This window comes from Muscardinus avellanarius (genome assembly GCF_963383645.1).
Source record: "Muscardinus avellanarius genome assembly, chromosome: 12".
NCBI lineage: Eukaryota > Metazoa > Chordata > Mammalia > Rodentia > Gliridae > Muscardinus > Muscardinus avellanarius.
The window spans coordinates 81,138,809-81,209,882 of record NC_137798.1 but is presented as its reverse complement, the minus strand read 5'-3'; the positions used below and the strand labels follow the sequence as shown (position 1 = coordinate 81,209,882).

The following is a 71,074-nucleotide window of genomic DNA, read 5'->3' as shown; positions in this document are numbered from 1 at the left end:
ACAGGCTAAGTAAGCGCTTTATCACTGAGCTGCACCCTCAGCCCCCAAACTCCTATTTGTAAGCTGATTATCTCGGTGTAGAAATGTAAACTGACCCTGACCGGCAAGCCAGGAAAGACTTTGAGCCAGCTCTGCCCCAGTCCATTATAATGAACAGGTGAACACAGGGAGGGTCCTCTAGCCCACCCTACATTCTTGGGAGGGCAGGGCTCCTTTATTGGCAGCTGTATCAGGAGCACCTGGGGAGGGAGCGCTGCTTCTTGGGGAATCTGGAGGAGGGAGCAGAGTGTGCAAGTCAGGGCTGCCACGCTTTTCTCAGGGGGCTGCCAGGAGGGCTGACTTCAGATCAGAAAGTTGGGGCAGGAATGCTAAAACTTGTCAAGTCCGCCCCAACTCACTTGACAAACAAGAGGCCTGCGGCCAAGGCCTTGCTCAAAGTCATCCTCCACCGTCCTGCGGAGGCATGGCATCATTCCTGGCTCCGAGTCTAATTACTCCAGGCAGGAGCCAAGTGCGGCGGCCAAAGGGCCGTCTGAGAACCCCCTCCTCCCCAGAGTGTCTCAGCGGAGGGCTGAGGGCTAGCGGGGCCTTGCAGGAGGCTCCTGGCGGTCAGCACAGGGCCATTGTCTCGGCTGCTGCTTGCCCTTCCCAGGGTCTGGGCCAGGAGCCCCCTCGTCCCTCCCCTGACTGCTGAGGCCAAGGAGACTGCAAATGGCTGTCAGGACCCAAGGCTGAGATTGGCTCAGAGTACAGGGAGATTACAAAACAGGAGGTGGGTCCCCTCGCGTAGTCTGTGTGATTCATCCAAGGGTCTGAAAAGCATGCCAACCGGGGCAGAGGGTGAGCGTTGGAAAGGCCTGGGCTCCCCACCGCGCCCGCAGCTGCAGGGGCCAGCTCCCTGCCCGGCGCAGCCCGGGCTTTCGCAGGTCAGGTCTGTCCTTGCTGCAAAAATGACCACTGCAAGGAAGAAGGGCAAAGCACAGACGAGGAGGAAGCGATTACACTGCTCCTGGTACCGCAGACTACCGCGATCCATGTTTTGGTTTTTCTTCGGAATATTGTACGTCTGTATTTTATTTATTTATTTGCTTATTTATTTACTCATTTATTTTCTGGTGTACTGGGAATGGAACCCAGGGGCATGGTACCTCCGAGCTACACCCCTGGCTCTAGTTTTTAGTCTTATTTATTTATTTATTTATTTGCGGGTCTGGGATGGAACCCAGGGGCCTTCTACTTCCAAGCTACACCCCCAGCCCAATATTTTTACTTTAAAACAAGGTCTCACTAAGTTGCAGAGGTCCTCACTAAGTAGGTGTGGCTGTCCATGAACCGCGATCCTCCAGTCTCAGCCTCCCAAATGCCGGGATTATAAGCATGTGCCACCACGCCGGCTAGTCTCTTTATTTTTGAGAGAGATTTTATTTTTTATTTTTATTTTTTTGTGATGGTACTGGGGTTCCTGGAAACCCTTCTACCTCTGGGCTACACTCCCAGACCTATTTTATACTTTTTATTTGGAAACAGGGTCTCTTAAGCCAGCATGGCTGGCTTCGAACCTGTGTGATCCTCCTGTCTCCGCCTCCCAAGAGCGGGGAATACAAGTGTGCCCCATCACGCCCGGCTAGTCTCTTTATTTTTGAAACAGGGTCTCACTGAGTTGCGAAGGGCCTTGCCAAGTAGCTGAGGCTGTCTGCAAACTGCGATCCTCTAGTCTCTGCCTCCCAAATGCTGGGATTACAAGCGTGCGCCACCATGCCCGGCTATTTTTTTATTTTTTAGTTAATTACTTTTTGCAGTGCTGGGAACTGAACCCAGGGATGCTCTACCACTGGGCTACATCCCCCCCTTTTTTTGTGGTACTGGGGGTGGAACCCAGGGGCTTTCTATTTCTATTAAATAGGTCTGGCTATACTCCCAGACCTATTTAATACTTTATTTGGAAACAAGGTCTCACTAAGTTGCTGAGAGCCTCACTAAGTAGCTGAGGCTGGTTTTGAACCTGTGCGGTCCTCCTGTCTCTGCCTCCCAAACTCAGGGATTACAGCGTGTGCCTCCATGCCTGGCTTATTGTTTATTTTTGAAACAGGGTCTCACTGAGTTGCGAAAGGCCTCACTAAGTAGCTGAGGCTGTCCTCGAACCACGAACCTCCAGTCTCAGCCTCCCCCTTTTGTTTTGAAACAGGGTCTTAATAAGTTGCAGAGGCTGGCCTTGAACTTGTGATCCTCACATCTTAGCCTCACAAGTGCTGGGATTACAGGTGTGTACCACCATGCCCAGGTAAGTTATTTTATTTTATTTTTGGTACTGGGAATTAAACCCAGGGAGAGTTCTATCTCTGAGCCATATCCAGCCCTATTTTATTTTTTTTAAATTTAAAAACAGGGTCTTACTAAGCTGCTGAGGGTCTCCCTAAATTGCTGAGGTTGGCCTCGAACCCGTGATCCTCCTGTCTCAGCCTCCCAAGTATTGGGATTATGGGCAAATGCCACTGCGCCTGACTTAACTACATATCTTGAGCATCTTTTCAGGCCATTCAATATTTTTCTACTAAGAAATGTCGGTGGCTGCCCAGTATTCCATAAATAAACCGTTGTTTATGTAGCTGGTCTACTGACTGCTGGACATTCTGTACCTCCTTCATGACCTTGTTTGAATTCTGGCTCTGCCAGTAGATGGCTTGTGATAACCAAAAAGTCACTTCCGCTTTCTGAGCTTGGTCTGCTCCCCTGTCCACTGGGAGTTGAAGGCGCCGGTGCCCTTGGACACCGCTTTGACGGTCCCCCAGCCGGTATGTGACGCAGTGCTTGGCACGGTGCCTGGGCCACGTTCCTGAGGCGTTTTCTCAATGTGACCCCGCAGCAGCCTCTCGCGGTGGCACCGCTTCTGCTCTTCAGGAGCTCCTGGTTCCTCTTGGCCATCCTGAAACGTGGCCCCGGGGTCTCCCATGGCTGCCATTCTCAGGCCAAGTTCCCAGGCACAGGGCAGGAACCAGAGCTTGTCCTTTAACCCAGACTGGGAGCCCGCCTCCCGTGGGCACTGGACCGAGGTAATCCCGGGCAGCTTCTTCTGCCGCCACGCATGGATTTCAGATCAGATCCTTCAGGACAGAGCCTTTGGGAATTCTTATGAGGTGAGTCTCCTGGGTCAGCAGGAATGGCTCCTAGCCCACCTCTTCCAAGGGGGCTGTCAAGGTCGGTTCAGGTCCCTGGGCACAAGCCGAGCTGCATAATCCACCTTGACCTCCAGAGACTGACCCTTCAGAACAGCGACCACGTCCCCAGAGCCTCACCCATGGCTACTGGCCATCTTTCTGGAGTCGCCCCAGTGTGAAAGTCTGACCGTGGCTGCACTAGTCCTGTGAGGGCAGCCACAATTCCCAGCCAGGCCTCTCCTGGGGGAGTCTCCACGGCGCCCGTTTTTTACTGCAGGAGGCAAGGCCCTGGCCTGCGTCCCTGTTTAGCAAAGAGGCCTCTCCATTGAGTTTCTGCTTCCACATAGGAAACGCACGCTCAGAGCTGGGCATGGTCGCGCACACCTCTAATCCTCGTCCTTGGGAGGCTGAGACAGGAGGATCACAGGTTCGAGGACAGTCTCAGCAAGTAGTGAGGCGCTTATCAACCTAGTGAAACCCTGTTTCCAAATAAAAATAAAACAGGGCTGGGGGGGGTAGCTCAGAGATAGAGTGCCTCTGGGTTCAATCGCCAGTAACACACACACACACACACACACACACACACACACACACAAGTAAAAAGAAAAAGAAAATGCACGCTCAGGACCGTGCACACGTGTAGATTTCCTCTCGTGTCCTCCCTCACTCATGCACTCACTCTCCAGCACACCCAGCCTCTCATACATTCACACGTGTGCTCACAGGCACCTCCAGGCGCGTGAGCCAGACTCTGCCTCTGCTAAGGTTCTGAGAAATAAGAGGACATGGTTTTGGACACCCCAGATGCAAGGCTGTGGTTCTTCTTTGGTAATTATCAATTCTTCCACAGATAGCTCTCAATTCTTCTTCCCCTTGAGTGGCAAAGGAGAAGGACCCACACTGAAAACAAGAAACCACACAGAGCCGGGTGCGGTGGTGCAGAAGGATCACAGGCTTGAGGCCAGCGTCAGTGACAGGTCCCAGTGACTTAAGACCCTCCGCAACTTAGCATGACCTTGTTTCAAAGTAAATAGAAAAAGGGCTGAAAGGGAGAATGTTCCTGAATTTAATCTCTAGTACAAAAAGAAGAAGGAAGGAAGGTAAAAAGGAAGGAAGAAAGGAAGGAAGGCATAAATTAGAGACTTGCAGCCTCTGTCTGATTGTCTAACTTTTGCACAGGGCCCCAAGCAGGTATGGAGAGTCTTTTCTCCTTTTTTATTTGTGGTATTGGGTATCAAGCCCTGAGACAGTCTACTTCTGACCTATATCCCCAGCCCCATTTTTATCACTTATTATTTATTTATTTGTTTATTTGTTTTGTGGTGCCAGGGATGGAACCCAGAGGCATTTTACCTCTGAGCTACACCCCCAGCCCTATTTTGTATTCTTTATTTTGAAACAAAGGTCTCACTAAGTTGCAGAGGGCCTCACTAAGTAGTAGCGGAGGCTGTCTGGGAACCACTGTCCTCCTATCTCAGCTTCCCAAATGCTGGGATTACAAGCGTGTGCCATCACACCCAGCTTTTTATCCTTTATTTTGGAACAGGGTCTCACTAAGCTGTGGAGGGCCTCACTAAGTAGCTGAGGCTGGCAGTGAACCTGTTATCCTCCTGTCTCAGCCTCCCAAGTACTGGGATTACAAGCATGTATTACCATGCCCGGCTTCTTTTCTCTTCTTAATTTATACAGCAAACTCCATGTGTCTCAGTGCCAGGAAGAGATGGGGATGGGTCATGGGAGAAGCAGGATTGAAGACGGGCCTTGAAGTACTGAGAAGATCTCATCAGAAAAGGATTTGGGGATTGAACCCAGAGGCTATCTACCTACCTCTGAGTGCCACCCCAGCCCTTTTTATTTTGAAACAGGGTCTCACTAAATTGCTGAAGGTCTTGTTAAGTTGCTGAGGCTGGCCTCAAGCCCTCGATCCTCTTTTCTCAGCCTTCTAAGTATTAGGACTGCAGGTGTGCACCACCACTCTACCCCTGACTCAAAAGGCTTAAACGGGGCCGAGGATGGAGCTCAGTGCAGACGGCCCCGGGTCCCAGCCCCAGCAGCAACGTAATGGCAATGCCTCACTGCTGAGAACGAGGCTGCGAAGGCGTGACTGGATCATGCGGGCGCTGCCCTCGTGAGTGGCGAGTGTCTTTGCAGCTGGAGTGACTGCAGCTGGAATGGACGTGCTATCCCACCCTGAGTGCATTCTGTGTGCTGAGGACAGAGCCAGAAGCCCTCCCAGATTCAGCCCCAAAGTCTAGAACTTCTCAGCCTCCAGAACTGTAAGAAATAAATCACTCTTCTTTATAAACAAACCCCAGTCTCAGGTATTCTGTTATAGCAACACAAAACAAACAGACACCAGTCTAAAACCAGTACAGAATAAGTGTAGAAGCTTTTAAAACCTAATTTCACTTAGATGATGATGATGATTGTTGGGTTTTTTTTGTTTTTGGTGGTACTGAGGATAGAATCCAGAGGCCTTCTAACTCTGAGCTATACCCTAGACCAGTATTATTTCTTATTTGGAAACAAGGTCTAGCTAAGTTGCTGAGAGCCTCACTAAGTTGCTGAGGCTTCGAACTTGGGGTCCTCTGTCTCAGCCTCCCAAGTACTGGGATTACAAGCATGTACCACCACATCCAGTTATTTTTTATTTTTATTTTTTTGTGTGGTACTGGGGGTGGAACCCAGGGGCTTTTCTGCCTCCAGGCTCTACTCCCAGACCCATTTTCTTTATTTGGAAACAGGGTCTCACTAAGTTGCTGAGAGCCTCACTCAGTAGCTGAGGCTGGCTTTGAACTTGTGTGATCCTCCTGTCTCAGCCTCCCAAGCGCTGGGATTACAAGCGTGCGCCACTATGCCCGGCTTATTTTTATTTTTAAATAAAGTCTCACTAAGTTACAGAGAGCCTCATAAGTAGCTGAGGCTGTCCTCACACCTTCGATCCTCCTGTCTCAGCCTCCCAAGTCCTGGTATTACATGCTTGCACCACCATGCCCAGCTTAGATTTTAATTATCTTTAGATGAAAACCCAAATGTCATTTACTTCAACAAATATTTAGTGCGAGGCTATGATGTGTGCCGGGCACCCATCAAAAGATGATAAAGAGAAGGAAATGAATGTCATGTGCTCTTATTCTCCCCGAGAAAGCGTTGTCACCTTATGTGTGAACATTTCCCTGTCTTTATCTTTCTTCCTTCTCTTTTCTATTCTTTTCTTGTATTGGGGATTAAACCCAGGAGCATTCTACCTCTGAGACACACCCCTACCCCTTTTAATTTTGAAACAGAGTCTTGCTAAATTGCTGCCTCGCTAAGATGCTAAGGGTGTCCTCGAACTTACCATCCTGTCTCAGCTTCCCAAGTACTAGGAGTACACGTGTGCCACCACGTCTAACTCTGATTTAGGGTGTGTGTGTGTGTGTGTGTGTGTGTGTGTGTGTGTGTGTGTAGTACTGGAGATTGAAACCAGGGAAATTCTGCCTCTGAGCTATACCCCCAGCCCTTTTTTATTTTTTATTTTGAAACAGGATCTCACTATGTTGCTGAGGGTTTTGCTAAATTCCTGGGTCTGGCCTTGAATCTGAGATCCTCCTGTCTCAGCCTCCCCAAGTACTGGGATTACAGGCATGTGCCACAATGTCCAGCTTCTATTTCATTTAATTTTGAAACGAGGTCTGGCTAAATTGCCGAAGCTGACCTTGAACCCGAGATCCTCCTGTCTCAGCCCCCCAAGTCCTGGGATTACAGGCATGAGCCTGGGCTCCTGGCTGTGACCTGCCTTTGAGATTGCATTTTTTCTCCCTCACCCTACCCTGCAGCTAGGCACATAGAGTACACAATAGGCCCTCTTGCCCCCCTTCTGGGTTCTCTGCAGTGTTCTGCACCGACAAAGGGGTCACTCTTGTGACTTCTGGGCAGGCGAGGTTTACCATATTTGGTTTGGGAATGCACTGTATACTGTATATGATGTGCCAGCACTCTGTTCTTGGCTCGGGCTTGCTCATTCCAATTTTGTTTTTTAGGACTCCTTCCTTTAGTTGTGAGTGATAGAAATCAACTCTGGCTGGGCTAAGCAAAACAGGAAATCTACTGGAAAGAGCCGGGGTATCTTAAGAATTCTTGGGCAGAGCTACCACTGAGCCTCAGGGCTGGCCTAAAGCCAAGGATGGGGCTCTGAGGGGTGCAGATGGTCCTCCCTGCCCTCTCTTCTCTGCTTCTTGCCTCTCCTTCCCCATCTGTAGCCAGATTTTTAGGATGTGTAGTACTTGGTGGTAAAAATGTCCAGTGACAGCAGTTGTTGGGGTTTGGTATGCCCTCCATGCAAGGCCTGAAACAACTTGGTCCTGATCCAAAATTCCTGGGGAGGCACTGTGATCGTAGGATGCAAACAAAACATGGTGGTCCCCATGGTGACATCTAGGTTGATGGCAGAGGGGACACTAAAGAGAGCTGGTGGGAGACGTGGGGGAGAGCCACTGTTTGGAGAAAGGAGCCGTGAACTGCTGGGCTGGGTGGAGATGAAGCCAGAGGTCCCAGCCTGGGGAGGGCCTGGCTGGATTCTACTCCATCTCGCAGACCTTCAGAAGACGCCTCCATAGATACGTTCCCCAAGCAGCTCCCCCTCCAATGAGGGGCTCAGACAGACACACAGAAAAGGAGGGTACCAAGCAGGGCTTCCCAGAACACAGGGCTCCAGCTACAGTGCCTCTGCAGGACAGCACACTCTGCGGGGTCAGGCTGGTTCAGACACAGCTGCCCCGGGGAACTGAGCAACTGCGCTGCGCTGAGGCTGGGGGGATGGAGGAGCCTGAGCTGGACCCAAAGGATGGGCCCGGAGCTTCTGGTGAGCCAGGGGCCGTGGGCAGCACAAGAGCCTTGAAGGGATTCACTTCCCCTCTTGCCATACTGGGGATGGAACCCAGGGGCATTCTACCTCAGAGGTACACTCCCAACCCTATTTTTTATTCTTTATTTTGAAACAGGTTCAGTGAGACCCTGTTTCAAAATAAAGAATAAAAAGGGCCTAAGTAGCTGAGGCTGTCCGAGAACCACAAACCTCCTGTCTCAGCCTCCCAAATTCTGGCATTACACGCATGCACCACCACGCCCAGCTTCTGTATTGGTTTTCCTTTCTTTTTCTTTTTCTTTTTTTTCTTTCTTTTGTTTTTGCGGTACTGGGGATGAAACCTGGAGGCGTTCTATCTCTGAGCGACACCCTCAGCCCTATTTTTTATTCTTTATTTTTTTGAAACAGGGTCTCACTGAGTTACAAAGGGCCTCACTAAGTAGCTGAGGCTGTCCGCGAACCGCGATCCTCCTGTCTCAGCCTCCCAAATGCTGGGATTACAAGCGTGCGCCACCATGCCCGGCTTCTGTACTGGTTTTCTATGGCTGCTGCAGCCATTGGCCACAAGCAAAGTGGCCAAAAGAACATATGCTTTTATCCATGACAGTTCTGAAGATGAGAAATTCGAAATGTGCCAGGTGTGGCGGAGCATGCCTGTAATCCTAGTACTTGGGAGGCGGAGACAGGAGAATCGAAGGTTCAAGACCAGGCTCAGCAGCTTTGTGATTTCTTTTCTTGTCTTTTTTTTCCTCTTTACTTTGGTTCTTTAACCTCTCCGTGCCTCCGTTTCCTCATCTAAGGAGGAGTTCCCTGGGAGTCAGTGTCTCCAGTAGTGACTGGAGGCTTCCTGAGGGTTGTGCAGGGTCAAGGCTGGAGGGAGGGAGTGGGAGGCTCCGCATGGAGGGAGCTGAGCTGTGAGCAGGGCTCACACTTAGCAACTTGGTTCTGTCTGTTCTCCTTAGGGGAGGAGGGGAGCGGGGTTCCTCATACCTGCCACAATTATGGGCTCACGAGGCTCCCCATGGTGGCTGTCCAGGCCCTGCCAGGAGGAAGCACAGTGCCCACAGTGGGGAGGTAAAGGGGCCATTGTCCACCCCGCCGCAGAGACATAATGGAGTCCTGTGCTCCATCCTGGGGCTGCGCTCAGAAAGGGACTTTACAGCAGAGCTGGGAGCCCGTCCAGGAGGGAAGGACAAGACACTCGGCACGTGAGCAATTGCCGGAAGCAAGAGAAGAATCAGCATTTGTTAAGCGTCCCAAATGTTAGGACACATTGCATAGCCGGGCTCCGATCTCCCAGAAACCCTCAGGAAATGGACATCCTCATTCGACACAGAAGCGGACGGGCGCTCCGGGGTCACAAGGCTGCGGACCCACGCTGTCCTCAGAGCCTGGGCGCTCTCAGCCGCACCCTAGGGCCGCCTCGCTGGGCAAGGCGTGTCTGGAGGAAGTCTCTGAAGCAACTCAGCTGCGGCCCAAGGCTCTTCCCCCTTTCCCTTTCCTAATGGCACCATCAGTTTATTTGAGGTGGCAATGTGCCCTGATTCCGGCAAATAAAAAACAAAACAAATATAAAAGTATAAAACACAGCTACGCTCCTTTGCAATCTGGGAAGGCCATGTGACACATTCTAGCTTTTGTGGACGGGCAGAAGTCTGAGGGTATTTTGGGGAAAGTTTGATTTTCTTGTCCCTTGTGTGAGAGTGTGTGTGTGTGTGTGTGTGTGTGTGTGTGTGTGTGTGTGTGCACGCGCATGCACACGTGCATGTGCACGTATCTGTGTGGTATTGGGGAATGAACCTGGGACATTCTGTCTCTGAGCCACATCTAAGCCCTGTTTTATGTTATTCTATTTTTAATTTTTTAATTTTTTTTGTGGGTTTGGAGATGGAACCCAGAGGCATTTGACCTCCAAGCTACACCCCTGCCCAATTTTTTATTCTTTATTTTGAAACAGGGTCTCACTGAGTTGCAAAGGGCCTCACTAAGTAGCTGAGGCTGTCCGTGATCCGCAATCCTCCCCTTTCAGCCTCCTGAATGCTGGGATGACAAATGTGCGCCACCACGCCCGGCTCAGCCTTGTTTTATTTTGAAACAGGTTTCACTAAGTTACTGAGGGCATTTTTTTTTTTTTTTTTTTTGGTACTGGGGATGGAACCCAGGGACCTTCTACCTCCAAGCTACTCTCCCAGACTCCCAGACCTATTTTATATTTTATTTGGAAACAGGGTCTCTTAAGCCAGCTGAGGCTGGCTTCGAACCTGCTCGATCCTCCTGTCTCAGCCTCCCAAGCATGGGGATTATAAGCGTGCGCCACCACGCCCGGCTCGCTAAGGCTGGCTTTGAACCTGCACCCTTCCTGCCTCAGCTTCCCCAATACTGGGATTACGGGTATGTGCCAATACACCTGGCTAGCTTCCTTTCCTTTTAAAATTCTGTCTGGAAGCTAGGCGTGGTGGCGCACGCTTGTAATCCCCGCGCTTGGGAGGCAGAGACAGGAGGATCGCGCAGGTTCGAAGCCAGCCGCAAGCGCTGGCTTAAGAGACCCTGTTTCCAAATAAAAATGTAAAAATAGGTCTGGGAGTGTAGCCCGGAGGTAGAAGGGCTTCCAGGAACCCCAGTACCACCAAAAAAAAAAAAAAAAAAAAAATTCTGTCTGGAGAGTTGATTGGAGCTTGCAGGTTGAGCAGCCACCTTCTAAATGTGAGCCCACCATGGATAAGAGGATGGTGGGGAGGAAGGACAGACATGATGAGCATGAGTGGGACCTGGGACCCTCACAGCTGTCAGAGCATCTCTGTCCTGCCAGCCCCTCGGTTACTGCAAAGTGCAGAAACATCAAGCCCCGCGTTTGCTTCAGCCTCTGCGGTCTCCATCCTGTGTGATCAGCTAAACACAATCTCTACACGTGAGAAGAACAGGACAGCTCTCCCCAACTACAGAAAGGACTGAATCATGTTGCTCTGGAGGGCAGACCTAGGGCTCTGGGAAGTGCAGGGAGACAGAGCTGGGTCAGGTGGAGGAAGGACCCTCCAGCTCTGCTCTTGGTTCTTGGCCTCATGGAAGAGGGAACCGTATGCAGCTCCCACCAGTGGGAGCGTTGGAGCAGGGATGAGACGCCCTCGGTGGGGCCAAGAGAAGACACAGTGAGCAGCTGAGCGAGAGGCTGGGGATGGCCCTGGATGAGCCTCCTTTGCAGGACTGTACAGTGAGCCTTTCCTTGGTAAGAGAAATCCCATTCCCAGGTGAGCCCTGGGAAGGGAACCCTCCCCATCATCCGGCCTGCCTACCAGAGGCCAAAACAATGGGTCCTCCCCATCCTTTTTCATTTTCTCTTGTGGTATTTGGGGTTGAACCAAGGGCATTCTGCATCTGACGTACACCCCAGAGCTACTTAATTTTTTATTATTATTTTGAAACAGGGTCTTGTTAAATCTCAAGGCTGGTCTCAAACCTACAATCCTTCTGTCTCAGCCTCCCAAGCACGGGGATTATAGGTGTGCACCACCACCCAGCCGGGTCTTCCCAATCTTAGACTGGAACCTCTAAAACGGAGCCAACCTTTTTTCTTTATAAGTTAATTATCTCAGTATTTCCTTACAGTGACAGAAAACTGATTAACACATCCTCTCTGAGCCTCAGTTTTCTCATTCATAATAAGAAGAGAGTTGGCAATCTGCCTGTTTAAAATGTTACAGGGTGGGAGACTTGCTGAGAGTCCTAGGTGGGGATGCGTCTAAGAAATACAGATCCCCAGGCACCTCCACAAACCCTTGATGGGTCCCCAGGTCCTGATGTTCAGCTTTCTCCTCTCAGAGGATTCTGACGTAGCCGAGCATCCTCCCACCTGAGGTCCCTTTGGGGCATCACTGGAAGGGCAGGTTTCTGAGGAACCTTCTAGCTCTAGGTCCCTGACAAAAGATTCTGAGTAGAGCACGTGAAAATGAGCGCGGGTATAAGACCTACTGCTAAAACAAAGGAGGTGCAGGCAGAGCCGGAGGGGCCTGAGAACACCAGGACGGATTGCAGAAATGCGCCTGGAGCTGCAGAGAAAGGCACGAGGGGAGGGGCGGGAGCAGCTGTCTTGCTCAGTGCAGTGGGGGCCTGGGGCTGCACACTCCCTTTCCGTCGTCTGCTTTCTGTGGGGTTTGAATTTTTTACCTGGTGCATGTATAACTTTTTTTTTCAATCAGTATGTTTTACTTTTTTTTTTTTTTTTGCGGGTCTGGGGATGGAACCCAGAGGCATTTGACCTTCGAGCTACATCCCCTGCCCAATTTTTTATTCTTTATTTTGAAGCAAGGTCTCACTGAGTTGCGGAGGGATCACTAATTAGCTGAGGCTGTCCGCGAACCGTGATCTTCCAGTCTCAGGCTCCCGAATGCTGGGATTACAAGCGTGCGCCACCACGCCCGGCTAATGTGTTTAAAGCAAAAGGGTCCTAGTGCTCCAGCAGAGCAGTGAGTGGAGCCCTCTGCTCCTTTCTTCCCGTCCACTGTCAACCCCTGGGTCTGCCTGTCTCACCTCTGCCACCTGCAGTGCCTGGCGCCCAGCAGGGCAGGGACAAGAAGTGTGACCAGTGGCACGGTGCCCCGGGAACCTCGAAGCCAGGATCCCACGTACAAAAAGAGAGGGCTGACAAATAGCCCAGGGGGACAGGATGCGGATGCCCTCCAGGAGGCTCAGGCTTAACCTCATGGCACAAAGCTTTGCACTCAGTATTATTTTTTTAATTAGGCAAGTTGCCAAATGAATGACAGGGATGGAAAGTCCTGGAGGAGACAGGGCTGGGAACTGGGTGAGAGGGAGGGCTTGTGGCGAGGACTGCCAAGGTGGCAGAGTCCCAGGAGCAGGCACACTGCTGGGACCAGGCCACTCCCCGAGCCCCGGCCCCCTGTAAGGCCAAGATGAGCCGGCATCTGGAGCCGAGCTGCTCCCACTTCGACTGGTTAGGAGCCAGTTGTTTTCTTCTTCTTTCTAATCGATCACAGCCTGGTTCTTTCATAAAAGAGAACACAAGCCTGGCGTGGCTGCGCACGCCCACAGGCCCAGCTACGCCCCGAGACAGGAGGATCACAAGTTTCAGGCCAGCCTGGGCAACTTAGCAAACTCTGTCTAAAAAAAAAAAAAGGAGGGGGGGTTGAGGATATAATTCTGTTGTAGAGAACTCTGGAATTCAATCCCCAGCACTGAGAAAAGAAACAAAACAGAAGAATTTCTAGAAGAAATGAAAGGAAAAGAGACATGCAAAATAAAAGCCATATATATATATATATATATATATATATATATATATATATATAGGGGGTGGAACCCAGGGGCTTTCTCTTTCTGAGCAACACCCCCAGCCCTATTTTTTATTCTTTATTTTGAAACAGGGTCTCACTGAGTTGCAAAGGGCCTCACTAAGTAGCTGAGGCTGTCTGTAAACCGTGATCCTCCTGTCTCAGCCTCCCGAACGCTGGGATTACAAGTGTGCGCCACCACGCCCGGCCTTAAAAGCCGTATTTTAAAATTATTAAACTGACGTCAGAATCACTCTGTCTAACTGCTAGGGACGTTTGTAAATGCTCCCTGTCAATTTCTGATCTTAGGTCTCATTCCAGATCTGCAGCAAGCAGGTTGGTTGCAGAAGGGCAGTAGACTGAAAAGAACCTTCAAGAACAAGATGCTGAGCTGAGACTCTTGGGGCAGAATCCCTGAGGTGCAGCCCTTAGGACACTGCTCCCAGCCCTGCGGGTCCCTGACCTGTGTTACCTGCCCGCCTCGGGCTTGGGTTTGTTCCTCCACGTGCACTATGACTTTGCCTCTGCTGGGAGGACCCGGGAGGCCAGCCAGGCTGGGATAGGGCATCCTGGGTGACAGCAGTCCAGCCCCTCACACTCATGATACTTGTGTGTGTGTGTGCGCAGCAAGTGTTTGGAGGAGCTGGGCCCTGCATGTGAGCTCAGGGTGGAAGAGAGGAGGCTGACATGGGCCTCAGTTTCTCCTTTATTCTCCTCAGCAATTTGGATCTGCCCCAACTTGTAAGCACCATATCCCAGCCTGGCCAGCCTTCCTGCTGGGATGATGGTGAGGAGGAGGAGGAGGAGGAGGAGGAGGAGGAGGAGGAGGAGGAGGAGGAGGAGGATTACATAATGACAACTATAAGCCATCTCCTGAGAGGCTGTAAAAGGCAGATTCCTGCACTAAGAAATGGAGAGGAAGGGCGTCCTGTGCTTCTTTGATTTCGGTTATTTTTGCAGTGCTGGGGATCGAATCCAGGTCCTCAGGCATGCTAGGTAAGTCCCCTGACACTGAGCCACACCCCAGGCTCATATTCCCGTGCTTTTAACAAGCCCTTGTTGCCCCTCTAGTGATTTTTGGTACTGCCCAGGGAGCCTATCAGGACTCCTCAGCTCCGCAGCATGCACATTTGAGCCCTATGGGCAATTTGGCAGATATGGAGAGGTGTGATCAGTTAGATGAGAGAAAAAAACATTCTCATTAAAAACTGTGTCATGGAAGCCAGGCGTGGTGGTGCACACTTGCAATCCTAGCATCGGGAGGCTGAGACCAGAGGATTGAAGTTCCTGGCCAGCCTCAGCTACTCAGTGAGGCTCTCTGCAACTTAGTGAGACCTTGTTTCAAAATAAAGAATAAAAAATAGGGCAGGGGGTGTAGCTCAGAAGTTCCATCCCCAGACCCACACACACAAAAAAGTGTCATGGTGTGGCGTAGGGGTGACAAGCCTCCCTGCTTTGGGACCCTCTAACAGACACCCAGCAAGGGGAGAGACATTCATGGGTATTAGCGTGGTGCAGTGTGATGGGGCAGGGTCCCCAGGAGCAGCAATGGTGCCCAAAGAGTAGGGCAGAAGGGAACCCGTGACCACCAAACACTTGGTGATAAGGGGGTCTGGTCACTGAGCACATGTAAATGTCCCAAGCTCCCAGTGTGCGTGATAAAGCTTGACAGGCACGTTGTAGAGGCCTTGGGCCATTAGTGACTGGGTGTCAGGTCCTCAGGTGACTGGTGGGGGTCATGTAGAGAGGGTGGAGCTTGGCTTTCAGATGCCCTAAAGGCCCTCCAGGTGTCCAAGGCCCAGCCCAGAGGGCACAGTCTGGTTCTTACAGGAGAGGAGGGATGAAGATTTGGGCTCTGCTGTTTCTGTGGATTTGGTTGACCTGGAGGTGAGTCAAGGCACTTTTTTTTTTTGGTACTGGGGTCTAAACCCAGGAGTATTTTACCTCCAAGCTACACCCAGCCTTTTCTTTTCCTCCTCCCCCCTCTTCTTTAATTTTGAAACAGAGTCTTGCTAAATTGCTGAAGCTAGGTTTTCAGGAGTGTGCCGCCAGGCCTGGCTGAGTCAAGGTACTTTTTAATTCTTTCAGCAATGGTGGGCAACTCGAATGGGGCCCTCTGAGTCAATGCCTGTCCTCTTTGTCTTTGGAGGTTGGACCTCTTTGTCAACCTCTTTGGAGGTTGGACAGGGTGCCCCCCGGGGAAAGGTCCATGTCCAAAGCTCCAACTGTGGTCTGGGGAGCTCTTCCAAGGACGGGCTTCCAAGTTCCCTTTGGCCTGAAAACACCCCAAGTCTGAGATTGCCCTGGGTGGTGGGAATGTGGGGGCGCGGGCAGAGTCCCTGCTGATGAAAGGGGGCGAGCTCAGTTGACCAGGGGCTTCCTAGAGGTCAGGTGTGGCGGGCAGCCCCTCACGGCCCTTACTGAATTAAGCCTGTGTTCACAGTGTGGCTGAACACTCTTCCCTTACAGGTGACAATGTTGAAGCCGGATGTCAACCGCTCTGCAAAAGGTCACCTGGCACACCTGGCAGGTAAATGTGACGCTGGAGTTGGGCTCTGGAGTACTACCCTCCCTGCGCCATTGCTGCCCCGTCCAGGGAGGGGCTGGGTCGCTCACAGCAGAAGCCTTACTTGTGGGTTGCTACTGTCAACCCAAGTAATATTTCAAGGCCTCAGTTTCCCTGTTTGTGAACATGGGAGGACAGGAAGAAAGCAGCCCAGGCCAGCTTGGACATGGGCCTGTGGGCCTGTCATGGAGAAGAGCCCGGGAAGGGCCCAGGGCAGTTCCAAGTGGAGGAGAGAAGAGCGCGCAGCTCAGCACCAGCAGGTCCTTGGCCTACGTGACAGGAAAAGGTATCAGTATGCACCAGCCAGAGACGTAGACAGCGATTTCTTTAAGAAACACACATTCAAGGGAGAAGGCAGGCCATCTCCCAAGTGAGAGCGACAGGTGTGGTAGGGCGAGCTCGTAGTCCCTGTATTTGGGAGGCCGAGACAGGAGGGTTGCTGGCTCGAGACTTAGCCTCCGCAACTTAGCTGAGGCCTTCAGCAATTTAGTGAGATCCTGTGTCAAAATAAAAAATAAAAGGGGCTGGAGGTGTAGCTCAGAGGTAGAATGCCCCTGGGTTCAATCCCTAGAACCCCCCACCCATACCCAAAGTGAGGGAGGACCTTTGGCGGTTCAGACCTCTTCTAAGGGAAGCTTGTTGAGGGGTGGAGGTGGAAGGTGCTTGTTTCCGGTGGTCTGGTCATCTGTGGGGATCCCGATTGCCTCTGATAAGATAATTAACAGTGCCTAAGGTGAATTAGGTTCCTGTACGGTAACATGACCACCCTTTATGAATAGATACTTTCTCCTGCTAAGCTATTCATAGGTGGGATGAGGACCGATCCTCAAGGTGCTTATACAGTAAATTTCCCAGGAACTGAGAAGTGATAGGCCTGGGGATTTAGGAACTTTAGCCCGCGTTTTCCATATTAAAGTTACATTTTCCTAGTTCTTCAGAAGTCTCCTTTCTACCCATTCCTTTTATTTCTTCTATCTCTGTCTGATGTGAGACGGAGGTGATTCCAGCACCATCTCACACCGGGTAAACTCATCCACTCTCTTTGCCCCTGCCTGCGGTAGCCAGTGTCGTCCAGTCCCTCCCGGGCGGCCCAGAGCTCCGGCCTCACTTGAGGGTGGCTGGCCACAAACCTCCCCCAAGCCCGAGGAACGCCGACCTGAGGCTAGCTCACTGCCTCCTAGCCTCCGGGAACATCTGCATCGTAATGGAGAGGGGATTAGCAGCCCAGATCGTGGGAGGCGCCGAGGGAGCCTCCGTGGCCCAGTTCTCAGCCTTCAGACTGCGGTGGGGTGTGGGGCCGGCGCTGCCCGGCTGGCTCCCCCCTGCCGGTCTCTGCCAGCGAGGGCCGGCGGTGCTGGCCTGGCTTCCCAGAGCCGGGCCGGGGTCCAGCGGGCCAGGGTGTTCATCGTCCCCGCCCCGACACACACAGGGTGGGCCCCCTTTCCACGCTCTTCTGCGGAGTCTGGATTCTCCCCTTCTCCCCAGGCCCCGCCCGGGACCCAGGCCCGCCGCTCTCCCGCCAGCCGGTTCCCGGCACCGCCCGACCCCCACCACCTGTGGGCGCCGGGAGGGGCACCCTGGAGATGAAAGCCAGGCGGCTGCTGGGCCCCGGCGGCTGGCTCAGGCCGGGAGAAGGGAGAGCAGGCCCCGGCAGCAAGCTGAAGGAATTTCTCAATTACCTACTGGCTGGAGACCAGAGGCCAGAGCGAGCCTGGGCTGGTCCCGCTGGCCCAGGCCCTGAAAGAGGCCCTGACAGCCTTCCTCCTGGCTTTGGGCCTCTAGAGCTGGCCTCCGTCCCCAGCACCCCTGCCGGTCCGCCCAGTCGGATCGCAGCCGGCTCCCGGGGCAGCTCCAGCCCGAGGGGATCCAGCTGGCCGCCGCCCACGCCCACTCCCCACGTGGTAGCCAGTGGCGCTCCAGAGGGCCCCAGGGAGGGGCCTGTCCTCCCTGGCCCCGCCCACTTTCTTCCTGGTGTGCCACCTCTGAGTCTGAGGTCAGTGTGTGTGTGTGTGTGTGTGTGTGTGTGTGTGTGTGTGTGTGTGTGAAGCTCCTTGTTTTTCTGTCCTTCTGTCCTCCCTTCCAGAAAGGGGGAATCTAGGGGAGGCCTAGCCAGGTGCTTCATTTTCATCAGAAAAGTTGGGGGAAGGGGCAGGTTTGAGGGAGCTGGGGAGGAAGGGTTGACACTTCCAGTTTCATTCCCCAAACCGGAAGGCCCGCTGTGTATAAAACAAAATGTGCTTTCCTTCATACAGTCTGGCTGTAGAATTTGTGGGGCCATTTAATGTTAAAGAATTATTAAGCTTTGGGTTTTTTTTGTTTGTTTGTTTGTTTTGCAAGTCTGGGGATAGAACCCAGGGGCATTCAACTTCTGAGCTATACCTCCCGCCCTATTTTTAATTCTTTATTTTGAAACAGGGTCCCACTGAGTTGCAGAGGGCCTCACTAAGTAGCTGAGGCTGCCCATGAACTGCTATCCTCTGGTTTCAGCCTCCCCAATGCTGGGATTACAAGTGTGCACCACCACATCAAGCTTAAGCATTTTTATTTTATTTTATTTTTGGTGGTACTGGGGATGGAACCCTTCTACCTCCGGGCTACACTCCCAGACCTATTTTATATTTTTATATTTTATTTGGAAACAGGGTTTCTTAAGACAGCGAGGCTGGCTTCGAACCTGCGCAATCCTCTTGTCTCTGCCTCCCAAGCGTGGGGATTACAAGCATGCGCCACCACAGCCGGGGTGAGGATTAAACATTTTAAGAGGGTGATAATAAGGCATGAAAACCCGTGAGGGGCTCTGTGTGGTTACACAGATTACAGACCCATAAAAGCGGCCCTGTCCAGAGAAAGTTCCAACACCAGCCATGGCTCACCTTCTCTCCTGGTCTGTACCCTGCCTTCTAGAACTTGGCTGGAAGGTAAGTCTGGGCACACCTTTCTGCGCTCTGCCTCCACACCTCCAAAACTATCTTAGATGGAGACACCTCATGTCCTTCCCCCGCCTCTCTCCCAGGGAAACTGAGGCAGCAGGGAGGTTCTGGGCCTCCTGATTCCTTCCAGTACTACCCATCCCGGTTAGCCAGGGAAGGGTGGTAGTGGTCCTGGGTCCAGAGCTCTGTTGCCAGGGTGTGCCAGTCCAGGGCTCTTGGTGGTGGGGGAGGGTGGAGATCTGCTCACCACCTGTTATCCCGTAGGGCCATTTATCCCCAGGGCTGGAGCCAGCCTGTTCCAGGTGTCAAGGTGGCCCCTCCTGGGTACTTGGCTATTTGCTTCTGCTGCTCAGCACTGGCTCAGCCTGACCCAGCAGGGGCTGTCCAGTTCCCTGAGTAGGGGAAGGGCAAGGGACCGGGTTGGGGTCCAGCAGTGTCCTGATAGGGGAAGTTTGCCTGACTCTGATGGAGACAGCTGGCCAAGGTTAGGGAGAGCAAGGCAGGCTCTGCCTGGAGTCTGGAAACTGCTACTCGAATGCAGAGAAAGGCCAGGCGTGTTGGCAGGGGGGCAGCTGTCCTGCTAACAACACCCCAGCCCCTCCCCTCAGGAGGTGCCCAGCGAGGGCCTGCTGAGGGGCCTGTGGTCTGTGTGCAGTAGAATAAGAGTTACTAAAATGAAAGGTGGGGAATTATCCCTCCCCTGGTACTTGCAGAAGAATGTAACTATAGACAAGCAGCCTGCAGAGGGCCCTGTCACCTCTGGCCCTAAACAAGGTTACTCAGGAATTTCCCCCTCTTGTCCTCCCTTTATCCAACTTCTTGGAGGGACCCTGCAGTCACTAACTGTCACGTTTCAGCTTCTGTAGCCCACCTACTCACTTCCGCCCTTCGTCTCAAATCTATAAAATGAGTTCACGTGGAGCTCTGGGCCAGAATTTTTTAGGAGGTATCCTAACTTTGGCCTGCTGGTGTAAAAAAGTTCCTCTTTTCCATCCTAATTGGCGTTGGGTCCATTATTCCAGAGGATTTCTGCCAGGAGGTGGGCCCTGTGCCTACAGTGAGGAGATTCAGGTTGATTGAGCCAGGTTCCCGCCCACGGAGCTGCTGTGCCCTCTCCTGGGCGGTGCATCTCCCTTCTCAGAAGTCCTCAGAGCAGGGATGTTGAGGGACCATCGTTTAATGTGTGCCTCCTGGTTGGTCTCCATGCTCCCTGTCACTGAGAACTGCCGTCTGAATTCATGTCTGTCAGGTGCCTGGCACATGATAGGACTTCCGTAAATAATAAAGGAAGAGCCAGACATGGCGGTACACAGTTGTAAACCCAGTCCTTGGGAGGCTGAGACAGGAGGATCACAAGTTCGAGGCTAGCCTTAGCAATTTAGCAAGACTCTTAGCAACGCAGCAAGACCCTGTTTCAAAAGAAAAAAATAAAAAGGCTGAGGGTGTGGCTTGGAGGTAGGATGCCTCTGGGTTCAATTCCCTAAACCAATAATAATAAAGGAAGGCGGTGGCTGAGGAGGGATTCCATTGTAGGTCAACTTGGTGTCAAGACTGTATCCTAAGCTCTGGACTGCACTCCTTATGGTCGCCCCAGAGTTCCCTTGACAGACTTCTGGGGGTCTACTGAAGGTCTGGGAATAAATAAGGTCTGGAGCCCTGCCCCCGTCTAGGCTGAAAAGAGGGCAGGACTGGCCTTTACTTTGTGGAAGGAGCTTGGAGAGAGGCAGAAGGAGGCCGTGTCCTCTCCATGCAAACCAGAGTCCTCACTCCTGAGGAGTTGGGTAGGTCCCCCTTCATGGGGGAACCCTGGCTCAGTTGGTTTCCGAGTGACTTCCCAGCCCTGATATGAGCATCTGTGGGCAGGGTGGCAGGTAGGGCGTCAAGCAGGCCTCTTCTGGAAGAAACACCTGCACTTGCTGTGTGCTTCCAGGCTTGCCTGTGGAGCCATTTGGTCCTCAGCTTCTCAGTGCAGCGGGAAGACCTGGAGCTCCGCCTCCGCCTCTGGGCCAGCCCTCCTGGCATCCCGAGCATTGAGGGTGTTCACCCCAGATGTGTTTACACTGGCCTCTGCCAGGCTGCTGGGATGGGGGTCTAGAAGCAGCTCTCAGGAAACCCCACAGCTGGGCTTTGGAGAGCAGCATCCTTTCTCCAGCGATTCTCCTCTTTTAAACGGATCCATCACATTCTCTCTAAGCCTCTAGCTGTCCCAGGCAGGCACTAGGCATGGAGATCTTGGGGGAAGCACAGCTCTGCCCTGGAGGAGCTCATGGTCCAGTAAGGGGGGGTGACGTGTCACACAGAACAATGGAGCACCAGGAAGAGGGCCCGTATTCCTAGGATGCTTTTGGCTGCAAGTAACAGAGAAGTCAACTCAAAGCAATCTAGGCGTAGGATATGTGTTGGCTCACTGCCTAGGGAAGAGCTTGGAATGGAGTTGCCTAGCAACCGAATGATCACAGCCTGGCTAGTCCTTTTTCTGCTCTGCCATCCTCAGTACTTTTGGTGGCGTTGCCTGTGATCCACAGGATGGATGACACAGTCCCAAGCATCACATCCTCACACAGTGGTGTTCAAGACAGAGTGAAGGGTGGGTTCTCCTCCTGCACTTACTATTTTTATCAAGAAGAAAAACATTTCCCAGAAGCCTCTAGTAGACTTCTCTTTACATCTAATTGTATCTCATTTAAGTCCCTTTACATCTAACCGGGTTGTGCAGGGATGACTAGCTACAGGGAGGCCGGGAGATTGGGTACCAGGCATTCTCAGGTCTGTCTCAGTAGGAGACAGGAGAAGGGCAATGGCCATTGAGTGGGAAGGAGGTCGTCTGCCCCTGTGCCATCTAGAGCAGAGTTTCTTTTTTTTGAGGGTCTGGGGATGGAACCCAGGGGCATTTGACCTCCAAGCTACATTCCCTGCCCTATTTTTTTTTATTCTTTATTTTGAAACAGGGTCTCACTAAGTTGCAGAGGGCCTCACTAGGTAGCTGAGGCTGTCCACGCACCATGATCCTCCAGTCTCAGCCTCCCAAATACTGGGATTACAAGCGTGTGCCACCATGCCTGGCTTACAGCAGAGTTTCTTAACAGGGGCACAATCAACATTCTGGCCTGGATAATTACTATGACGACTCTTCTGTGAATTAGAGGATGTCCCTTGGCCTCTGCCGGCTAGATGCGCCCTTCTCCTAGCCGCACAACAAGAAACATCTCCAGATATTTCCAGATATCCTCTTAAAGAATATGGGGAGAACAGGGGATAAAATCCCCACCCACAACCCTAATGAGAACCACTGATCTAGCTCTTCCGTAAGCCAATCAGAGGAGTCAGGGATGCTGTCTTAGTTCGTTTTATGAACGGTGACAAAATACCTTGTACTGGGTGATGAATAAGCAAAAAAGGTTCACTTAGACCATAGTCTGGAGGCCCCAGACTAGATTGGGTGGCCCCATCTGTTTGGCCTCTGGTGAGGTCCCCTGGCTGCATCTCAACATGGCAGGTGGCATCATGGTAGGAGTGTGTGTGTGGAGGGAGCAGGCACATCGTGAGACAGGGAGTCAGAGCACTTCAGGGGTCCCTTTTTACCAACCCACTCTTGCCAGAACTAACTCTTTTCATGAGACCAGCATCAGTCCCTTCTGAGGGGAGCACCCCCAATGACCTGATAACCTACCACTAGACCCCACCTCTCCACATCGCCATGCTGGGAACCAAGCTTCCAGCCAGTGAACCTGTGGGGGATACACTCACCCCACAGCCAAACCTCGAACAGGCACTGACAACGGAGACTTGAAGAACGGAGAGCTATTAAGCCAGGGGTAGGGGTGCACAACTATTCATCTCAGTACTTGGGGGGCCGAGACAGGAGGATTGCAGGTCTGAGGCCAGCCTTGGTAGTGTAGTGAGACAGACTCTCAGCATGCTAGCAAGACCCTGTTTCAAAACACAATATAAGAGCCGGGTATGGTGGTGCACGCTTGTAATCCCCGTACTTGGGAGGCTGAGAAAAAAGGATCCCAGGTTCTTGGCCAGTGTCAGCTACTTAGTGAGGTCATCTGCAACTTAGTGAGGCCCTGTTTCAAAATAAAGAATAAAAAAACAAGGCTGGAGGTGTAGCTTGGCGGTAGAATGCCCCTGGGTTCAATCCCCAGTGCTGCAAAACAAAATATAAAAAAAGGGGCTTGGGAGTATATCTTGGAAATAAACCCCCTCCGGGCCCCATCTGCAGTAATACAAAAAGAAAAGAAAACAAGAGTTATTTAGCTGGGAGGTGGAGGAAAGACATCCGCCTCTTCCTTCAAGTGTAGGTCTCTATATTGAAAGTTCTCATACGGCTTTGTAATTCAGCGTGTATTCTTGCTTGTATTATCTTGCTTGTTCTGTACCACAGTCCTGAGAGGTACATTCCACGTACAAATAAGCAAACCGAGGCTCAGAGGAGTCAGAGGCTTGCCACGTGGCCAGTGAGCCCCGGGTCTAGCCCCCTGGCTCTGGTTGGGAGTGCAGCTCAGCGGTAGCGTGTGTCCTCAGGAGGAATGAGGTCCTGCATTTGACGGTCGAGCACCAAACAAGACAAACCCACAAGACGTGCCCCTCCTCTTCCGCTCTCGTCTCCCGCCCGGATTATCGCAATCATCTAATTAATTTTCCCAGTTGTACCTTGAATCCTTAATAGCTTTTCTTAACACATCCAGCCAGCTAATCCTTTTAAAAGATGTTGGAGGCCAGGTGTGGCGGCACAACCCATAATCCCAGCAACTTGGGAGGCTGAGGCGGGAGGATCACAAGTGCCAGGCCAGCCTGGGCAATTGAGTGAGACCCTGTCTCAAAAATTAAAAAATAAATAAAAAGGGCTGAGGAGACAGTGGTAGAGTACCACTGGGTCAGTCCCCGGTACCAGAGGAAACAGGGCCTAAGAGGTTCTTTGCCCAGTGCTGTAAGGCTCATCTCGCTCAGACACCAGGTCTGTAGTGGCCTCACTCCCCCACCCCGTCCTTCCCTCTTGGCGGAGTCGCCCGCCCATTCCCTGTCCACAGAGCCCCAGCACACCTGCCTGGTGCCTTTGCCCTGGCTGTTCCCTCTGCCTGGAAAGCTCTTCCCCCCAATAACCCACATGACTCACCCATAGCCCTAAGTCTTTGCTCAAAAGCCACCTCACCTGTTTAATTACTGGGGCGTGAACCCAGGCTTGTTCTTTCTTCCTCCCAGCTATCCCTCCAGCCCTTTTATTTTGGGCTTGTTAAATTGCAGAGGCTGCCTTTGAACCTGCGATCCTGATCCTCTTGTTTCAGCCCCTCAAGTACTGAGATTACCACGCCCGGCTTCACCTGTTGGTGTGGCCCTCCCTCCCCACTCCAGCTCTCTCGAACCTCTTTTTCTGGATCTGCTTTTTTCCCCATAGCACATCTAACATACTGTGTGATTTGCTTACATATTAATTAATTAATTAATTAATTTTAGCAGGTCCGGAGGTAGCACCCAGGGGCATTCGACCTCCGAGCTACACCCCTGTCCTATTTTTTATTCTTTATTTTGAAACAGGGTCTCACTGAGTTGCAGAGGGCCTCACTAAGTAGCTGAGGCTGTCCGCGAATCGTGATCCTCCGGTCTCTGCCTCCCAAATGCTGGGATTACAAGCGTGCCTGGCTTATTTATTTTATTTATTGTTTGTTGTTGTCTCCTCTTGCTAGAACGCAAGCTCCATGCGAGGGACGGGTTTTTTATTCACTAACACATGCACTACAGCAGTGGCCGCAGGGTCAGCCCCTCATGAGTATGTATGAAATTTCCCTCAAGTCACACTTCAGTGTAAATGCACGTACATTCTGCTGCTTCCCTTTCACAGAGAGGTACATTCCAAGTGTTTTCTGTACTGATTTCAAGGCGTTATTCTTTGTAGCTCAGTGGGCTTTACGGTCTTGAAATGATACCGAGTGGAAGGGTGGGGGGCTACGTGAGGCCCGACTCAGGAGGAAGAGGCCCGGAAAGCTGCCTTCCGCTCCCCCAGCACAAGGGGCCGGGGGTGGCAGCCTCACAGCAGAGCACCTTGTGTTGGGGGAGAGCTGCCAAACCATCAGGAGGCCCCTGCCAAAGCCCCAGGGAGCTGATGCACACAGCACTATTAACCTTTTGATTTGGGGTGGTACTAGGGAGTGAACCTAGCGGCATTCTGCCTCTGAGCTACATCCCCAGTTCTATTTTTTATTTTGAAACAGGTTCTCACTAAGTTACAGAAGGCCTCTGTAGGTTTCTGGGGCTGGCCGAGGTCCTGAGGTCCTTCTGTCTCAGCCTCTCAAGTACTGGGATCACACAGGTGTGTCACCACACCGGGCTGGCGCTGTGTCATTTTAGCCAGGCGTGGTGGCACATGCCTCTAATCCCAGTACTTGGGAGGCTGAGAGAGGAGGACCACCGGTTCCAGGCCAGCCTCAGCCACTTAGAACAAAAAAAGAGGCTTGGGGTTGTAACTCAGAGGTAGAGTGCTCTGAGGTCAATTCCCTGGTAACACACACACACACACACACACACACACACACACACACACACCACACAGTATCATTTGTTGAATTCCGACCCCTCAGTCTAGATCAACATCTACTTTCCTTAACGTTGTATATGTACATTTGTCTTTGTTGAAAAATTGACCCCTAAATGCATAAGCTCAGCCTCCACAGAACCTGGATCTGCCCCGGAATGGAAAGCCTGTTTCGCCGGATAGCTCGAGGGGTATGGTCCAGGCTCCTGGGTGTGGTCTATGTCGCTGAAGCCAGCAGCAGAGACGCCTATTATGGACACCGGATAAAAACTTGAAACCCACAGGCCAGCGAGGGTTCTATTTTCTCTGTGATTCCTGAGGTCCCGGAGCTGACGGCAGAGCGGAGATGGAGGCTCTGTGAGCCTGGAGCGCCCTCTGCTGAGAAAACTGAAGCGCGGCAGGGCGTGGCTTGAGCCCGCCAGAAGGCGGGTGGTCTGGGCCTTGATTTGCAGACATGGTGGACACGTTGGAGCACACACCACGTCTCTAGTACTCAAATGTGCGCGTGCTTTGGTGTGCCCGTGTTCTGTTTCCTCCCACCGTGGGGTATCACCAGCTGGATGTACTGCGATTCAATTCTGCGCTACCCACAGTCAGCACCGCCCTCTACCGGCGTGCGGGCTCAGGCCCCAGCACTGCTCCACTCCAGACACAAACTGGGGATCCCTGTTGCCTCGGTTTTGGTGATTTGCTAAGGCGACTCGCAGGATTTACTGGATACACTACACTTACACTCTTAGAGTTACGGGTTTTTTTTCCTTCTTCTGGTCCAAGGGATTGAACCCCGGGGCATTCCACCTCCCAGCTCCATCCCAGCCCACCCTCCACTTGGGAACACAGTCTTGCTTAGTTGCTGAGGGTCTTGTTAAGTTTCTAAGGTGGACCTTGAACCTGCAATCCTTCCATCTTGGCCTCCCAGGATTACAGGCATGTGCCACCCTGCCCGACACAATTAATTCCAGTGTTAGTACACACAGGAGCAGCTAAATGAAGGCACAGAGGGCAAGACCTGGGAGGACGCACACAGCCTCAGACCCCTCTTGTCACCCTCTGCATATCCATGATAAAGCCCTACCCGGAACCGCTGTGGTAGGGTTTTATCAGTTTCCCTAGGTAAACACGACTGAAGAACAGGTTGATAGCCCAGCTCCAGAGGGCCGGACTAATCCTGAGGTTGGTCTTTCCAGTGACCGGGTGACCAGTCTGCATTCTGAAGGTACCTAGGGGCTCCTGTGAGTTTTCCCAGTAGCAGAAGAAAAATACTGCTACTCAGGAAATTCCAAGGGTGACGGGCTGCCTTCCTTCCTTCCTTTCCTGATACTAGGGACTGAACCCAGGGGCATTTTACCTCTGAGCCACACTCCCAGCTCTATTTTAGTTTTTATTTTGAAACAGGGTCTTTCTCAGTTTCTGGGGGCATTGCTAAATTGCCGAGGCTGGTCTTGAACCTGCAATCCTCTTGTCCCAGCCTCCAAGTATGGGGATTTCAGGCATGTGCCACCACACCAGGCTCCAGGGAATCCCGAGGATTTCTGAAGTTCCTGGCCAAGGGCTGGGAAGCAGCCCCGTTACATTCTTTATTCTATCTCCACACAGCCACACAAGCACCAGAGTTGTGTCACGGGTGCCCCGGAACCCGCTGCAGCCCTCCAACCCTGCTGTGCTCCCCAGGGGCTCCCTGGGGGTCACGTGGAGGGTCACACTGATGCAGGTTTTCTCTTTAGTGGGTTCTTAATCCTGCAAAATTTGAGCCCTGCAGTTCACAGATAATAGAAGGGTGGGCGTGGGGGTATGGGAGTTTATTTCAAGCCAAAGAAAGGATAGAGAGACCGAGATGTGCCCTCACGTCTGGGAAGAGGCCCCTGGAAGAGACTGGCTGCTGAAGATCTTGGGAGGTGAGCTTTTTTCTACTTGTGGCTTCCCGACTTGTTCCCTTGTGATTGGCCTCACAACCTTTTTAATTTTTGAAACAGTCTCACTAATTTGTTGAGAGGCTTGCGAAAATATCGAGGCTGGACTCAAACCTATGATCCACCTGTCTCAGTTTCCCAAGTACTGAGATTACAAGCATGTACCACTGTGTCCTGCAGCATCATTGAATCTTCACAGGAACTAGAAGGGAGGGGGGCTGTCATCATTCCCATTTATAGGCGAGGAAGCAGATTCAGAGAGGGAAGGCACTGCTCAAAAGCACAGAGCAGGTCGTTGGTAAAGCCAGACAACTCAAACCCAGAACTGCTGAATGCCAGGATTCACGTGTGTGGACACTCACTTCACAGTTCAGGCACACACAGATACTTCTGTCCCCACCCCACCTCCAGTACCTGAGCCATGCAGGATGGGGAGGGCTCATCAACCTGCGCTTAAGAATTTGCTGTCAAAGCCGGGCGTGGTGGCGCACGCTTGTGAGCCCAGCATTTGGGAGGCTGAGATTGGAGGATCGCGGTTCACGGACAGCCTCAGCTACTTAGTGAGGCCCTCACAACTCAGTGAGACCCTGTTCCAAAATAAAGAATAAAAAATTGGGCACGGGGTGTAGCTCGGAGGTCAAATGCCTCTGGGTTCCATCCCCAGACCCGAAAAAAAAAAAAAAAATTTGCTGTCACAGAGCATAAACACCTCTGCCTCCCTCGGCTGGCCGCCCTGCCTGGCCTAGAGCAATCTGCTGATCAGCGTATCCTTCACTTGGGTGCAGAAGCAGACCCAGCAGGGCTGGTGCATACAAGCTGCCCTGGCTGATCCAAGGCTGCGGAGAAGCAACATGGGCAGATGAGCATCGCTGGAGACTCTGGAGCCGGAGCCCCGGGCCAGGGTCTGAGGGTCAGAGTCTCAGTATTACTTCCTTCCAGCTGGGGAAGGATATTTAAACTGTTTACTGTCTGACTCTAGTTCCTCAGTTGCAAAATGAGCTTGTTAACAGGAGTTGTTGGGGTTTGGAGGAGGGGAGCCCAGGCTCCATTTCCCCAGCTCAGCTGACCTCGAGAGCAGAGGTCCTTTCCGGCAAGCTCCCTCTTCCTCTACCTCTGTTGGCAGAGGCGCCATCTCCTTGCCTTCCAGGCTGTCTGCCCTCTGGGTTGCCCACCTCCAGGCTGGGCTGGCCTGGGCAAGGGGATGTTATGGAACTCTGCCCAGGAGCTTGATTTTCTTCTTCACTATATAGGTGTGAGGTAGCGTCAGTAACCCTGATACATGATGAGAATGCCGGGCCTCGGAGAAATCTGCCCAGATGTAGGCTGTTGGGGCAGAAGTTCTGACTCCAAGCTTGGAAACCTGAGTGCGGGGAATTTTGGAGTTGACTCGCCATCTAGTGGCCACAAGTAGGAATGGCTCCTCCTTTGGGCCGGCTCCCTGGGCTGCTGCTGTGGACAGGCTTGGGGTTCTGCCACCCATCCCTCACTTACTAGTGTGTGTGTGGGGGAGTGTCACGGGTGGCCTGCAGGGTCCAGGTGGTGGTGGGGAGGGGAGATTTTAGCTTCTCCACAATCTCTGTCATTTCCTCAAATCCACCTGAACAGAAGTAAAATTTTAAAGAAAAATTGCTGCCTTTTCAATTTTACTCAAAAGAACAGAAGCATCTCAAGAGGGAAAATTCAGTTTTTATTGATCCATGATCATTACAGATTTGGGATTTGTCCATTACACATTTTAAATTAATCTTTTTATTTCGGTACAGGGGGATTGGATCCAAGGGCATTCTACCTCCAAGTTACAACCCCCCCCCTTCTTTTTATTTGTATTGAAATAGGGTCTGGCTAAGTTGCTGAGGCTGGCCTTGAACCTGGGATCTTCTGGTCTCAGCCTCCCAAGCACTGAGATTAGAGCTGTGCTGCCATGCCTGGCTCTGTTACACAGGTAGGCGCTTCATGACTGAGCCTTCCAGTCTGCACACCAGTCTTAGGGTTCCACCTGACACTGACAGTTAAGGATACTCTGTTATAGACAGAGAACTTAGAGAGTTTTGCATATTATAAAAGATTTAAAAGATACAACCCTGACTTCAAAGCCTTGTCTTTGGGGAGACAGGTATCTCTTAGAGCACCCAAATGTGTCTGGAAGATGTGCATTTCCGTCTATAAACTGTCGCTTTGCTTATTTTTTCATTCTAATTTTGACTTTGAGCCTCTATTCACCACCCCCCAGCTGATGAAAATTCAGCTTCAGGAATACACATGGGGTGGAGCCTCTGAGGGAAGCCCCTCTGGCTATTGGTCACCTGTCCACACTGGTCACAGTGCGCAGGGGTGGGCTGCAACTGGGGCTGGCAAAGTTAATCAAGACCCTTGCCTGTTCCACCCTCCGGAGCCATGTATGGTGTTCTTGGCTGGTCCTTTTCTTTTTTGCTAAGCTCTTCTGGTTTTTCAAGGAATTTTATATTATTTATTTATTTATTTATTTATTTTTGCAGTACTGGGGATTGAACCCAGGGGCATTCTACTTCTGAGCTACACCCCCAGCCCTATTTTTAACTCTTTATTTTGAAATAGGGTCTCACTCAGTTGCGGAGGGCCTCACAAAATAGCTGAGGCTGGTGGCGAAACTATGATCCTCCTGTCTCAGCCTCCCAAGTACTGGGATGACAAGCATGAGCCACCATGCCCGACTCTCCCAAGGAATTTTAAAATGAAATGCAGAATGAGAGGCTCCCGGAATGGACTGGGAAGCCTTCATTTCAGCAGTTCCCTTTTTTGGGCGGAACCATTGTGGCACCCAGGTCATATGGCCAGGTGGTGTCCTGCCTGGACCAGATGCCCGGTCTCTTGACCTCCCTGCTCTCCCAGCTTGTAACCCCTGGAGTTGCTTCTAAAGGCTCCTCTCTCATTTCCTGGAACCTGTTCCCTCTGCCGCTCCCCCCCACCTCAATCCCCCCTTGACACAGTACACATTGACCATGATGACTGCTTCTGGGCCCTGACCTGCTCCCAGCAGGCCCTTTTCCTTCTGCCCAGCAACTCTACTATATTCTCAATTTGTCTTTGCGGTTCTTCACAAGGCCACCCAGCACATGTGCCCTGGTGCTCACACCGCCAGCGGCCCAGACACTCCCAGAACCAAGCCAGGCTGAATTTGTGGCGGTTGTCCAGGGAGCTTTCGGCCACCTCCTAGTCTCCACACCGCCACCATCCGACGCGCCGGGACTCCTCGCTCCCTGGAACTTCCTTCCAGACCAGACTTGTTGCTCTGACTTCTGCACTGGTCAAAAGGTAAGGGAACACGAGTGAGTGCCAACCCAGCCTCGTGGCTGATGGGCGAGAATAAGATCTGCTTAGATTCAAAGGTGCCCGTTTAAAAGCTCTGTCATCTCAGCAGAATGTGGCATGTGGGTAAACTTCAGTAACGGCACGGTGCCCAGGGAGAGCGCGGTTTGTGTGATTGGCAAGTGTTGAACAGAACTCATTTTTTTTTTTAGGTGAGGTACTGAGGATGTACCCAGGGGTATTCTACCTCTTAGCTATACCACTGGCCTTTTTTTCTTTTTTATACATATATAGTACTGGAGCCGGGCGTGGTGGCACACGCTTGTAATCCCCACGCTTGGGAGGCGGAGACAGAAGGATCGCGCAAGTTCAAAGCCAGCCAGGCTGGCTTAAGAGACCCTGTTTCCAAATAAAAATATAAAATAGGTCTGGGAGTGTAGCCCGGAGATAGAAGGGCTTCCAGGAACCCCAGTACCACAATATATATATATATATATATATATATATATATATATATATATATATACACACACAGTACTGGGTAAGGAACCCAGGGGCTTTCTGCCTCCTGACTATACTCCCAGACCTATTTTTACATTTTATTTGGAAACAGGGTCTCACTAAGTTGCTGAGAGCCTCATTAAGTAGCTGAGGCTGGCTTCGAACCTGTGTGATCCTCCTGTCTTAAGCCTCCCAAGCACGGGGATTACAAGCGTGCACCACCATGCCTGGCTTCCCAGACCTATTTTATATTTTATTTGAAAACAGGGCCTCGCTAAATTGCTGAGAGCCTCACTAGGTAGCAGAGGCTGGCTTCAAACATATGTGATTCTCCTGTCTCAGCCTTCCAAGTACTGGGATTACAAGTGTGAACCACCACGCCCAGCTTTTTGTTTTTGAAACAAGGTCTTACTGAGTTGCAGAGAGCCACACTAAGTAGCTGAGGCTGGCCGCCAACCTGCAATCCTCCTGTCTGAGTACTGGGATTACAATTGTGTGCCACCATGCCCAGCTAGAACTAAATTTCAATATATGAACCCTTGAACCCAGCAAGTGCTGGGTATGCCCCACCAAGCCTAGTTTAGGGGAATGTGTGCAAACACTATATGTGCAAGGATGTTTGTGATTATTATTTATAGTAGCAAAATATTGGAAATAGCTTAAATGCCCATGAACATGAGATTAATTTATAAGACTGATATATCATGAAATACACTGTGGTAGTTAAGAAGACCAAGACGCAGCTGAACGTCCCAACATGGGAGTGTCATGAAGCTGTGCCATTGAGGTGAAGCAGGTCCACAGGAACCTGATACTCTTTCTGTGTGGTACTGGGGATTGAACCCAGAAACATTTTACCTCTGAGCCAATTTTATTTTTTTATTTTGAACAGTCTTGTTAAATTGTCGAGGGCCTAAGTTGCTGAGGCTGGTCCCGAGCCTGCAATCCTCCTGTCTCAGCTTCCCAAGTACTGGGATTGCAAGCGTGCACCACCATGCCTGGCTATGATAGTCTGATCCCATTTGTGATTAAAAACTATGTGTAGCAGGTAAGGCCAGTACGAGGGAGGCTGAGACAGGAGGATCATAAGTTCAAGGCCAACTTCAGCAACTTGGCAAGACTCAGCAACTTAGAACTTGTCTCAAAAACAACACCCCCGCCAAATGGTGTGCATGTAATAAAATGCATGTGTGTTATGAGTCTACCTACCATGTGTTAAGTAGTGCTCTAGATGCTTTGTGGGCATTAACTTATGTAGGCACCATTATTGGTCCCATAATACAGGTGAGGAAACAGGCACAGGATGCCTGGGTAACTTGCCCACGGCTGCACAGGAGCGGAGCTGGCACTGGAAGTCAGGTGGTCTGGCTCTGTCATCGGTCTCATCCCCCCCCCCCCCCCATGGATTAGCTTGATCGCAAGTCCATGGGAAGGCCTGACCTGTTGTTAGAGTTCTTGGGAGATGTAGTGACCTGGGGAGATTAAAGAGATCTTCCTTTTCTCCTCCCTACACTTTCTATGGACTTACATTTTTACAAGGAGACATTATTTGTAACAAAAAATAAAAACGATTCATGTGATGGTAAAAATGATAACTCTCCTCTTCAATCAGACTAAGACGGTGATGTGTGCAATCTGCGGGGCAGTTTGAGGTGGTCTCCAAAGCCGTCGCTGGGGACCTGGGGACCCACGTCTCAGTTCTGCCTCGCGACGGCAGCGTGTTCTCCTCTGCGCACCGAGGTGTTTGCTGGATTTGGAAGCTGCTGGAACCTGGTCTCCAGATCTCCACCTTGGGCACTTCCTGTCAGCGTCACAGCGGGTAAGAGGTGTCTTTTTTTTTTTTTTTTTTTTTTTTTTTTGCGGTACTGGGGATGGGACCCAGGGGCAGTCTACATTCGAGCTATATCCTGAGCCCTATTTTTTATTCTTGATTTTTGAGACAGGGTCTCACTGAGTTGCAAAGGGCCTCACTAAGTAGCTGAGGCTGTCTGTGAACTGTGATCCTCCTGTCTCAGCCTCTCAAATGCGGGGACTACAAGAGTGCGCCACCACGCCTGGTTTAAGAGGTGTCACGTTGACAGGAGCACTGGGGAGGTACAGAGCAGAGTCCCGTGAGCAGTATGGGGGAGGGGGGACCCTGCGGGATGCAAGCCTGAGCCATTTTTGAGGTCCTTTTTGTCTGATGTCAGTGTTACTCCTGAGAAACACCAGTACGTGCAGCCCTTAAGTGTATTTCCTCCATTTAAGCTTTGCAAAGTCCTCTGGGTTGTGGTTGTCACCCAGGACGGCCCGTGCACCCGCCCTTCCTGTCCGCATTGTGGTCAGGAAGGCACTGGGCGGGCCCAAGTGCAGAGGTGTTGGGAGAAGGTGATGGGGCAGGACAGGTGGGGCCTCAAGCGCTGCAGCTCTGCAGGACCCAAGCGCGGCCCCCCAGGGCGCCCACCTGGGTGAGGTAGTTAAGGACGGAGGTGAGAGTCTGGGTTCTAGAACCTCACAGATCTGAGGCCAGGTGAAAGCTGTTCCTTCTCAGCTCTGAGCACCTGGTTTCTCTGCTTCTCTAACCCCAGTTTCATCATCCATACCTGTGTCTGTCTGTCTTGCCCAAACCCCGCTGAAACTTCACCCCCTCTGGATGTACCGAGGGCCCTGAGTGGACCCCGGTGGCATCACACACACCCCCATGGCTCGTCTCACCTGGTCAGGCCTGAGCATCTAAAATGCGGCTCCTTCTGCCGGGTCCCAGCATCCGGCCCAGCACCAACAGCACACAAGTGAGGCTTGAGCTTTGCTAAGCAAGTGAACTGAAGAGGAGAAGGAAGGTGAGCAGGTAAGGGGTGTTTGTGTGTGTGTGTGTGTGTGTGTGTGTGTGTGTGTGTGTGTCTCCACCTCACAGGACACAGATGGGATGGCCCCAGGAGTTCACACCCCCAACCAGCGCCCTTGGAGACCAGCGGGAAGGGCCCGCAGGCCGCGCTCACCTGAAGTTCACCAAGCCCGGTCTCTCCTCCAGCCGCTTTATCAGATCCCTGACTTGGTACCGGTTGACAGGGACCTTGGTTTGCTGAGGAGGCGGAGGGAGTGTGTCATGGAGCTCTCTGCACCCCCTCTCTAGCACCCGCCCGTCCCCATAACCCCTCACTCCTCTGGGGACCACAGATGGCAACTGGGAGCTCAGAGGAACCTGAACCCACATGTGGAGGGGCTGGCAGAAGCTCCCTGCCCACAGGTCAGTGCCCAGGCTTCTGGGGGGCAGTGACGGGGAGGAGACAAGGATCCAGATGAGGTGGGCGGCCCCTGGGTGGACAGGAGCACCCCTTAGCAGCATGTCAAGGTCATTCTTAGCCCCAGCCATGGGGCCCTGACCCACCCAGGGTCTTATCCATCCCTGCCTGGGCCCCAGAGCTCTCCTCCTGGGCTCGTAGCCCCCCCACCCCCCCCCGGGATTCTCTGAAGGTGGACCCTACGTGTGTGCCACCTGCACTCTGTGGACGGGGGGGAATATGGGGTTTTAGGCAAGAGAAGGTAGGAAAAAGGGTGGCAAAACCGGGGCTCTGGGCCAGGCGTGGTGGTGTAGGTTTATAACCTCACTGCTTGGGAGCATTAGAGAAGAGGATCACAGGTTCTAGGGCAGCCTCAGTATGTGGGGGACTCTCAGCAACTTAGGGAGACCCCGATTCAAGACAAAAAACAATTTAAACAAGAGGGACAGGGTGTAGGTCAGAAATAGAGGGCCTCTGGGCTCAACCTCCAGTACAACACACACACACTCACACACACTCACACACACTCACACACACTCACACACACTCACACACACTCACACACACACACACACACACACACTCTCTCTCAGAGGTGGACACTTCTCTCATTTTTCTTTTTTTTTCTCTTTTTATGGAACTGGGGATTGAACCCAGGGGTATTCTACCTCTGAGCTACTACACCCCAGCCCTCTATTTTATTTATTTTGGTAGTCTCACAAGTTGTTGAGGCTGGCTGAAAAGCAGAGACCTTCCTGTCTCAGCCTCCCAAGCACTGGGATTACAATGAGCATCACCATTGCCCGACTGCATTTCACCTCCCAGCAGCCGGCTGAAATGGGAGAAAGAGCTACAAGAGGAAGAACGGGCCACATCTTGAGAGCGGGACATGGGAAGGGATGATTTCTGAGCCACATGGAGGGAGGTCTCGGGCTTCCCTCTGGCTCTAGACAAGAGGGGTCCCACGGCCAGTCCCGGGAAGCTGGGTGAAGACTGCCTGCTTCCCCCTCCCTCCCTCCCTCCCTCCCTCCCTCCCTCTCTTTCTTTAGGTGTCACACACACACACACACACACACACACACACACATGCATGCACGCACACAGTGCCCGCAGCACACCTGTATCATGGCTTTCCGGAACTCTCCGACAGGCATCTGCAGTGCTTCATTGGGGGTCAAGAGCTTGAAGAAGTCCACAAGTGGCATTTTGTTCTGGTCTGCATAGTTCTGAGAGAAACAGGAGACATTGGGAGCGAAGCTCACAGCAATTGCAACTCCTCTTCCCTCCCTTAAGAGGGTGTCCCAAGCTCCCAGACCCAGAAAGGCTCACGAAGGCCTGGGAGGAGGGTGCAGGCAGCGCCAGTCTACCAAGTGTGAGCAGTTGTTTTAGAGCGAGGCCCCGCACAGGCGCAGGCGGGCAGGACTGCCTGGATGGGCTGTGTTTGCCTGGTTTCCAGCAGCCCCACCCCCCTCAGCGGGAGCTTTGTTCATTCCAGCCGCCCATCACCTGAGCAGACGGAAGTTAGTGATGTGGTGGCCACAGCGCCAGGGAGCAGGATGGTGACTGTATCAGGGGTGGTGACGTGCTATTCGTTTTTGGAATTACCTCTGTTAAGACTACCAGAGGCCTGGCCGTGGTGGCACACACTTTTAACCCCAGCGCTCAGGAGGCTGAGACAGGAGGATCACAGAGATTCGAAGCCGGCCTCAGGTACTTAGTGAGGCTCTCAGCAACTTACTGAGACCCTGTTTCCAAATAAAGTATAAAATAGGTCTGGGAGTATAGCCCAGAGAAAGAAGGAAGAAAAGCCCCTGGGTTCTACCCCCAGTAACACACACACACACACACACACACACACACACACACACTAGCGAAGATGGTACTTTTTTTTTTTGCGGTACTGGGGATGGAACTTGGGGGCATTCTACATCCGAGCTATACCCCTAACCCTATTTTTTTATACTACATTTTGAAACCGGGTCTCACTGAGTTGCAAAGGGCCTCACTAAGTAGCTGAGGCTGTCTGTGAACCTGGATCCTCTTGTCTCAGCCTCCTGAATGCTGGGATTACAAGCATGAGCCACCACTCCCGGCTTGGAGATGGTACATTTTCAATGGTGCGTGGGCTGTCAGCTCAGAGACCCTAAGATTAAAGCACAGCCACATAGTGTGATGGGTGGGACAAACTCTAGGGCTTTCTAGGATTGTCAGAGTTTTGCACAAATGCATTTATGGAGAAATGTTTTGGGTTTTTTTGTTTGTTTTTTGGTATTGACCATTTTACCTCTGAGCTATACCCCCAGCCCTTTTAAAAAAATTTAAATTTTGCACTTGTAATCTTAGTTTTTGGGAGGCTGAGATAGGAGGATTATAGGTTCGAGGCCAGTCTCAGCAACTTAGTGAGTGCCTGTTTCAAAATACAAAATAAAATAGGCCTGGAAGTATAGTTCAAAGGTAGAATTCTCCTGGGTTCAATCCCCAGTACCATTAAAAAAAAATAACATTTTGAAACAGAGTCTCACTAAGTTGCTGAGCCTGTCCTCCAATCTGTGATCCTCCTGTCTCAGCCTCCCAAGTACTGGGATTACACACATGCGCCACTGTGCCAGTTTAGAAAATTTAAAATATTTTATTGTTTTTCTTTACAAAATATTACTTACTCAATTTTAGTTTAGCAGAAAGAAGAAAATAAAAAATAACCCATAAGCCCAGTCCCACCATTTGGGATGAATTCTCTATATATTCATCTATCTATTGTTCCTTCTGTTTTATGAGATGCAATGCACTAATGCATTATGAACATCTTCTCAATGCCATTAAATATCTTTTTGTGTCCTTTTTATCGCTTCTTTTTGGTTGTCTTCCCCTCAAAGGCCCCATCCAGGTTCTGCCCCACTGATGGATATTTCTCCACTGTCCCACCCACAAATGCAGTTCAGGGCTCAATCCTCAGTCCCCGCCTGTTTCCCTCCCTCCCTCCCTTTTTGAGGCAGACTGCCTCTCGTCCTTCCAGCGTGATCTCTAAACCTACGTTTCTAGTTGTGCATCTTTAACGGCAGCTGGACACCCCACCAGCACCTCCCAAAAACACCCAGAGAGAATCTCTTCAGCCTAATTCCACACACTGTTACAAACTTCCTTCACAGCCTGCTCCTCTGTAACCCAGAGCCTGGGAAGTTAAAACTCAGCACCCCGGGCTGGGGTGTAGCTCAGCTATAGGGCGCCTGCCCAGCTGTGTGAGGCCAGACACACACACACACACACACACACACACACACACACTCACTCCCCTTGCAGCCAGGGGTCCCAGGGCTGGGCTTCAGCACACACCTGGAGGAGACGCGCCACCTGTATGACTGGTTGGGGACCAGCAGGCGAGGGCAGCGCCGTGACCCGGCGCGCGGTTCCTGATCCCGCTGCTTCCCGGTGTGTCAGAGGCAGCAGCCGTCTTCACCCAACCTGAGTGTGGGGAGCTATTTCTGGAATCTAGATGGAGCCGTTTCTTTGGCCCTCCCATCATTTCTGTGGTCTGTGAAAATCCCTCTGTGCTTAAGCTAGCTAGAGGGGGGTCTGTGGTCATCACTGAGGACCTGCACCCGTACCAGGGCCCGTGTCTTGGAAGGTGCCACTGATGAGACCCAGCGCAACCCTACAACCTGGAGGAGCTCATAGGGCTCAATGACAAGGTGAAGGGCAGGGCGACAGGGCAGATGGCAAGGGTATTTCCTCTTTCTTTTTTGTACTAGGGATTGAACCCAGGGGCGTTCTACCTCGAGCTACATCCTTAGCCTTTTTTTTTTTTTTTTTTTTTTTTTGCAGTACTGGAGATGGAATCCAGGGGCATTCTACCTCCAAGCTACATCCCCAGCCTTTTTTTTTTTCTTCCAGTACTGTTGATGGAACCCAGGGGCATTCTACCTCTGAGCTACACCCCCAGCCCTATTTTTTATTCTTTATTTTGAAACAGGGTCTCACTAACTTGCAAAGGGCCTCACTAAGTAGCTGAGGCTGTCCTCAAATTGCGATCCTCCTGTCTCAGCCGCCCGAATGCTGGGATTACTAACTAGCGTGCACCACCACTCATGGCCCCTTACCCAGTCTTTTATTTTTTTTATTTTGAAACAGGATCTTGCAAGATCCTTGTGGAGGATCTTGCTAAATTGTTGAGGCTATTCTCAAATCTGTGATCCTTCTGTCTCAGCCTCCTCCCAAGTATTGGGATTATAGGCATGTTTCACCATGGCTGGCTGGGTATTTCTTCTTGCCTGGAGGTTTGAGAAGGAGTGACACTCAAGTAGAGACCTGATGATAGAGTAGGAATGAGCAAGACACGGGGTGAGGAGCCGCACACGTCAGGAGCAGGACCTGCATGTGCACGGGCCCGGGGTTTGAGTGAACAGACGCACAGGGTGGTGGAGAATGAGGGCGGCGAGGCAGCACTTCCCCATCTGAACCTCCCTGCTGCTAGCAATATTACCGTCTTTCTTTCTTCTTTATTTTTATTTTTATTTTTGCGGGTCTGGGGATGGAACCCAGGGGCATTTGACCTCCGAACTATACTTCCTGCCCTATTTTTCTTTATTCTTTATTTTGAAACCGAGTCTCACTGAGTTGCAAAGGCCCTCACTAGGTAGCTGAGGCTGTCCGCGAACCACGATCCTCCAGTCTCGGCCTCCCAAATGCTGGGATTACAAGCGTGCGCCACCACACCTGGCGTTACTGTCTTTCTTTTAGCCTCCATGGCTTGAAATTTTGGGTTGTTTTTGTTTTTTTCTTATCATTCACATAACTTCTTGTAGCATGCACACACACACACACACACACACACACACACACACACACACACACGGTCCTGGAGATGTTTCCATGATGACAGGTCTTCAATTCTCGTTTTTCAGTCAAGTTCTCAGTTCACATCTTGAACACCCCGATAGTGTCGTCCTCAGTTTCCCTAGTCCCATCACGCCCCTTTTAGTTCATGTCACTCCCTAATAGCAGAAAAATAACCACTTAGCCCTGCTGGGTTCACATCACGCCCACCGCTCACGGCTCTCGCTGGCTCCTGCTTCTGATGGAATCAAGTCCGCACAAAGCCTGAAATCCAGGCACGCCACGCCCAGCCCAGCCTCCCCTCGCCAGCCTTGGCTTTGGGCTTTGCTGTGAGCCCGGAGCCACGCGGCTCCTCTGCCGATTCACCGGGTTCTGTTCCCTCCCAAACAGGCTGCGCACAGTCCCTCCGTGTGCAGCCCCGGCTCTGCGTCCTCCTGCGGCTCACCAGGCGCCTTCCACCCTGCAAGGCCCTGGCCAGCCCCTTCTGCCAGGAAGCCATGCTTCCCACCTGCCTGAGCCTTGGGTGACCTCTCATTTGCGTTCTGAGTCTACTTGGGGCCCTCATTACTCCTTTACTATTTATCATGTAATGTTTCCCATTGGTGAATCTATCCCACCTTTCCAACCAGACTTTGGCTCTCCAAGGGGAAGGAATAGGTTTTTTTTTTTGGGGGGGGGCAGGTCCTGTACTGGGGATCGAACCTATAGGTGTTCTGTCTCTGAGCCGCAGCCCCAGCCCTATTTCATTTTTTATTTTGAAACGGTCTTGCTAACTTGTGAAACTGGCCTTGACCCCATAGTCCTCGTGTCTTAGCTTTCCAAGTGCTGGGATTACAGGCATGCATTGCCTCGCCGGGCACCAAATAGCCATCTTGACCACAGGATATTTTGGCATCTTTACCAGATGTCAGAAAGAGCCTGAATTTACTTATTATAATGTGCTTATTATATCCCAGGCGCCGCTGTTTGCACCTCATGCATATCAAATTATTTAATCTTCAAGCCACCCAACCCGGGGCTGGGTACTACTCTCCTCCCCACTTTACAACTGAACAGACTGAGGCGCAGAGAACCTACATTAGTAAGCGGGGTCCACCCAGTGGAACCCAGCCTGTGCCAGCCCCGCCCTGTGGCCACATCTCAGCTCTCCCCCGCTCTGGGGGGATGCATCACAGAGGGACCTCATATCCGTGGGGAACATTCCACGCCTGCAGCCCAAGGCACTGCGGCATTCCTCCTGAGAAAGGGTTGCACAGGCACTGTGGGAGGGACAGGCGGGGCAGCTGGTTTGGGCCGAAGGCTGCTTTCCCCAGGGCTCCAGGAGGCGGGTCTCACCTGAATCATTTTCATGGTATTCATCCACTCGGAGGCAGCTTTCTTGGCAGAGAGGCCCTGCACGTCTTTGTACATCACGTCCAGCTGCGGGTGAATGGCGCACACACTATCCAGTATTTTCGTAAACTGCTCGGTCACCAGCACATTCTGTGGCAGGGAGGGGTGGGTGCCGTGAGCCAGCTCCTGCCCAGCCAGGGTCACCCTCCCCCAAGCCGAGTCACGAATTTGAGTCTTTTCTGGTTGGTTCTGCAGTGCTGTTCCATGTCTGGGATGTTTCTGGTGTTTTAGAGCTTGGGATTTTTTTTTTTTTTTGTACTGAGGATTGAAACTAGGGGTGCTCTACCTCTGAGCTATGATCCCACCCCCAACTTTTTTTTAAAACAGGGTCTTACTAATTTACACAGCATTGGCTTCAAATGTCCACCCTCCTGTCTCAGCCTCCCAAGTACCGGGATTGTAGGCATGCACCTGTTCCCAGCTTTGTGATTTAACTTGTAATATTTCCTCACGCCCTCCCTCTTTTCTTTCTTCTCTCTTTCTCTTTTTTTGTGTGTGGTACTAGGGATTGAACCCAAGAGTATCCTACCTCTGAGCTACACCCCTAACTGTATTTTATTTTGAAACAGGGTCTAAGTTGCTGAGGTTGGCTGTGAACTTGTGATCTCCTCTTCAGCTTCCCAGGTACTGGAATCACTAGTGCCACCTTGCCCAGCTTTTCTGTGTGATTTTATTTTGGGGGGCAATGGAGATGGAACCCAAGGGTATTCTACCTCTGAGCAATACCCCCAAACCTATTTTTTATTCTTTATTTTGAAATGGTCTCACTGAGTTGCAAAGGGCCTCACTAAGAAGCTGAGCCTGGATGCGAACCCGGATCCTTCTATCTCAGCCTCCCAGATGCTGCGATTACAAGCCTGTGCTACCACGCCAGGCATTCTGTTATTATTTTTCCTTTTTTAGTTTTGGTGGTATTGGGGGTGGAAGCCAGGGGGCTTTTCTACCTCCAAGCTATACCCCCAGACCTATTTTATATTTTATTTGGAAACTGGGTCTCACTCAGTTGTTGAGAGCCTCACTAAGTAGCTGAGGCTGGCCTTAAACCCGTGCGATCCTCCTGTCTCAGCCTCCCAAGGGCTGGGATTACAAGCGTGTGCCACCACGCCCGGCTTCATTCTGTTATTTTGATCAGATATTTTCATTCAGTGCTGGTGGCTTGTCACCTGCTGCTAGCTCAGCTCTGCTCTCAGCACATTTAAGCGCCTGCCTTTGAGGGGCAGGACAGAGTTGAGAGACTGGACCTAAAACAAATGTCCTGACATGTCCATGCCTACGTACTTGTTCTTCAGAACGGGTACCCTGGAAAGGGTCCCGCGTTCCACTCACCCTGTCGTGACTCAAAACGAATCAGGAACTCCACTTTTGGAAGTGCCTAGGGGCCTGTGTACGGGGTGCGGGGAAAGTGAGACAGTGTTGACCAAACCTGGCCTCCGCCAGTGGGATGGACCTGCGGCGCTCCTCACAGGTGGTTCTGAGAACTTTCTGCCTCTTCAAAGAGTTAAACTCATGCTTAAGAGTTGACGACTTTGTGGATGTTCTGGGGAAGTCTTGGGAGCGTGTGCAAAGCGGGAATCCCAGCACCACTTAGAGCTATGTTGAGGAGTTGACAGGAGGAGGAGAGGCTACGCTGTGGTTGGATGTGCTTGTCCCCAAGGGTTCCTGTTGGTCCCCAGGGAGGCCATGTGAGAGTCTCCTGCCGGGTGGTTGGGTCATCTGGTGTACTGCCCTCAGGAAAAATAGATGTAGTACACGCGGTATTTAGCTCCCACAAGAGGGCGTTATTAGAGCCGGGTGTGGTGGCATATGCTTTTAATCCCGTTACTTGGGAGGCTGAGATGGGGGTGGGGGGGTAACAAGTTCTAGGTCAGCCTCAGCAATTTAGAGAGGCTTTCAGCAACTTAGACCCTGTTTCAAAATAAAAACTTAAAAAGGGCTCAGAGGTAGAATGCCCCAGTGTCACAACAATGAGAGAGAGAGAGAGAGAGAGAGAGAGAGAGAGAGAGACAGACAGACAGACAGACAGATAGATAGACAGACAGACACCGACCGGCCTCCCAGGCCCTGGGCTCTGGCTTCTTGTCTTGCTGAATGATCACTTCCTCTCACTAGTACTTTCACGGTGATGCCAGGAGATGATGTAGCTAGAGGGCCCTCGCCAGGGCTGGGCCATGCTGTATGAATGTTCAGCATCTGACTGTGACCTAAATAAACCTCTTTTAGTGGGGATTGAACCCGTAGCCTCCCACGCTAGGCAAGTGCTCCAGCACTGAGCTACACCCCAGTGTTTTATTTTTAAATCTTGAGACAGTTTTACTAATTTTCCCAGGCTGGCCTTGAACACAGAATGCCCCTGAATCAGCCTCCCGAGTTGCTGGGATTGCTGTGCCCAGCCAGGAGTGCCCCTTTCACGGAGCACTTGCATGCAGGCCTATGAGGGGCAGAGCTGGCATCACCCAGGACCGAGTGGGCATGGTAACTGGCTCGTACCCTGGTGTAAGTGGCTACCATCTGACCACTTACGGAAATGTCCAGATCTTCCATCTTGGACTTGGGGTTCCTCTTGATGGCCAGGATAAGTGAAAAGGCCCCATCCAAACTTATGGGGTTCAGGAAAAGCTGAGGAAGGAAGGGAAAGACAGGAGGCTGGGTCAGGACAGGCTGCTCTGAGCATGAGGCTCCGAGCACGACCTCTCCTTCTTCCCCCCTGAACCTCAGCCTCTGTCTTCCACCCAGACTTCTCCGTAAGTACCCTGTCCATCTGTCTGTCCACTCATCTGCCCACCAGTCTACCTTTCTGCCTGCATCCATCCATCCATCCATCCATCCATCCATCCATCCATCCATCCAATATTTATATTAAAGGCCTGACATGTGCCAGCCACTGGGCCAAGTCCAGGATGCCCAGGCAGGCGTGGAGAAGTTTTTACCCTTGGATAACTTAACACTCTAGTTGGGAGAGACAGACAGATAAGCAGGCAGCTCCGACATGTGCTGACAGCCGTGACGGAGGGACACGCACACTGCAGCCAGAGGCGAGGTGCATCCAGCGCAGGGGAGGGGGATTCAAGCTGCGCTTTGCTGGGCTAATGGGGATTGGTCAGGTCTGAAGGAGGCAGCAGCAGGTCCAGAGGAGGGAAAAAGATTCACCAAAGAAGAGGGTTGGCAAAGGTGTGGAGGTTGGGACAGCTCGGGATGTTCAGGTGACAGGTGTTCTGCAGGCAGGAGCCGGGTGGACAGGGCCAGAGCAGGACAGGTCACATCACCGAGGACCTTACGGAATCAGCATATCATCCCAGTGGTACAGAGAGCCACTGAGGCATGGGTAGAGGTTACAAGCAGGAACCTGGCGCCTCCCACTAGCTGCCTGACCTTGTTTTTAATTCCCTGACCAGCTTGTGCCTGTCTCCAAGATGGAACTGCCCTTAGGACCCAGGATGACAAGCCAGGCAAAGTGCTGGCAAGAGCACCCGGTACGGGGTAAGCAGTCAATGGATAGAAGTTGTTGTTACTGATGGCTTCATGGCTCGTTGCAGGAAGAGGGCAGCTTAAAGTTGTACTGAGCATTTATTATGTGTCTCCCAGGCTCTGATATACTCCAGTGAGAAAATGCTGCTGCGAGCCCGCCCTCTCGGAGCTTAGCGTCTAGCCCTGGCGGACTCACTTACAAAGGGGGATTTCTTAGTTTCCCAAGAGTTGGGAAGGGGGCGAGGGGGCTGGACAAAGTAACAAGAGATCCTTCCTGTGGCAAAGCCTATGCGACCACACTAGGAATTTTCTTTTCTACTTTTCTCCTTTTTTGGTGCTGGAGGTTGAGCCCAGGGGTACTTGTTCTATCTCTGAGCTACAACACCAGCCCTATTTTCTATTTTTAACTTGAAACAGGGTCTCACTAGGTCTATGAGAGTCTCACTACTTGTTGAGCTGTCCTCAAACCTTCCTGTGCCACAAGGCCAGAAAAAAAATGTCTTAAATCATCTGTATCCCAGTTACCATTTTGCTGATGCAACTCCTTAAGTCTTTTAAAATTCATGTTCTAGATGGGTGTGGTGGTGTAATCATATAATCACAGTACTTGAGAGGCTGAGACAGGAGGATTGCAGGTTCAAGACCAGCCTCAGCAACTTGAGGACCTCAGTAATTTCAAAATAAAGAATTAAATAGGGCTGGGATATAGCTCGGATGTAGTATGCCCCTCCCCAGGTTAGATTCCCAGTACTCCCCCCCCCCCCAATTCGTGTTCTGGGAATTTTTTTGGCTCGATGGGACACTAAGTCTGAGGCTCTCCCAGCCTGGGCCAGCCTCTCTGAGTAATGCCCAAACCACTTCACCAGAGATTGGTACTTCTAGTTCCTGGGCACTGGATGGCCAGCTGGTCCCATCTGCAATCATGGAGCTCCCTCTGCAGGGGGAATCTAGCTTCCTGCTGGGCACAGTGGCCTATAATCCAGCTACCTGGGACGTTGAGACAGAAAGATTGAAAATTCAAGGCCAGCCGGGGCCACTTAGCAAAATTCTGTCTCAAAATAAAAAGGAAAAAGAATTGAGGATGTAACGCGGTGGTAGAGCACCCCTGGGATTCGTCCCCAATACTGTAAAAAGAAAAAAAAATCCAGCTTCCTCTTGTCTAGTGGTTGTCTTCGCAGATGGCAGGCTCATGCCCATTATTCTCACAATACTATTTCCTCACAACTAGGGCTGCGTATCAGTAGTCTCCCTAACCAAACCTATACCCTGTATTTGTCTTTTTTTTTTGTGTGTGTGGGTCTGGGGATGGAACCCAGGCGCATTTGACCTCTGAGCTACTCCCCCTGCCCTATTTTTTATTCTTTATTTTGAAACCGGTCTCACTGAGTTGCAGAGGGCCTAAGTAGCTGAGTCTGTCCGCGAACTGCGATCCTCCAGGTCTCAGCCTCCCGAATGCTGGGGTTACAAGCGTGAGCCACCACGCCCGTCTCTGTATTTGTCTTTTTCCACCCCCTCCCCTTCTTCTTTTTGCAGCACTGGAGATTGAGCCAAGGGGCTGCATCTCCAGCCCTACTTATTTTGTATTTTGAGATGGTGTCTTGCTAAGTTTCTGAGGCTGGCTTCAAACTTGTGATCCTCTTCCTTAGCTGCTGGACTCATTACAGGCTGGGCCCCGCGCGTCCCTCTCACTCCTCATCTTGAGCAAGTTGGGGTGGCCATGGAGAGCCAGAGTACGTGGCGGTCCTCTGCCTCTTGCTCGTGCTGTGGTCCGAGCCCATCATGCAGCCTGAGTTTGATCATCTGACAAGTAGAGCTGACCGAGCCCAGGTTGTCAGGTGGGGCTGTGAATGACAAAGCAAATCGCCCTACAGGGAAGTGGCTTATGGTAAGAGCCCCAGAGAGGGAACTAGTAACAGATGTCTCCCTCTTCCATCCATTCTCAAATCTCAAAGTAGTATCCATAAACTGGTCATGGTGGCCCACGCTTGTAATCCCAGCATTCAGGAGGCTGAGACAGGAGGATTGTGGTTCACCGACAGCCTCAGCTACTTAGTGAGGCCTTTTGCAACTCAGTGAGACTCTGTTTCAAAATAGAGACTGAAAAAATAGGGCTGGTGGTATAGCTTGGAGGTAGAATGCCCTGGGTTCCAGTACTGAAAAAAAAAAAAAAGTATCTACAAAAGCTGGAATTGGTGGTGTATGCTTATAATCCCAGTAGTTGAGAGGCTGAGGCAGGAAAACCGCAGGTTTGAGGACAGCCTTAGCAAGTAGTGAGACTCTCATCAATCTAGTGAGACCGTGCTTCAATATAAAAGAATTAAATAGGGCTGGGGCGTAGCTTGGAGGTAGAATGCCCCTGGATTCAATGTAGTCAATTAATTAAAATGAAATAGGAATTCATTCATCCCTTCACCTAATAATGCATATTCCTCGAGTATCAACTGTATGCCTGGCACCATGCTGGGCTTGACTGAGGGGTGTAATAATCAATCAACCCAAACATAGTTGTTATCATGAAGCTTCCCCACAAGTGAGGGACAGATGATCAAAGATTCATTCAAGGAATCAGGGCTAGTGAGGGGAACAGTAGGCCAGGGAACAGCAGGCCGATGCCTGTGGTAGGAAGAAGGGAGAGACCAGGAGGCCTTGGGTGGAGAGTAGGAGAACCACGGAGGAACTGAGTCAGGAGAGGCGTAGGGGGTCGGAACCTGGGTCTGAGCATAAAGTTAGGAGTCTAAGCTGCAAGACAGTACCCTGAGGGGGTGGGGCAGGGAATGGAGTCAGCTTTGTGTTCTCAAAGCATGACAAAAAAGCCTGAGGAGACCCAGATGGGAAGGAGGAAGACCTGTGAGGGGATGGCCTGGTGTGCGGTGGCAGGAGCGAACGCCCTGGTGGGCGTGGAGGGAGAGTCGTGAAGCATGACGGGTGTTCCCAGCCATTCTCTCCAGCAGTCCAGCCCCATCACCCTTCTCCCCCACCCAATGCAGACAGCCACACACAGACACACATATACACACACACACAGACACACACTGTTAGGGGTGGGGCTTGGAATGTCCCCCAAGAGCTCATGTGTTAAAAGCATGGTCCCCAATGCAGCAAGGCTCAGAGGTGGAGCACGATTGGAGGAGGTGGGTCACTGGAGGTGTGGACTTGGTGACTATATTTGACACTGGCTAGTCTGTCTATCTATCTGTCTGTCTGTCTGCCTGTCTGCCTGTCTGTCTGTCTCTCTCCTTCATGGCCACCATGACAGTGGCTTTTCTGCCTCTACCATGACTAAATGCCCTACCACCAAGCAATTTCTGCCTTGAAGCTGGCCAGCCATGAACTTTGAAACCTCTAACATCATGTGCCAATATACCTTTCTTCCTCTAAGTTATGCTTGTCAAGGACTTTGTCACAGTGATGAAAAAGCTGACCATACACATACGTGCACGCATGCACACACACATCAGCTGTGGTAAAGACTACCTTCAGGACCTGGAGGCTTTCATTGTATTCCAGTCCCCGGCTGAGTTTGGAGGCCCCTTCACTGGTGATGTCATTGCCACTGACGTCTAGGTAGATCAGGCGGTTGTTGAGTCTGAGGACCTCCCCGAGGGCCAGAGCCCCTTCGTTCCCAAAGCCGTTCATGGAGAGATCCAGTTTCTTCAGGGTCACATTAGACTCCAGGGAGAGGAAAGAGCAGCAGCAGCAGCACACTTACACACGGCTCTCCCAGACAAAGGGCCCCTCTACCCGCCCTGGCATCCAGACCCCGCTCTCAGGGGTTCCCAGAGGCAGGCCTGCCCGATGGTAAACCATCCCTCCCATCCGGGCTCTGAGTTTCAAGTACTTCTGAGCATCATTCTCTTTGGGCTCTGGTCATTTTGCCTGCACCTTAATTAAACTCCTCTTGAAGTGTTCCCAAAGATGCTACCATGTCTCAGCATGTAGGGTTGGTAGGAAAAATAATGTATATGCAGGGATTGTGGAGGGGGCGCTGACACCAGCAAATGTTAGCATTTGCTGACAGCTCTGCTGGCCCTCATCATGGCAGCCCATGGAGGATGGAGGTCCCGGCCATCTCCACCCAGGCGCAACCCGCCACTCAGAGGCCTTACCCGGAGCCCATTGCACAGGGCCAACGCTCCCCGCGTGTGGAAGTGATTCCAGCTTAGGTCCAGCGCCCGGATTCCTACATTGAGGCCTGGAAGGAAGAGGGAGTCAGCCTAGCACCCCACATCTCGAGCTGCTAGATGTCATGACGTTGGGGTGTAGTCCCGGTCAACCGGCATGCAGAGCGTACACCCAGTTGTGATTGCCGTGGTCCCTCAATTAAAGGTCTCAGATGATTCCTAATGCTAGGAAGATGAAGTAAAATGATCAGATTCTTTATTGAAGGTGGAAAGTAAATTGGTATAATCTACTTGGTAAATGCTATGTGACCATAGGTATTTCTCTTTAAAATGTGCACCCCATCTCATGTCTGTGAGGCGCTACCGAAGAAGACAGTACAGAATGTGGAAAGGGCTCTGTACTTGTAGATGTTTGCACCTCACTAGTAAAGGTGGGATCTGTGACTCACAGGGGAGGGATAAGGTATGTTACAAATATCCATCTGGTAGAATACTATGCAGTCATTAAAATGGTTGGAGCTAGCATGAAAAATAACTTCCAGGCTACATTTATTTACACAGGGAGGCAGTGCTGGCTGTGGTGTATCATGTCACGTGATCTCTTTTTCGTGGAGCCCCACAGGGACAGTGGTGGCTCTGAAACTTCTCTGAGAACCTGGAGGGAGCTGTAGGGGGAAGGACAGGCTTGCTGAGAAACTGGCTTTACACAGAGATTACATTTTTCTTTTTCTTTTTTTAGTTTAAAGATCTTTTTAATAGCTCAGTGGTAGAGTCCTCACATAGCATGTACAAATCTCTGGGTTTGATCCCCAGCACTGCTTAAAAAAAAAAAAAAGGTTGCTTGTGTTTACATGCTCCATAGGGTTGGGAAAATGTCCCATTTAAGCACATTATGAAAGCCGGGCGTGGTGGCACACGCTTGTAATCCCAACATTCGGGAGGCTGAGAACAGAGGATCGCGGTTCGCGGACAGCCTCAGCTACTTAGTGAGGCCCTTTGCAACTCAGTGAGACCCTGTTTCAAAATAAAGAATAAAAAATAGGGCAGGGGCTGTAGCTTGGAGGTAGAATGCCCCTGGGTTCCATCCCCAGAACCGCAAAAACAAAAACAAACACATTATTAAATGGAATTCTATTCAGCAATAAAGAAGAATAAAATTATGTCATTTGAAGGGAAAATGGGTGGACCCAGAGAGCATTATGTTAAGTGAGATTAGTCAGTCTCAGAAAGTGGAAGGTCAAGCCGGGCATGGTGATGCACACTTGTAATCCTGGTATGTGGGAGGCTGAGACAGGAGAATGGCAGTTCACAGCCAGCCTCAGCTACTTCGTGAGGCCCTTTGCAACTCAGTGAAACCCTGATTCAAAATAACAAATTACAAAATAGGGCTGGGGCATAGCTCGGAGGCAGAATCACCAGTACGGCCAAAAACAAAACAAAACAACAACAACAAAAACCAAACCAAAAAAAAAAAAAAAGAGACAGAGAGATATGAGATTATAATGTACCAATAAAAGAATAAAAATAAAATAAACACATTATTATTTTTATATTTATTTAGGGAAGGTGGCTATGCTGAGGGCACCATCAGAAGGAAAGGCTACAAGCCTCTTGAATGATAACTGAAAGGTAGGAATTGCCTGAGACACAGGCCTTGGAAACAGACTTATTATACTTTTTCTTTTAAGAACTGTGCTCTGTGTACCAATCATCTCTCTATCTCTTTTTCTCTCTCTGTTAACCACCAGGATGTAATTTTGGAAGATTGTGTCTTACAAGATTTTGAGAACAAACTTTCTGCTGCCTTCACGCTCTCTCTCTCCCTCCCTTTGTCTGTCTGTCTGTCTGTCTGTCTGTCTGTCTGTCTGTCTGTCTTTCTTTTCCTCTCTCCGCCCTCCCCTCCTTTACATGATGCCTTGCTTGGCTGCATCTCCTAAGTGGCCTCACAGTTGAGCTGGGGGTTCACCTCCCCAAGGACGAGCTGCGAGACCTCAGCCAGGTGACACAGCCTCCCTCCACTGCTTCCTCATCCCTAAAATGGAGAGTTTACCTGTGGAGGGTCTTGGTGAGGATCAACGTAAAATAAAATCACAATGCCTTAGTTTTAGAAATCACTTGACATTTAGTAGCTTTAAGAATGATTTTTTTTTTTTTTTTTTTGCAGTACTGAAGATTGAACCCAGGGTCATTCCACCCCCAGCCCTAATTTTTTATACTTTTTTTTTTTTTTTTTTTTTTTTTGGTGGTACTGGGGTTCCTGGAAGCCCTTCTACCTCCGGGCTACACTCCCAGACCTATTTTATATTTTTATTTAGAAACAGGGTCTCCTAAGCCAGCACGCGCGGCTGGCTTCGAACCTGTGCGATCCTCCTGTCTCCGCCTCCCAAGCACGGGGATTACAAGTGTGCACCACCACGCCCGGCTATACTTTATTTTGAAACAAGGTCTCACTAAGTTGCAGAGGGCCTCACTAAGTAGCTGAGGCTGGCTGCGAAACTGCGATCCTCCTGTCTCAGCCTCTGGATAAAAATAGTTTTTTTTTTCTTGTGTGTGTGTGTGGGGGGGTATTGTGTGTGTGTGTGGGGTATTGGGGATTGAACCCAGGGGCATTCTACCCCTGAGCTACACACCTCTAGCCTTAATTTTAATTTTAATTATTTTTTGTGGTACTGGGGGTGGAATCCAGGGGCTTTTCTACCTCCGGGCTATACTCCCAGACCTATTTTATACTTTATTTGGAAACAGGGTCTCACTAAGTTGCTGAGAGCCTCACTCAGTAGCTGAGGCTGGCTTTGAACCTGTGCGATCCTCCTGTCTCAGCCTCCCAAGGGCTGGGATGACAGGTGTATACCATCACACTGGGCTAATTTTTATTTTGAAACAGGGCCTATGTTGAAGAGTCTTACTACTTGCTGAGGCTGTCCTCGAGCCTGTGCTCCTCCCGTCTCAGTCTCCCAAGTACTGATCAAAGGCACGTACCACCACACCCAGCTAATCTATCTATTTCTAACCTCCCCTCCTTCACCCCTAAATGGTTTCTGAACCCACCCACTCTTCTTTCTCACCACCTCTCCCCTCTAGACTGTGAGCACAGCCTCCTAACTAGCCTCTCGTCCTTGCTTGTTCTCCATTTTGTTCGTTCGTGTTTGTTTGTTTTGGTGGCAGCTACATCCCCAGGCCTATTTTACTTTTTATTTTATTTTTAAAATATATTTTATTTGGAGACAGGGTCTCACTAAGTAGCCGAGGCTGGTTTTGAAACTGCACGATCCTCCTGTCTCAGCCTCCCAAGCGCGGGGATTACAAGCGTGCGCCACCACGCCCGGCTCTACTTTTTATTTTGAAACAAGGCCTCCCTAAGTTATAGAGCTCCTCCCTACTGCAGAGACTGTCCCCAAGCCTGCGATTCTCCTGCACTAGGATTGCAGGTGTGTGCCACCACACTTGGCTCCATTGCCTTCTTCATAGTGCAAACAGAAGAGTTCCAAATCTGCAAATTAAACGCTGCCCCTGCCCCCTCGACACACTCCGCTGACCTCACTGCACGTGGAAGTCAACCCAGACTTCAGGCCGGGTGTGGTGGTGCGTGTGGTGGTGCGTGCCTATAATCCCAGTACTAGGGAGGCTGAGACAGGAAGATGGCAGGTTCCTGGCCAGCCTCAGCAACTTAGTGAGGCCTTGTTTCAGAAATAAAATAGTGCTAGGGTGTAGCTCAGAGGTAGAATGGCTCTCTTTTTGTGTTATCTATATGCCTTGACCCTTGACCACTGTTCCACTGGGGGCATTTATCATTGTCTAATTAAGCTATAGGGTCTTTTTTTTTCTTCTTTTTCTTTTGGAGATGGAGTCTTACTCTGTTACTTAGGTTGCCCAGGCGGGCCTGGAACTCATAATCCTTCTGCCTTGGCCTCCTGTGTAGCTGGGACCACGGGTACAGGCCACCACATTAGGAGATATATGGGATCTGCCACCAGTAGTCTGAACACTTATCTTTAATATTTATACTAATGCTGCAAATATCCACCCCTGCCTGTTGCTCATCTCAAACTTGTGTATGGTGTCTTTTTTTTTTTTTTTTTCCAGTACGGGGGATTGAACCCAGGGGTGCTCTACTACTGGGCTCCCCCACCAGAAGTTATTTATTTTTTCTCATATTTAGACAGGGCATCTCTAATTTGCCGGGGCTGACCTGGATCTTGGGATCATCCTGCCTCAGCTTCCCATGTTGCTGGGGTTCTCAGTGAGCATCAACAAGCCTGGCTTCTAGTGTCTTTTATTATGAATATGTTTAAAATGTGTGGTTGTCAGCTGGGCGTGGTGGCGCACATCTGTAATCTCAGTACTTGGGAGGCTGAGACAAGAGGATGGCAGGTTCAAAGCCAGCCTCGGGAACTTAGCAAGACCCTGTTTCCAAATAAGAAATGAAATTGGGCTGGGGGCATACGTTGGAGGTAGAATGCCTCTGGGTTCAATCCCCAGTACACACACACACATGCACAAAATATTGTTGTCAAATATATGACTTGTTTTCATTAGAGTTTGTACCTGCTGGGCCACATGTAATAATCCTTAGCTTCCTTGAGGTCAGCAAGCTGTTTCTCTATTAAATTAAACGTTCTAATCACTGGAAAGTTAGACTTCCCACATCTAGGTATGTGCTCCATTTTAATATTCTGGGCATGCCTTACGATCTGAACATTCAAACATAATTCAAATAAAGGTGATTCGGCTCTGATAAGCAATCTTTCCAGTCCTCCCCGTGGCTGGTCCCTTCCCGCCATGGGTCATACCCAGCATCTGTCCCAGGTATTCTCCTCCTGTATCAGAGAACCGGTTGTGACTGAGATCCAGCTTCTTGATTTGGTAATTGGACTAGAGGAACACATGGCGGAAAGAGAGGTTATTTTTGTCTTCAGACTGGAAATCTCTTACTCACCTCGGGGCAATATGATGTAGGCCTCCCAGGTACCAAGAACAAGGTGGGCAGAGTTCTTAGACTGAAAGCAATGTCTAATTCATTTTCTGTTTAGCTGTTGGTGGCTGCTGGGAGAATGTGGTAGCATCCTAAGAGCCCTGCCTTGCAGCTTTTGCCGGGGTTGGAGGAAGGCAAGCACTCCTTAGCTCCCTAAACTGCAGAATGGGCTCCCATCACTATGCCCAGGGCAGCCCCTGGCTACCCAGACCTCTCAGGGACATTTCCACGCGGCCCCCGGCACTCTTGCTCCTTACCGACAGGGCTTGGCAGAGGAGTGCCGCGGCTTCTTCCTTGAAGTTATTTCCTGTAAGGAGGGTGTTGTGTTAGTGATTCACTCCAGACCACGGCTCCCCTTGCCCTCCCAAATCATAGGCCTGCTAGTCCTCTTCCCTTTGAAACAATCAATCAGACATAGATAAGATGACAAGTGCTGGGTGTCATGGGGCACGCTTGTAATCCCAGCATTTGCGAGGCGGAGACCGTAGCATCAAGGTTCGTGGACAGCCTCAGCTACTTAGCAAGGCCCTTTGCAACTTAGTGAGACCCTGTTTCAAAAATAAAAAGACGAAGCTGAGTGTGGTGGCTCATGCTTGTAATACCAGCATTTGGGAGACTGACAGGAGGATTGCACAGGTTCGAAGCCAGCCTCAGGTACTTAGTGAGGCTCTTTGCAACTCAGTGAGACCCTGTTTCAAAATAAAGAATAAGCCGGGCGTGGTGGCGCACGCTTGTAATCCCCGTGCTTGGGAGGCGGAGACAAGAAGATCGCGCAGGTTCGAAGCCAGCCTCGCTGGCTTAAGAGACCCTGTTTCCAAATTTAAAAAAATATAAAAATAGGTCTGGGAGTGTAGCCCAGAGGTGGAAGGGTTTCCAGGAACCCCAGTACCACCAAAAAAAAAAAAGAATAAAAAATAGGGCTGGGGGTGTAGCTCAGAGGTAGAATGCCCCTGGGTTCCATCCCCAGTACCGCAAAAACAAAAAACATCCCCCCCAAACACCCCCCCCCCCAAATTAAAAGACTAAAAAATAGGTCTGGGGGTGTAGTTTAGAGGTACAGTGCCCCTGGGTTCCATCCCCAGTGCAACAACAACAAAAAAAGATGACAAGGACTTATAGTAAATAGATTTGAGAAAACAGGAAAAACTGTTCACCATCTCTTCTAATGTGTCCTTCTTTCTGTGACCCTCAAGTATGGCTGTAGCCTCTAAAGAATGCCTGATACCCAGTAATACAAACAATTCTACAGAACAATAGGCATTTCATAGAAGAGGAAATAAAAAATGGAAATAAGCATCTGAAAAGATGTATTATTTCAATAGTAAGGTGGGAATATGAAATGTAATGAAGATAATAATAGTGACTAACACTGAATTTTTTTTTGTGTGTGTGGTGCTGGGGATGGAACCCAGGGGCATTTTACCTCCGAGCTACACCCTCAGCCCTATTTTTTATTCTTTGTTTTGAAACAGGGCTTCACTAAGTAGCTGAGGCTGTCAGTGAACCATGATCCTCCCATCTCAGCCTCCCAAATGCTGGGATTATAAGTGTGTACCACCACACCTGGCTTACTAACACTGAATTTTTATATGCTAGATACTGTCTACGTGTCTTAGACTTTTATTTTTTATTTTTGGTAGTGCCGGGAATTGAGCTCAGGGGGATTCTGCCTTTGAGTTAGAGGCCAACTCCATGTATGTATGTATTTATTTATTTTACTGGGGATTAAACTAGAGGCATCCTACCTCTGAGCTATACCCCCAGCCCTAGTTTATTTTATTTTTTTGAAATAGGGTCTCACTGAGTTGCAGAAGGCCTCAGGAGTTTGCTGAGACTAGCTGCAAATCTCTAATTCTCCCATCTCAGCTTCCCAAGTACTGGGATTACAGGAGTGTGCCACCATGCCCAGCTTTTTTTAATTTAAAAAAGGTCTTGCTAGGCTGGTGTCCAACCTGCGATCCTCCTGTCTCAGCTTCCCAAGTCCTCAGATTAGTGAGGTGCTAATAGAGTCCTACAGGTAGGTGCTTTTGATTTTGATTTACTGATCCTCACAACCACCATCTAATGTAAGTCATGTAATTGCCCTTAGTTTACACAGGAGAAATCAAGGCACAGAAGGGTTAACTAGCCCAGTGTCAAAGCTGAGATTTGGACCCAAGCATTGTGACTTTGACATCCACACATTATCCATTTGATTATACACATCTTGCTAATATCCCTCTGGGGACGGTATAGATGAACAGTCCATTGGTGGAATTGTAACTTGGTACTGGCTTCTTAAGGGAACACTGGAGATTGATTTTTAACTTCCCCAAAGGAGATATATCTTTATATTCAGTAATTTTGCTCCTGATTAGCTAGGCATAGTAGTACACATCTGTAATCCCAGAACTTAGGAGGCTGAGACAGTAGTATCACGAGCTTGAGAGCAGCCCTAGCAACTCAGAGACCCTTTTTTTTTGTGGTACTGGGGTTCCTGGAAGCCCTTCTACCTCCGGGCTACACTCCCAGACCTATTTTTGTATTTTTTTATTTGGAAACAGGGTCTCTTAAGCCAGTGCGGCTGGCTTCGAACCTGCGCGATCCTATCTCTGCCTCCCAAGTGTGGGGATTACAAGCGTGCGCCACCACGCCGACCAGTGAGACCCTCTTTCAAAGTAAAATACAAAATTGGCTGGGGGGTGTGGCTTAGTGGTAGAATGTCCCTGAGTTCAATCCTCAGTACCCCAAAATAGTTTTTAAATAATTAAAAAATACTAGAACATATGCCTAAAATATAAACAAACAAGAAAGATCTTTGAAACATTAATTGAAAGGTTGAAGCTGGAAGTGGTGGCGTACGCTTGTAATCCCAGCATTTGGGAGGCTGAGATAGGAGGATTGTGGTTCGCGGGCAGCCTCAGCTACTTAGTGAGGCCCTTTGCCACTCATTGAGACCCTGTTTCAAAGTAAAGAATAAAAAAGCTGGGCATGGTGGCACACGCTTGTAATCCTAGCATTCGGGAGCCTGAGACCTGAGAATCACAGTTCGCGGACAGCCTCAGCTATTTAGTGAGTCCCTCTGCAACTCAGTGAGTCCCTCTGCAACCTGGTATCAAAATAAAGAATAAAAAATAGGGCAGGGGGTGTAGCTTGGAGGTCGAATGCCCCTGGGTTTCATCCTCAGTTCTGCAAGAAAAAAAAAAAAAAAAAAAAAAAAAGCTAGGGGTATAGCTCAGAGGTAGAGTGCCCCTGGGTTCCATCTCCAGTATTGCAAAAAAAAAAAAAAAAAAAGTGATTGAAAAATTAGAAATGGCCTAAGTTCCCCTCCCCTCAGTAAAGGGATGTTAAATAAACTATTCTATGTCCAAAACATGGAATAATAGCCAGAGGATGAGTTCAATCTATTTGTTCTGTCATAAAGAAATCCAAGACATATTTAGAAGAAAACAAGAAGAAATGAAGACTTGACACATTATTAATATTTATATTATTTTTTTTCTTATTTTTTTCTCTGAATACTTTTAAGATCATGTCTGGATCTTAAGTGGTTTTCAGTGATCCAAGCAATGTGCGTTACTTACCTTTCTTGGGACTCACCAGGGTTCTTGTCTGGGAATCCATCAGTCCATGAAGCATGGCAGACAGTATTTCTTTCTTTGGAAGGCCTTGTAACTGTATAAAGTCTATTCTTTTTATCTTTTCTATTTTTTGTCTTCCTATGCTGCAAAGATTGATAAAATATGCTTTTTCTAAATCTATTCAACTGTATCTAATGTGTTGTTGAATTTATCCATTAAATCTTTAATTTCAGAGACAACCTTTCTTCCTTCCTTCCTTCCTTCCTTCCTTCTCTTCCTACCTTTCTCTCGTTCTTTGGAACTCAGGTGGTTCTACCATCGAGCTACACTCCCAGCTCTTTTTATTTTGTTATAACTTTTTGTGACACTGGGGATTGAACCCAAGGGCATTCTACCTCTGAGCTATATCCCCAGCCTATTTAATTAATTAATTAATTAATTAATTATTTTTGCGGCACTGGGGATGGAACCCAGGGGCATTCTACCTCTGAGCTACACCTCCAGGCTTATATTTTATTCTTGATTTTGAAACAGGGTCTCACTGAGTTGCAAAGGGCCTAAGCAGCTGAGGCTGTCCGCGAACCGCAACCCTCCTGTCTCAGCCTTCCAAATGCTGGGATTACAAGCGTGCACCACCACGCCCGGCTTATTTTATTTTGAAACAGGGTCTTGCTTAGTTACCATGTGCTGGATTCCAACCTGTGACGCTCTATGTCAGCCTCTGAGCACTGGGATTACAGGCGTGCCCCCTGCCTGACTGAGAGCTGATGTGTAGACAGGGTGGTCAGGAAACTCTCCAAGGAGATGACGTGTGAGCAGAGACATGAATGAACCAGGAGAGGAAGCCTTGGAAGTCAGGAGCCATCGGGCGGGCGAGATGTTCAAGTAGAGGCAAGAGACTTGGGAAGCGGGTCGGGAGTGCTTGGCAAGGAAATGAGGAAGCCATTGTGGCGGTGGGCGGTCCAGCGGGGAGGATGCAGCACTCTGGACTGACTCAAGTAGATGCTGGAATTTCTCTGCTCTCCTCCTCCTCTCCCTTAGATTCCCAGAGTCCTCTCCTTCCCCTTCCATGGGCTCACCGGAAAGCTCAAGGTTCCAGATGGAAGAGCTGTTTCTCTGGAGGAACTCTGAGATGATCCTGGCCCCCTCAAAACCGAGTTCATTGTCGGAAATATTCTAAAAGGCAAGAACACATGTGCGTGCATATGGCCAAGTCTCCCCAAGTCCTGTGTGAACAAATGCGGGTAGGGTGAGCTGACTGAGGGGCAGGGTTGGGGTGGGGAGAGGGCTCTGTGAGCGGGTTAGAAGACTTAGGGTAGCACCAAGGACCCGGAGAATGAATGTTTGAAAAATGAGTTAAGAATAAATAATCAGGGCAAATTCCATTCGTTGATTCACAAAGTATAACTCATTACACTAGAAAGAAGCTCTTCCTGGACATCGCCCTTCCTGGCCATTGGTGGAGACTTTAGATAAACCATCACTGTTTGGCTTGGTCTACTCTATTTTCAAAAATTTAATGTGGTGAAATACCACCATAACAAAGTTTATCATTTTAACTGTTTTTTTGTGTGTGGTACTGAGGATGGAACCTGGAGGCATTCTACCTCTTAGCGACACCCGCAGCCCTATTTTTTGTTCTTTATTTTGAAACAGGCTGTATGCAAACCACAATCCTCCGATCTCAGTCTCCCAAATCTGGGATTACAAGCATGCATCACCATGCCCGGCTCCATTTTAACTATTTTTAGGTGTCCAGTGGCATTAAATATATTTCTATTGTTTAGCAACCATCAACACCATCTATCTCCGGGCACAGTGTGTGTGTGTGTGTGTGTGTGTGTGTGTGTGTGTGTGTGTGTGTGTGTGTGTGTTACTGGGGATTGAATTCAGGAGCATTTGACATCCAAGCTACATTCCAGCCCGAATTTTATCTTGAAACAGGGTCTTACTAAGTTGCTGAGGGCCATGCTAAGTTGGCAATGGACCTGTGATTTTCCTGTCTCAGTACTGGGATTAGAAGCATGCTCCACCATGCCCATTTTACACTCAGCTTTTTTTAAATTTTATTTTATTTTTGTTTGTTTGTTTGTTTCGTTTTGTTTTGAAACAGGATCTGGCGAGGGTGCTCAGAGTTGCTGAGACTTGCTTTGACCCTGTGATCATCCTGTCTCAGACTCCCAGTGCTGGGATTACAGGTGTGCATCACCATTTCTGGCTCACACTGTGTTTTATGAAATTATTTCATGTTATTTTTTTAAGGAAGTTCACTCTAAAGCGACTGTGCAAAGGTAAAATTTTTCTATTTACGGGCTCTTGAGGTACAGACAGAAATGTCCCCTTAGGGTTTCCTACAGCCACTGGGATCACAGTCTCTGGCCAGCCTCTGGTGGGCCTCTTCCTCCGTGAAGCCACATCTGGAGGGGAGCAGCGCAGACTGGCTGGCCGGAGCAGGGCTGGGGCTGGCGGCTCGGTAGGAGCCAGGGAGCAGGGCACAGTACCAGCTCTTGCAGGTAGTAGTTCTCATGCAGCATCTCCACCAGGCTCAGCACACCTTCCTCCTGGATGTAGTTGTCTTCCAGCTCCAGCTTGGTGATGGTCGTGTTGGACTTGGGCCACCACAAGGGAAGGTGGAAAGAGAAACAGAAGTGGCTGGTGACTAGTCCATTCCCTGCCTGCCTGGTCTAGAACTTGACCCCTCTGGAGCATCCCAATACAGTTTTGCCACTGAGCTACATCCTGGGCTCTTATTGTTTATTTTAAAATAGGGTCTGGCTAAGTTGCTAAGGGTAGTCTTGACCTGTGATCCTCCTTATCTCAGCCTCTCAAGTTTTGGAATTACAGATGTTCACCACTCTGCCTGTCTAGAGCTAAATAAATTTTAACTCTGCAGCCTCAAGGAAAGAGGACTGTTACCTGCTGCAAGATGAAAGGACACTTGGTACGTTTAACAAGGGAATTTGAAGATCCTTACAAGAAGGTCCTCTATTCTCTATTCTTCAAAGGTGGTTTTTTTTTTTTTCTTCCAGGTTAGCCTTAGTCTTACTGGATATATTTCTTTAATAGGAGGCTGACCAAGGCTGGAAGGAGCTGGACCTAAATTGTCAATAAATATCTCAATGCAAGGTGATCGCCATTCTCACAGGGAGCAAGAAGGGAGAAAATAACCGGTAGTGCAGCATGAAGGACCGGGGTTAGTTGTCACCAGAACTCTTAATTTGTACTGGAGTTGAACTCAGGGACATTGTACCTCTGAGCTATACCCTCAGCTCTATTTTATTTTATTTTTTTTTGCTTTGAAACAGAGTCTTGTTAAGTTGCCAAGGGTCTCACTACATTGCTGAGGCTAGCCTCCAATTTATGATCTTTTTGTTTCAGCTTCCCAAGTACAGAGATTACAGACATGCACCACTATATCCAGTTCTAGTTGAAACTTATTCTTCCCTTTACCTTGTTCCCACAAGAAATATCTTTGGATTCAAGCCTTTTTAAATTTTTTATTGAACCCAGGGGCATTCTGACTCTGAACTACACCCCTAGCCCTATTTTTTTTTTTTTTTTTTTTTTTTTTTTGCGGGTCTGAGGATGGAACCCAGGGGCATTCAACCTCTGAGCTATACCCCCTGCCCTATTTTTTTATTCTTTATTTTGATTTTTTAATTTTTAATTTTTATTTTTTGGTGGTACTGGGGTTCCTGGAAGCCCTTCTACATCCGGGCTACACTCCCAGACCTATTTTTACATTTTTATTTGGAAACAGGGTCTCCTAAGCCAGAGAGGCTGGCTTCAAACCTGCGCGATCCTCCTGTCTCTGCCTCCCAAGCATGGGGATTACAAGTGTGTGCCACCATGCCCGACATATTCTTTATTTTGAAACCGGTCTCACTGATTTGCAGAGGGCCTCACTAAGTAGCTGAGGCTGTCCGTGAACCGCGATCCTCTGGTCTCAGCCTCCCGAATGCTGGGATTACAACCGTGTGCCACCACGCCTGGCTCCTATTTTTTTATTCTTTATTTTGAAACAGGTTCTCACTGAGTTGCAGAGGTCCTCACTAAGTAGCTGAGGCTGGCTGAGAACCACGATCCTCCTGTCTCAGCCTCCCGAATGCTGTGATTACAAGCACTTGCTACCACTCCTGGCTTGGATTCAAGCATTTTTGAAGCCTGCCAAAGAGAGAAGCCCAGGTGGTAAGGAGTCTTTAGAGTCCGTTTCTCACTTCAGGAAATAAGAAAATGTGACAGTTGGCATTTTGGCAATGCAGGATGATCCCCCAGGGACTCCAGAATGTCCCCTGGCCTCGACTTTCTCTCCGGGGTAGGCAAAATTCAGTTATGCTCAAAGGCAAGGAGCCAGCTACAGTTCCACCCACTCTGGGCGCTATTTTTCTCACATCTAGACGCTCAGGGTGGTTACCACTTTCCAGGATCATGCTGGGGACTTTGTAGGGTGAAGCGGGAGGCCCACCAAACTGTCCCCATTCATTTGACACAGGCTAGTTTCTGTCACTCTCGGTGCTAACCACTGGGGAAAAAAGGATGGAGAGAGAGAGAGAGAGAGAGAGAGAGAGAGAGAGAGAGAGAGAGAGAGAGAGAGAGAGATTCTTCCTCCAGCCCCATCGCCAGGTGCAAGGGCATGGTGGTTCAAATGGGACCTCCACTATCAGGCCGCTTTTAATCTAAGTTGGGGAAGCACAAATCTGTGAAAAGTTAATCAGCACAAAAAGCAAATAAAAGTTCAGTCTGCCAGAATGTCACCATGATTAACTGTCAAGTGCATAATACTGAGAATCAGAGGAGAAAAAACTATCCTCCCCAAACAGAAACTGCTATCATTGAGACTGGGTCTGGCCACATCTGGAGAGGACAGATCTAGCTCTATTTTATTTTGAAAGAGGGTCTCAGAAAGTTGCTGAGGTTGGCTTCAACCTATAATCCTCCCAAATACTGGGATTATAGGCATACATCACCATACCTGGTTTACTGAGCTTTTTTTTTTTTTTTTTTTTTTTTTTTTTTGGTGGCACTGGGGTTCCTGGAAGTCCTTCTACCTCCGGGCTACACTCCCTGACCTATTTTTTTACATTTTTATTTGGAAACAGGGTCTCCTAAGCCAGTGCGCGTGGCTGGCTTCGAACCTGCGCGATTCTCCTGTCTCCGCCTACCAAGTGCGGGGATTACAAGCGTGCGCTACCACGCCCGGCCTTTACTGAGCTTTTTAAAAATGGAACGCTCAGCCGGGCATGGTGGCGCACGCTTGTAATCCCAGCATTCGGGAGGCTGAGACAGGAGGATGGTGGTTCGAGGACAGCCTCAGCTACTTAGTGAGGCCCTTTGTAAGTCAGTGAAACCCTGTTTCAAAATAAAGAATAAAAAATAGGGCTGGTGGTGTAGCTTGGAGGTAGAATGCCCCTGGGTTCCATCCCCAGTACCACACACACACATACACACACACACACACACACACACACACACACACACACACACAAAATAAGATGGAGCTTTCTTTTTACTTTTATAAATGAATAGCAGTGTGCTGACATACAGTTATTAGATTCTCTGTAGTAAAAGTCTGTGTGTGTGTGTGTGTGTGTGTGTTACTGGGGATTGAATCCAGGGGTATTCTACCTCTGAACTACACCTCCAGCCCTTATTTTGTCTTTTGTTTTGAAACAGGTTCTTGCTACGTTCCTGAGAGTCTCACTACATTGCTGAGCCTAGCCTTGAACCTGCGATCCTTCCACCTCAGCCTCCTAAGCACTGGAATTACAGGTGTGTGCCACCATACCCAGCTTGAGATGCAGTTTTGTATGTCATCAATTATTACAGAAAGCTATGATGAATTCAAGGTCAAGTCCTTGTTTGATCATGCCAAGAGATAAAATTATTCCTGTGGGAAAACACGATTAACTCTATAAATGTGGTCTTTGAAAAGCAAAATGGGAGGTGGGCGTGATGGTGCACATGACCTCCCAGTACTTGGGAGGTTGAGACAGCAGGATTGCAGGTTCTAAGCCGGCCTCAGCAACTTAGTGAGGCTTTCAGCAACTTAGCAAGACTCTGTTTCCAGATAATAAAATGAAATAAAATGAAATAAAAAAAATAGGGCTGGGGGGAGGAGATGTAGCTTCGAGGTAGAATATCCCTGGGCTCAATCTCAGCACCACAAACCATAAAATGTATAATGTAGCTAAAGGCAGGCATTGACTGTGAGGCTCGGCAGCAGGCTCCTAGCAAAGGTGAGTCCTAGGGTGGAGACAGCGGCCCCATTTTGAACTGTGACTTGCATTAACTCTTTGGCCCATTTCCAGCCCCCCTGTGCCTGGGCCCACAGGCTGGCACCTTGCTTCCTAACTGGGAAAGAGCATGGACTTTGAGCATAGATCTCAAGCAATCTCCTTCTAGGAGCTACCAGGAAGTGCACGCCTGCAGCCCCGCAGAGCAGGGCAGGAGGCATAAGGGGTCCCCCTGGATCTGGGCCTGCAGCTTCACCGGGCCTCCTCCACCACCAGGCTCCATGTGCCCCCACGTGCTCACCACCATGGCTATGGCGATAGCCTTGGTCCCCATGGGGCCCAGCCCATGGTGGTTGAGGTTCATGTAGGAATCCTCCATGTTCCGAATGAAGTAGGAGACAGGCACTACGCCCACCAGTTTGCAGGCCTCCAGGTATAGCTCCTTCTGTCCAGTGGTGTAGAACTTCTCATTATCTGCAGAGAAAAACAAGATCAAGTCGGGGTTCTCTTCCACCTTTCCTTATCTCCCATCTTGCCTCAGGGGACTGGACTCCCCCTGCCAGGTGTCTGTTCCTTTGGGTATGTGTCCTAGATGCCATGGCCAATCCAAAAGCCAGTTAGAGGGAGGAGGGGGAGACACTGATGGCCCCAGGTGGGCCTCCCCATGGGTAAGAGATGAAGCCCATGGAGTTAGGGCCTGAGCTTGCCTGGGAGAGATGAGCGTGTGCCCTGATTCCCAGGCTGGCCAGTGACTGATCAGCAGGGACAGAGAAAGGCCCACCCCTGTCCACCTTGGGACGACCCAGTCAGATAAAAACAGGAGGCACAGCGAAACTGGGAGGCTTTGGGGAGTTGAGGGAGTCTCCATTTCAGTTCTAGTTTCACTATCACCAAAAAATGTGATTCATGAATAAAACGTTGCCAGAAGTTTAGAGAAGTACCACCTTAAAAAAATGCCCAAGTGGGACAGATCTCAAGATAGCAAGACAGACCTTGAAATCGGTCAGAAACAAGCTGTTGGAGTGGCCTTCCTGCCTGTATCCTGCTTCCCAGTGACAGATCTAGCCTCCAGATACACAGCTTATATGGGTTTTTTTTAAAAAAGCTCATGGAAGTATGGACTCTACCTCTCCATGCAGACTCGAGTCCTCAGGCTTTCGACAGGCCTGGCCATGGTCAGCGGGCACCCGTTCCCCTTGATGCTGGGGACCCATGGCTGTTCCTCATTAGGCAAGTCCAGTCTGGGCAGGATCCCCGTGGCCTGCTGGTATTCATGTTTGTATCTGGTTTTTGTTTGGATCCCAGGCCCTTTGGCTAACCCACACCACAGCTTTCTGAGCCAGATGGAGAGTTTTGTGGGTGATAGGCTATGAGTCCCGAGAGGCCAAGTTTGCAAACGCAGCTACAAATGGGTCCTCTCCTTAGAGTGGCTGCCCTGCAAGTTTCCCGGCCTCTGCAAAGCCTCCATGCCGCTGACCTGTTGAGTTGGGTCCTTCTCTGCTGCCCAGGGCTGTCCTGTGTACTGTAGGATATTTAGTAGGGTTCCCTGGACTGTATCCACAGTGTACCGGTAGCAGTCCTTCACCCCCTAGATAGCCCAGTGTCTGGTTACCTCCAGGTGAGAACCACTGTTGTATAGGAAATGGCCCGTGGTGGGGGAACCACCTGCTACCATTGCCCCTTCTTCTGAATACTCACCAGGAAGACCTTCCTGCCCACACCCAGCACCTCAGCATCAGTGGCAGGGACACTAGGAGCTGGAGCAGCTGAGCCTGTCTTTCTGCTCAGGACAGAGTTTTTGGTGCCACATTGGACCATTAGAGATTCCTGTTGGCCAAAGAAGGGTAGGGAGCCCCCCTGTTTTTTCCCTGGGACTGATTCTGCTCTGGTCCTCAGTGCTGCCCTTTTCTAGCTGCATTCACTGCGGTTGCTTCCTGGGGACAAGGAGAGCCAGGTGGAAGAAGATGCACGCAGGAGCATAGGGCGAAACAGTCAGAGGTGTCCCTTGGCCTCCTCCAGCTAGCAGAAGCAGGTGTTGGACACACTAATGACAGCCTTGAAGTACACAAGAAATCAGAAAGAGCCACGGAGTATCCGGGGGCAGTGGGAGGAGGTCTGTGTAGAAGGGGCAGGTTGTCTGTCGCCCTAGGCAGGTAGATTTTCTAAGCTGACTCTGTGGCTAAGCTTCACGGTTTAATTTTTGTGGCGGAACAACCTCCCTTCCACATCTGCAGCTGGTGATCCCCATCTACCACCAAGGTGCAAGAACACAGGAGAGGGGAGAGGGCGTGGGCTGGCTAGCCTCAACCCGGGATGTTTGGGCCCAGGCCCATTGAATTGGACCAGCCTTATTCTCCCCTGGCTAAACAGATGTTTTTCTTGGCATTTTTATCCTTGGGGAAACTGGGATAGTGGAGGGCAGAGGTGCCATTTGCAATAGCAGAGTCTTTGCTGCCCTTGGCCAGCCCCAGGACCCAGGCAGGCTCGGAGCTGTTGAAGGCGCACGTGGGCCTCTCGTGCAGGGGACGCAAGAACTCCAGGGTGACCAGAAAGACACCGGGTTGCAAGGTGGGCCAGAGACACTCAAGGGCCCTACAATATTGCAAACTCCTCACATAATCTTTTGTTAGTGGTACTGGGGATTGAAACCAAGGGCATTCTACCTCCAAGTTATATCCCCAGCCCTTTTTATTCTGAAACTGTATCTCATTAAGTTGCTGAGGCTGGCTTTGAATCTGAGCTCTTCCTGCCTCAGCTTCCTAAGAATTAGGATTTCAGGCATATGTCATCACACTTGGCTCTCATACAATCTCTCTAAACTCCAGTTTCCTCTTCTGGAAAAGGCTGTTAACAGGCATAAGATGCCACGCGGGGAAAGACTTGAAGCCCTGTCTGTGTGCTGCTCGGCTCTCAGGAGGCTGCTGTGGGTGCTGGAGGTAGGCCACAGTGTGGTGGCTCCTGCTGCTGTCCCCCGCCAGGCTGGACGAGGACAGGCACAAAACTGAGCACAGCCTTTCCCTTATAACCCCGCTGCAGGACCTCCCTCCGGGTGGAACCAATTTCTCCAGTGTCTCACTCCCCAGGTGCCCGTCTTACCTTCAATCTCCAGGTCTGCATCTGAAGAGTCTCTGGCTGCTTTCTCCTTCTCCACAACCAGGGGGGCTTCAGCCTCACAGTAGAGGGTGTCATCGCTGCCCTGGGGTGCTAATGCCGGTTCTGTCTCCTCTGAAAGAGAAAACATCCCCTTGGTCCTGGGAATGGGCTTTGTGGGCCGTGGGTGGTGGCTTCTGGGGTCTTCCCTCAGCTCCCTTTCTCTGCCTCCCAGGCCTGAGGGACACCCTTGTCCCTAAGCCTCGTGGGCAGCCCTGTCAGGGCCACTCCGTCCTAGGAGCCCTCCTTCCCAAACACAGGGCTGCCTCAGGGCTGAATAGTTGTGGGGTCCTGGGACAAGCACTCCCCTGTGTACCCTAGGGCTGGGCGGCTCCTGTTGGGGGATCTTGGAGATGGGTTCCTTGATTACACTCCTCCTCCTCCTCCTCCTCCTCCTCCTCCTCCTCCTCCTCCTCCTCCTCCTCCTCCTCCTCCTCTTCTTCTTCTTCTTCTTCTTCTTCTTCTTCTTCTTCTTCTTCTTTTGTGGTACTGGGGATGGAACCCAGGGGCATTCTACCTCTGGCTATACCCCTAGCCCTATTTTTATTCTTTATGTTGAAACAGGGTCTCACTGAGTTGCAAAGGGCCTCACTAAGTAGCTGAGGCTGTCCTTAACCGTGATCCTCCCGACTCAGCCTCCCGAATGCCGGGATTACAACTGTGCACCACCATGCCTGGCTTCTTTCCCTCTCTTCTGCTTGGGTAGGTTTCAGAGTTTGGGGCTAATCTTTCAGTTAGAAGGGTGTGCTGCTAAGTCCAGGCACCCATGGCAGGTAGTGGTGCTGGGGCGGGGAAGAGGCACAACAGGGGGCAGCTTGGGTCAGTGACCAAGTGAGTGGGCCAGGAGCAGTTCCGGGGAGCCAGAGAAAGAATCTGATTCCCAAGAATGCCACCAGATCCTCTCCTTCTAACCCAACCTTGTGTTTATGACCAGGAGGAAGGGGCTGGAAAATCTCCCTTGGGCTGGTTGCAGGGGTCTGAGGAGCTGTTGGTGAGAGGAGCAGCTCACACCTGTCCCCTCCCTGCTGAATGTGCTTTCCCTATTGGGCCACTGATTAAGGATCAGCTGTGGGCTCCTGAAAGCCACACTGGGCTCCGGAGCTCAGTCGTCCAGCATCTACTAACAGGGCCCTGGTGGTTTCTGGAATCCAGGCTGTCCCTTTGCATGGCCCTAGAGGATTTGGAAGCCTACTTGTTCAGTGGGCTGAGCATTTGCGGCAGGAATTCTACCTTTTATCTTATTGATTGATTGATTGATTGATTGGGGTTCCTGGAAGCCCTTCTATCTCCGGGCTACACTCCCAGACCTTTTTTTTTTTAATATATTTTTATTTGGAAACAGGGTCTCCTAAGCCAGTGCGCGCGGCTGGCTTCGAATCTGCACGATCCTCCTGTCTCTGCCTCCCAAGCGTGGGGATTACAAGCATGCACAACCACGCCTGGCTATATTTATTTTTTTTAGTAATACAGATTGAACCCAAGGGCATTCTACCCCTGAGCTACACCCCCAGCCTGATTTTTAAATTTTGAAACAGGTTTTCAACAAGTTGCTGAGGGCCTTGCTAAGTTGCTGGGGCAGACCTTGAGCCTGAGATCCTCCTATTTTAGCCTTTTAAGTAGGAGGATTACAGGCATGTATCATTATGCCTGGCTGGGTCCTACCTTTTGACCACCCTGATTCTAGAACAGGAGTGGTGGGTTCCTAATGGGCCCACAGAAGTTCATGTATTTCTTAGTCTTTGCCCATAGACCAGGACCCAATATTTATTTCCCAGCCTATGTGATAAGGTCTGATATATGGGATACATTCAAGTGGGCTGGAGTTATGAGCCCGCTCCAGCACCGCATCTGTCAGTCTCACTGTTCGCTAAGCCCTGACGAATTGTTCCAACTATTCAGGGTCCACACGGTCACTGGGTCTACGCTGTGCAGCCCAGGAGGGACGCCTGTTCACCTTTGGTCTGGGACTCGGCCTCTTCATCGTAGTCCATGTTGCAGGGACTCTCTGGAGGGCTGCCGCCCGCTTCTTGCCACCTTCCCTAAGAAGTGTGCCTGTCCATGCAGCTGGCTCCCGCTGTGTGTACCACCCCTGCGCAGGCAGCTCCTGGGGGGCCCACGGCTATCCTTCCGTCAAGGCAAGGCGGGGGGAGAGCAGACTTGGGGAGGGCCGGGACCCACATGGGTTTGACCCCCGCTCTGTCTGGGAGGGGTAGTTCCTTCCTCTGCTCATTAGGGGAGTGGTGCGGCCCTGTTCCCGAGAGCCCTGTCCAAAGGATGCCCGCCCACCTGTGACTTTGTGACTTAGGAGCCAAGTTCATTTCACCCCAACATTCCATGACTTCATGCAGTCATTGTGACCCACGTGGGAGGGACTCGGCGACAGCAGGCCTCCCACCCTCCTGGTGGCTCTGGCGGTCCCCTTTTCTCATATGTCCCCTGGGGCCCAGCCCAGGCTTGGCTGTGAGTGCTGGGGTGCAGTGGGGGGGCCTCTCCGTGGCCCTACGTTTCCCTCAGAGTCAGGACCAAACTTGAGGCCTTTTATCAGGTGACTGTGCAGAGCTGTCACCATGTTCTTCTCTCAAGGTGGCTGCGCTTCAGGTACCAAGTATTTCAGTGATGGGTGAAGTCAGTTTTCTCCTACCCCGTTCCTCCTTTCTTCTTACCCTTCGGGAGAGTGTCCCAGACCTCGGAGCAGAAGATCAAAAGCAAAGCACGACAAACATATGTTCGATCACTGCAGTCTCTTGCAGTTAAAGCTGTTCAACCCAAACTACTGGGCTGCGTGACTTGAAACCACGCAGCTGTCATTCCCGCACGGCCTGCATTCACCTGCCGCGGGGCTGAAGTTGAGCTGCGGTTTGCTGTCCAGAAGATCTGGGGGCGCCTCTCAGCCTTCTTGATAAACTTCCAGCGCATCTACTGTTAGGTCAGTGACTGGACAGCTTGGGGACCTGAAAATCCCCTTTTGCCACTCAGAGGAGTGATGAAAGTCTAGAAATTTGTGTAGGAAAAACATAGTTAGAAACATGACTCAAAAGTAATACGTGCACCCTTGCTTTGGGCATTATAAGATTTCCTGAATGTTTACAACGTTGCAGGCACTAAGATAAGCACCATCATGGGTGGGGGGGCAGGGATTAAGATGAACTTTTTTTTTATATTGGGGATTGAACCCAGGGGCTCTCTACCTTTGAGCTATATCCCCAGCCCTTTTTATTTCTTATTTTAAAAACATCAGGATCGCCATAGACTGCTGAGAGACTCAATAAATTGCTAATGCTGGTCTCAAGTCTATGATCCTCCTGTCTTAGCCTCCCAAGAACTGGGATTGTGTGTGAAACACAATAGAAATTGGTAGGGCTAACCCTAGGGAAGGGTCCTGGGCAAGTATTTCTGGCAGAGTTCCTGTTCATGTGAGTCACCCTAAATCATCAAGGTAGCGCCATTGGGTGTCCCAGTCTAAGGTGATACCAAGAAGGCTGAGGGAGTGATCACCTTCGAGGATGGTTGGGTGGACTGAAGTGCTAGGACCCTTCAGCCTGCTGGTTGGCCCCACAGTGGCGTAGAGGATAAGGAGGCATCACTAGGGGTAGAAGGAGGGACCGGGGAGTAGGGTACTGACTGCAGCTCTTGGACAGTGGTGCTTGGACAGCACCACTTATCTCAGGGATCGAAGGGTGAGTTAAAAAACCAGGAGGAAGGTGATCCACATAGCAGGAGTTTTTCATACTGGGACTCTTTCTCTGGATAAATAGAGTCTGGAGGAAAATGCATTTCTGGGAGTCCAGGGTGAAGAGGGGTAGTAAAGATTGTTGTGTTGTTCTAATGGTGATTTTCTATGTATATTAGGAATATATCTTAGAAAATACAAGCTGGGTTTCTTGCCCTGAGAAAGAAATCTTTTTGTATTTCTTAACCATCTTTTTGTATTTCTTAACTAGATTCTTCTGTAGGAGAGAGTGGCCCCTGATTCCCATTTATTTATTGTTGTTTACATCAGTAAGGACTTGGGAATGTTTACTGTATCCTTTGGGTCACGATGTGATGCTATCATTTACTTTGTGGTCCATTTCCATTTTGGGCCATTGGGAGTCCCAGAAGGAGAGCCCTTTTATTTATTTATTTATTTATTTATTTATTTATTTATTTTTGGTACTGGGAATGGAACCTACGGGCATTCTACCTTTGAGCTATACCCCAGCCCTATTTTTTTATTCTTTATTTTGAAACAGGGTCTCACTGAGTTACAAAGGGCTTCACTAAGTAGCTGAGGCTTGCTGCGAACCACGATCATCCTGTCTCAGCCTTCTAAATGCTGGGATTACAAGTGTGCGCCACCACGGCCAGCTTGTAGTGAGCCATTCTTGATACCATAGGAATCAAGTGCTTTTTCAAGGACAATGGTATTTTGAAATCTAGATCTGGGAGCTGGTGTGCCCATCTCATTGGGTTGTCATACTTATTTCTGTAGCCATCCATTTGTGTATGTATGTATGTGTATGTATATATATATATATATATATATATATATATATATATATATATATATATATATATTGTTGCGGTGCTCAGGATGGAATTCAGGACCTCACACATGCTGGGAAATAACTCTACCACTGATCTACATCCCTAGCCATTTATTTATTTATTTATTTATTTATTTACTTATTTATTTTTTGAGCAGGGTCTTGCTAAATTGCCAAGATTGGCCTCAATTTTGTAATCTTCCTGGCTTACCCTCCTGAGTAGCTGGGATTAAAGGCTTGAGCCACGGTACTCAGCTGTCTAAACATATTAAACAAAACCCATGAATCTTTACTGACACCTCTATTTTCAATCTAGCACCATAGTGTTCCGTTAAGCCTCCACTCCTCACATTTGCCATTTCTTTCTCAGGGCAAGAAACCCAGTTCGTATTTTCTAAGATAGATTCCTAATAGACATATATATTCCTAGGATGGACACACACACACACACACACACACACACACACACACACACACAGTTTCAGAATTGCTAAACTGTGCCCCTGGAAACAAATTTACCAAGTACAGTACAGTATTTGCTAGTACAGGGTTTTG

At 50.2% G+C, this 71,074-nt stretch overlaps 1 protein-coding gene across 1 annotated transcript; it reads right to left on the bottom strand.

The window, feature by feature from the left end:
- Positions 1 to 20,448: 20,448 nt before the first annotated feature.
- Positions 20,449 to 67,984, bottom strand: LRRC74A (leucine rich repeat containing 74A; the record flags this gene model as incomplete). Its single annotated transcript, XM_080707182.1, has 14 exons — positions 20,449 to 20,635; positions 33,989 to 34,071; positions 35,389 to 35,496; positions 40,436 to 40,582; positions 43,013 to 43,108; positions 47,432 to 47,626; positions 48,064 to 48,149; positions 52,869 to 52,950; positions 53,308 to 53,357; positions 57,690 to 57,786; positions 59,112 to 59,219; positions 63,145 to 63,317; positions 65,940 to 66,068; positions 67,948 to 67,984. The coding sequence occupies 14 exons, from the start codon at positions 67,982 to 67,984 to the stop codon at positions 20,449 to 20,451; spliced, it is 1,578 nt and encodes a 525-aa protein (XP_080563308.1).
- Positions 67,985 to 71,074: the final 3,090 nt, after the last annotated feature.